This window comes from Rhincodon typus, chromosome 34 (assembly GCF_021869965.1).
Source record: "Rhincodon typus isolate 14 chromosome 34, sRhiTyp1.1, whole genome shotgun sequence".
NCBI classification, from domain to species: domain Eukaryota; kingdom Metazoa; phylum Chordata; class Chondrichthyes; order Orectolobiformes; family Rhincodontidae; genus Rhincodon; species Rhincodon typus.
Genome location: NC_063365.1, coordinates 19968 through 92056, shown reverse-complemented (window position 1 = coordinate 92056; position 72089 = coordinate 19968). Strand labels below are relative to the sequence as shown.

The 72089-nt window shown below is 44.1% G+C and overlaps 1 long non-coding RNA gene and 1 pseudogene across 1 annotated transcript in view; one reads left to right on the top strand and one right to left on the bottom strand.

The window, feature by feature from the left end:
• Nucleotides 1-31470: 31470 nt before the first annotated feature.
• LOC125486842 lies at nt 31471-58329 on the bottom strand (annotated as a pseudogene).
• An 8641-nt stretch (nt 58330-66970) lies between these two features.
• LOC125486882 overlaps nt 66971-72089 on the top strand; it is a 23227-nt gene continuing 18108 nt past the window's right edge. The window contains exons 1-2 of the long non-coding RNA XR_007265502.1: nt 66971-67067; nt 71057-71267. This is a non-coding gene — a long non-coding RNA (uncharacterized LOC125486882). The remainder of the gene's footprint in view (nt 67068-71056; nt 71268-72089) is intronic.

Below are 72089 nucleotides of genomic sequence, written 5' to 3'. Positions count from 1 at the left end.
CTTACCCTAAATCTAACCCTAGCCTCAGCCCTAATCCTAAACCTAGCCTCAGCCCTAACTCTAACATAAGCCTAGCCGCAGCCTTAACCCTAAACGTAACCATAGCCTGAGCTTTAACCCTAATCCTAAACCTAGCCTCAGCCGTAACCCTAACCCTAAACCGAGCCAAAGCCCTAAACGTAACCCTAATCCTGGCCTCAGCTCTACCCCTAACCCGCGCCTCGTTGCTAACAGTAACACTAACCCTAGCGTCAGATCTCACCCTAACCCTAACCCTGGCCTCATCCTTAACCCGAACCCTAACCCTTACCCTAGCCAAGCCCTATCCCTAACCGTAATCCTCGACTCATCCCTAACCCTAACCCTAATCCTAACCCAAGCTTAAACACTAACCCTGATCCTAAACCTTGCCTCAGCCCTAACTCTAGCCTCAGCCCTTACCCTTAACCTCACCCCAGCCTCAGCTTTAACCCTAACCGTAAAACTAATCTCAGCCCTAACACTAATCCTTACCCTAGTGTCTGCCCTAACCCTAACCCTAAACCTAACCATAGCCTCTGCCCTAACCCTAACCCACGTGTTTGCCCTAACCCTAACCCTAGCTGCTGCCCTAACCCTAACCCTAGATTCAGCCCGGCACCTAATCCTAGCCTCAGCCCTAACTCTGACTCTAGCCTCAGCCCTAACCCTAACCATAGAGTCTGCCCCAACCCTAACCCTAGATTCAGCCATACACTTAATCCAAGTCTAAGACCTATCCCTAATGCTAGCCTCAGCCCTACTCTAACTCTAGACTCAGCCCTAACCCTAAGCCTAGACTCAGCTCTTACTCCAGCCTCAGCCCTAACCCTAAACCTAGCCTCAGCCCTAAATCTAATCCTAACCCTACCCTCAGCCCTTACCCTAAACCTAATCCTAGCCTCAGCTTTAACCCTAACCTTAAAAACTAGTCTCAGCTCCACCCCTAACCCTAACCCTAACCCTAGCCTCTGCCCTAATCATAACACTCACCCTAACCCTAGCGCCTGCCCCAAACCTAACCCTAAGCATAGCCTGTGCCCTAACTGTAAGACTAAGCCTAACCCATGTGTTTGCCCTAACCCTAACCCACATGTTTGCCCTAACCCTAACCCACGTGTTTGCCCTAACCTTAACCCTAGATACAGCCCTACACCTAATCAAAGCCTAAGTCCAAACCCTAATCTAGCCTCAGCCCTAACTCTAACTGTAGCCTCAGCCCTAACATTAACCCGAGCCTCAGCACTTATCCTACCCTCAGCCCTAACCCTAAACCTAGCCTCAGCCCTTACCCTAGCCTCAGCCCTAACCCTAACCCAAGCATCAGCCCTTACCCCAGCCTCAGCACAAAACCTAACCCTAAACCAGGCCTCAGCCCTAATCCCAGCCTGAGTCCTAAACCCAGTCTCAGCACAACCTTAACCCTAGCCTCAGCCATTGCCTGAACCGTAACCTCAGTCCTAACCCTAACGCTAGTGTCAGCCCTAACCCTAACCCTCCATTCATCCCGACACCTAATCCAAGCCTAAACACTAACCCTAATTCAAGCCTCAGTCCTAACCTTAGACCTAGCCTCAGCCCTTACCATAGCCTCAGCCCTAACCCGAAACCTAGCCTCCGCTCTCAGCCTAAATCTAACCCCAGCCTGAGCTTTAACCCTTACCCTAAGCCTAGCCTCAGACATAACCCTAACCCTATACCTAGCCTCAGCCCTAAACATAACCCTAAAACTAGCCCCAGCTCTACCCCTAACCGTAGCCTCAGCCCTAACACTAACCCTAACCCTAGACTCATCCCTAACCCTAACTCTAACCCTAGCCTCTGCCCAGCCCGAACCCTAACCCCAGCCTCCACCCTAACCCTAACCCTAGCCTCGGCCCTAACACAAACCCTAACACTAGCCTCAGCCCGAAACCTAACCTAAACCGAACCCGAGCATCTGTGATCAGGGTGGTGCTGAGTGAGGGCTATTTGTTAGTTCTGTTGTTGCCACTTTCTATCTCTTTGCCGATGTACGGATTTTATTGCAAAGCAGCACGTACACCACATGAAGTGGACAGTGAGAATGCTGAATCTGATTTACCCATGCTGAGGCACCATATTGTCCCAATGGTGAGGTAGGAATCAGCTACTACAGAGAACACTGAGAGTCCTCAGAAGGGTCTGGTGTTAAAGTCCTGAGGCAATAAAGAGGTGCAGGGTGGGGTGAACAGTGGTTATTTACACGTGGATGGTTTAGTTGCCCCAGGAATGAAGAAAAGAGGCTCATGTCGTGATTAATCACAATTTGGATGTTGCAAACAGGGCTTCAAACAGTTATTGGGCCAATTACTTGCTTACGAAACAGGCTTACCCTCCATTTTAAAAACAATCTGGACCCACAGGTTAACCAGTTGTTGGTGTAGATTGAGCCTTTGTACAATACTTATCGCATTGGGCCATTGGGAAGCTGTTTCACATGAAGAAAATCAATGCAGCACAATCCAAATTTTTAATAAAAACTGAAAGAACAGTGAATGCTATAACTCAGAAACAAAAACAGAAATTGCTGGAAAGTCAAAAAGCAACAATGCAGCATTTTGATATTTATCTAACACGTGTCTGAAGACAAAGGGAGATTGAAACATTGGAACAAAACTAAATATTTCAAGGCTCATTGAATTCAATCAAAAGCCAGATGGAGCAATTAGTGTTGAACACTGCACTAGGATTAGCAAGTGTTTGCCTTGCAGAGTGGTCCCAGTTGATTTTAGACTCAGCAATGTACAGGGTACATTGATGCTATTATATTGACATTAACCAGAAACTCAACTTGATTTGCCACATAAACACAGTGGCTACAACGCTAAGTTAGAGGCACGGAATACTACAGCGGATGACTCACCTCCTGACTCCCACAGCTTGTAAGCCATTTACAAGGCACAAGTCAGGAGTGTGATAGAATAATTGCCACTTGCCTGGATGAGTGCAGCTCCAACAACACTCAAGATTTTTGACACCATCAAGAACAAAGCAGCTCACTTGATTGGCATTACATCCACAAGCATCCATTTCCTTCACCACTGACACAGTAGCAGCAGTGTGTACTATCTACAAGACACACTGCAGAAATTCACCAAAGATCCTTCGACAGCACCTTCCAAACCCACAACCACTTCCATCTAGAAGGACAAGGACAGCAGATACATGGGAACCACCTGCACATTCCCCTCCGAGCCACTCGCCATCCTGACTTGGAATGTATCACCATTCCTTCACTGTCGCTGGGTCAACAACCTGGAATTCCCTCCCTGAGGGCATTTTGGGTCAAACTAAAGAACATGGACTGCAATGGTTCCAGAAGGCAGCTCACCATCACTTTCTCCAGGGCAACTAGGAACAGGCAATAAATGCTGACTCAGCCAGCGACACCCATGTCCCACAAATGAATTTTTAAACATTGTTCTGCTGCATTGAAACAGGCAGCAAAGAATAACATTGCACCACTGCTGCTCCTTGCTGACTGTCCCTCCATGTACCTGCCAAGCCAAGGCATTGGAGAGAGTGCAGAAGAGATTTATGGGAATGGTTCCAGGGATGAGGAATTTCAGTTGTGAAGTTAGTTTGGAGAAGCTGGGACTGTTCTTCTTGGAGATCATTAGGCTGAGTGAAGATGTGATGGGTCAGGTCTAGTGCTGGGTTATGTTAGGGTTAGGGTTCAGGTTTTGTGTTAGGGTTAGCGTTAGGTTAGGCTTGAGTTAGGGTTAGGATTAGCTCTAGGCTGTGGCTGTGTTTTGGTTTAGCTTAAGGAGGTTTAGGTTAAGTATTACATTTTGTGTTAGGGTTACGTGTGGGGTTCAGGCGAGGGCTTGGACTTGGGTTAGGGCTACGGCTAGGGTTAAGTCTTTCACTAGGGTTGGGGTTAGGGTTAGGGTTAGGTTTAAATTTAGGCATAGGTTAATAGTCAATGTTAGGGCTAGTTTTAGTGTTAGCGTCAGGGGTATGGTTAAGGTGAGGGTTAAGGTTAGGATTTGGGTTATGCTTGGGATTAAGTTTTGGGCTAGGGCTTGGGTTAGGACTATGGCTAGGGATTGATCTAGGGTCAATGTTAGGGCTAGGACTACATCCAGGCCAAGGACTAAGGGTAGGGCTAAGTTTAGGTTTAGGTTTAGGTTTAGGGATAAGGTTAAGCAGGTGTTTAGGTGAATAACTAGTTTGGGTTGTGTTTAGAGTTAGGGTTCTGGCTAGGGTTAGGGCTTGCGCTCGGTTAGGGTGAGGGTCAGGGTTAGGGTTAGTGTTAAGGTCAGGTTTAAGTTTAGGTTTAGGTTAAGGCTCATGGCTACCACTAGGGTTTTGATTTTGGGTTAGGGTTAGTGTTATGGAGAGGTTTAGTGTTATGGGTTGGGCTAGAGCTATGGTTTGTTCTTGGGCTAGGGCTAGCACATGAGCTAATGTTAGGGTGAGGGTTAGTGTTAGGTGCAGGGTTAGAGTCAGGATTAGGGTTAGCATAAGGGTGAGGATTAGGGTTATTGTTATGGTAAGGGTTAAGGTTAGTGTTTGGGTTAGGGATAGGATTAGAGTCAGGGTTAGGCATAGGGTTAGGGTTAGGGCTAGAGCTAGGGTTAGGGTTAGGATAAGGGTTAGGTTTAGGGTTTAGGTTAATGTTAGGCTTAGAGTTAGGGTTAGATTTGTGTTTAGTGATGACACTAGGGCTAGTACTAATGTTACTGCTCGGGTAAGGGTGTGGGCTAGGATTAGTGCACGTTCTAGTGTTAGGGTTAGGTTAAGGTTCAGGTAGGGTCAGGGTTAGAGTTAGGCTTAGGATTAGTCTAGGGCTAGTGCTAGTGTTACTGACACAATTAGGGTTATGGTTTGAGTTAGGGTTAGGGCGAGAGTTAGGTTTAGCGTCAGGGTTAGGATTAGGTTTAATGTTAGGATTAGGATTAGGGAAAGGATAATGATTAGGGATATGGTGGTGTTTGGTTTATTGCTAGGTTTAGTGAAAGGCTCAGGCTAGGCCTAGATTTTGTGCATATGCTGGCCTCTGGAGGATTTAAATACATATTGGTGATAGTGGATATGTTTTCAAAGTGGGTAGAGGCTTTTGCAGTTAGAAAAGATGATGCCAGGACAGTGGTAAAATGTCTAATGAAAGTCATCATCCCACGTTTTGGAATACCCGTGACGATAAATAGTGTTAGAGGGATGCACTTTACAGGAAAGGTGGTAGTGGCTCTGACTCAGGCTGTGGGGCTCAAAATGGAAAGTGCACATACCCTATCAGCCCCAGTCTTCGGGGGCAATAGAAAGGATCAATGGGACTTTAAACAGTACCCTGGCTAAAGTTTACCAGAACACTGGATTTAAGTGTCCTGAAGCTTTACCCATTACCCTATACACCCTGAGAAATCACATTAACAGAATGATAGACCTGACCGCATTTGAAGTTTTAATGGGAAAGACCCATGACACCGGCACCAAGCCCCCGATGACCGGGGCCGACATAGCACTAAAATGGGTCGATGAGAAAACCCTACAGTATGCACAGGCCCTGAATGAGGCAGCTTGGTCCAACTATACGAAGGTATTAGAAGCACTGCCAAAGCCCAAGGAAGGGAATACTCATCCATTTAAACCTGGTGATTTTGTGTATATCCAATCAATCGAAAAAGGCTCTCTTTCTCCTCCGTGGAAAGGACCATATCAAGTACTACTGACGACCCTCACAGCTGTCAAAGTGCAAGGCAATTTGGACTGGATCCATGGGACACATTGTAAACCAGGTTCTGGAGCCATGGTGACAGGTCCACCCACGGGAGATAAACAATGAGGTTCCTGGTGTTTATAGTACATGGACTATTTGTGTGGGGTATTGTGTTGGATTACATTGAACAAGCCCCTACCCACAGCTCATTTCTGTCTTTAAGCTACGAATATGCAGTGCGTTTAAATGTCTCCTCTTGCCTGGTGTGCGCCCACATTCCGATTCATTCAAAAGTGGGGAGTCCCATTACGAAACATCCCCTTTAATGCCTCTGAAGTCGCGGAGTGGGTATTAAACCAGAATAGCTCACTGCTCGGAGATCGGGATGGTTTGCAGACTGAAGCTGGTTGCTATATGGTTAACACCGACACAGACAGGCACCAGTGGAAGTCGGTGGTGGACCCCTTTACCACTTTTGTAGGATGGTACCAGCCGGATTATCGTAACATCTCCTCCCTGCCACCTCCTTTTTTTATGCTAACTGCTGAAAACAACCACACGGCCCCTCTCTGCCTCACTAGAGTGGCAATACAAGAACAGGGTACCCCTATGGGTAAGAGCCGTTGCTCCCAATATGTTTCCCATGACAGTTTTAACAATTGCACCGGGATACGGTGCACTGCTGCAATGTATGCCGACATGACCTCAGGGGCTGGTGTCCTTCTCCAGAGGCTGACTAACTTGAATATCTCTTGTGTGTTGGATCATGTTCAGCAAGCTGTCAGCAAAATAAAAGTAATAGGGGATCAATTCTACAACTATAATCCCGCACCCCCAACCCCCATCCTGGGATTCTGGATGGTGGCCCCTTTGGGACTTGGTGGAGCACCCTGACCCACTATGGGATCATCCTTGTTATAATTGTAGTATGTGTTCTAATGACCTGCCTAATATGCACCATCCTCCCCCAGGGGCAACAAAACCCTGTTCCCACGTTTCCCCATTACATGTCCAACAGTCCCAATTATGATGAGAAGGAATGCTTGAGCATGAGATCTTTTCCCCTAGGGTACAACCATCCGTTCGCACAGGAAGACTGGTAAAGGAGGGAATTGGAATAATTGTATGTTGAGACTGTTTAATTTAGGCTGAGTAGTAATGACTTAAAATAACACATGACTAGGAGCATGAAGTAGAGAAACTTTAGCTTTATGAAACAATATATATTGCTGTAACTGCAACCTGCCTTTCCTTAGTCTGAGAAGTCATGTAGGATAGATAGCAAAAAGCTAGAGCTTGCAGCATCTGTACACTCTTATCTTCACCACATTCTGCTTTAATTAATGTATGAGATAACAAGAAATCTGAAGGGTCTAGGCCCGAAACGTCAGCCTTCCTGCTCCTCTGATGCTGCTTGGCCTGCTGTGTTCATCCAACTCTACACCTTGTTATCTCAGACTCTCCAGCATCTGCAGTTCTTACTATCTCTTAATTAATGTATGTCTGGTTGCCTAAGTAATGACCTTACCTTGCTAAAACACAGTACAATTGCTGTTTGTTTTAACTTGTTTGTACCACTGAAGAATGGGAGGGGGAGTTGAAATGGTTCGTGACTGGGAGGTGCAGTTGTTTATTGCGAACCGAGCGTAGGTGTTCTGCAAAGCGGTCCCCGAGCCTCCGCTTGGTTTCCCCGATGTAGAGGAGGCCACAATGGGTACAGCGGATGCAGTATACCACATTGGCAGATGTGTAGGTGAACATCTGCTTGATGTGGAAAGTCTTCTTGGGGCCTGGGATGGGGGTGAGGGAGGAGGTGTGGGGGCAGGTGTAGCACTTCCTGCGGTTGCAGGGAAAAGTGTCAGGAGTGGTGGGGCTGGAGGGGAGTGTGGAGCAGACAGGGGAGTCACGGAGAGAGTGGTCCCTCCGGAAAGCAGATAAGGGTGGGGAAGGAAAGATGTCTTTGGTGGTGGGGTCGGATTGCAGATGGCGGAAGTGTCGGAGGATGATGCGTTGGATCCGGAGGTTGGTGGGGTGGTACGTGAGGACGAGGGGGATTCTTTTTTGGTTGTTATTGCGGGGACGGGGTGTGAGGGATGAGTTGCAGGAAATGCGGGAGACACGGTGGAGGGCGTTCTCGACCACTGAGGGGGGGAAATTGCGGTCCTTGAAAAACGAGGACATCTGAGATATACGGGAGTGGAATGCCTCATCCTGGGAGCAGATGCGGCGGAGGCGAAGGAATTGGGAATAGGGGATGGCATTTTTGCAGGAAGGTGGGCGGGAGGAGGTTTCACAAGCTTCAAAATCTCCCCTCCCCCTACCGCATCCCAAAACCAGCCCATCTCGTCCCCGCCTCCCTAACCTGTTCTTCCTCCCACCTATCCCATCCTCCCACCTCAAGCCACACCCCCATCTCCTACCTACTAACCTCATCCCACCCCCTTGACCTATCCCCTTCCTAACTCCCCACCTACACTCACCTTTACTGGCTCCATGCCCGCCTCTTTGACCTGTCTGTTTCCTCTCCACCTATCTTCTCCTCTATCCATCTTCTATTCGCCTCCCCCTCTCTCCCTATTCATTTCAGAACCCACTACCCCTCCCCCATTTCTGATGAAGGGTCTAGGCCCGAAACATCAGCCTTCCTGGTCCTATGATGCTGCTTGGCCTGCTGTGTTCATCCAGCTCTACACCTTGTAATTTCACAATAAAATGGAACTCTCCATGCACAGCCAACTCCCCGCTCCAGATGACTGCTCCCTTTTTAGACCACTCCCTCGAATCTGAATACCGGGTCCATTCTCTCAACAATGAAACTCCAAAAATTGATCCACTTTCGAAGATAAGGGAATCTCCATTTGATTCAACCTGGAGTAGGGTACACCAACACATTGACCAGCACTCAACGCAGCCAACCGAGGAAAAAAGATCTCTCTCCTGGCTTTAAGACCAGCAAGAGTCGGGAAACTCATGGACTCAGTAAAATAAGCCATGACACAGATTATCTGTTGGGATAGATGATGCTCTGGATTGGGCAGAATCTTAGCAACGAGCATCGAGCCTTTCGCCTTGGACATTCCACCTGCTGTCTACCATGAGACATTCCTTTGGTCAGTAACCACCCTCAGATTCAGAGATATCCCATTGCAGATTTGGGAATAGTGATTATTTTTACATGTGCACATGGAATGTGAGCTTTAGTGGCTAGGCCAGTATTCATTCCTGAGCTCTAATTACCTTTGTGATGGTGTTGGAGATCTGCTTTTTTGAACATCTGCATTGTCTGGGGTGCAAGAAAACCAAGTGTTTTGGGGGGAGAGTTGCAGAATCTTTACCCAGCATAAGATGGAACTGGCTTGAAAGGGAACTGTCATGTGATGGCAATTCTATGCATCTGCTACCCTTATTCTTTTAGATGGTGGAGGCCATCGGTTTGCAAGGTGCTGTTGAAAGAGAATTGGAGTGTTCCTGCTTTGCATCCTGTAGGTGGTATTCATTGCTGGTCATGCGTATCATTGGTGAAGGGAGTGAGTACTGAATGTGAAGATTGGCATGTCAGCCATTTGTACTGCACAATGTGGAGCTTAGTGAATGTTGCTAGAGGTGCACCCAGCAAGATACATGGAGAGCATTCCATCCTACCTCTGAGCTATGCTTTCTGGATGGTGAACATGGATTGGAGAGGCAGGCAGGGAGGCTGTTCCACAATAATCAGAGTATCTGACATAATCCTGTGGCCACAGCACTTGATGGCTGGACCAAGCCATTTTCTTGTAAATGGTTGGCTCAGGATGTTGACAGCCATGCATTCAGTGATGGCAATGTTATAGTAAGCCAATGGGAGATTGGTAGATTCTCACTTTGGAGATGGTCATTGCCTGGTGCTTGTGGGACGCAAATGTTACTTGTCAATTATCAGACCAAGCTAGATGTTATCGCCCTGTATATGGACACGGACCTCTTCATTATCTATGGAATTGTAAATGGTGCTGAACATTGTGCAATCATGACAAAGCATCTCTAATTTGGAAATTAGAGGGAACACCATTACACAGAACATAGAATAATACAGCACAGGGACACGTACTTCGGCCCATGATGTTGTACTAAACATGACGCCAAATTAAACTAATCCCTTCTGCCTGCCCATGGTCCATATCCCTTCATTCCTTGCTTATTCATGTGCTTACCTAAAAGGCTCTTAAACGCCCTATTGTATCTGCCTCCATTTCCATCCCTGGCAGCGCATTCTATACAACTACCACTCTGTTAAAAACTTGCCCCTTACATCTCCTTTGAACTTTCCCCCTCTTATCTTATCTTATTTCAACTATGATAAAACTGTGACTGTAACTGTGACTCTGACTGTCAACCCTATCTATGCCTCTCATAATTTTATAAGTTTCTACCAAGTCTCCCCTCAGCCTCTGTTGCTCCAGAGAAAACAACCCTAGTTTGTCCAGTTTCGCCTTATAGCTCATACCCTCTAATCGAGGCAACATCCTAGTAAACCTTTTGTGCACTCTCTCCAATGCCTCCATATCTATCCTGTAATTTAGCGACCAGAATTGAATGCAATACTCTAAGTGTGGCCGAACTAAACATTTGTAAAGCTGCAACATAAGAACATATGAACTAGGAGCAGGAGTAGGCCATCTGGCCCCTCAAGCCTGCCCCGCCATTTAATAAGATCATGGCGGACCTTTTTGAGACTCAGCTCCACTTACCCGCCCACTCACCATAACCCTTAATTCCTTTACTGTTCAAAAATTTATCTAGCCTTGCCTTAAAAACATTCAGCGAGGTAGCTTCAACTGCTTCACTGGGCAGGGAATTCCATAGATTCACAACCCTTTGGGTGAAGAAGTTCCTCTTGACCTCAGTCCTACATCTGCTTCCCTTTATTTTGAGGCTGTGCCCCCTAGTCCAAGTTTCACCTGCTAGTGGAAACAACCTCCCTGCCGCCACCCTATCTATTCCCTTCGTAATCTTATATGTTTCTATAAGATCTCCCCTCATTCTTCTGATTTCCAATGAGTATAACCCCAGCCTACTTAGTCTCTCCTCATAATCCAACCCTCTCAACTCTGGAATCAACCAGTGAATCTCCTCTGCACACCCTCCAGTGCCAGTATATCCCTTCTTAAGTAAGGGGACCAAAACTGCACACAGTACTCTAGGCTGCAGCATAGACTCCCTATTTTTAAACTCAATCTCTCTAGCAATGACAGACAAAATTCCATTTAACTTTTTAATTACCTGCTGCACCTGCAATCCTACTTTTAGCGATTCATGCACAAGGACACCAAAGTCCCTCTGCACAGCAGCGTGCTGCAATTTTTTACCATTTAAAACATAGTCCATTTTGCTGTTATTCCTACCAAAGTGGATGACCTCACACTTATCAACATTGTACTCCATCTGCCAGACCTTTGCCAGACCTAGACTTAGACTATCTATATCCCTCTGTAGACTTTCAGTGTCTTCTGCACACTTTGCTCTACCACTCACCTTAGTGCAAATTTTGACACACCACACTTAGTCCCCAACTCCAAATCATCTATGTGAATTGTAAACAATTACTGATCCCTGAGGCACACCACCAGTCACTGACCGCCAACCAGAAAGAACACCCATTTACCCTTACTCTTTGCTTTCTACTAGACAACCAATCCTCTATCCATGCTAATACATTACCTGTAATATCGTGCAACTTTATCTTATGTAGCAGCCTTTGGTGTGGCACCTTGTCAAATGCCTTCTGGAAATCCAGATACACCACATCCACAGGTTTCCCATTGTCCGCCATGCAAGTAAGGTCCTCAAAGACTTCCACCAAATTAGTTAAACATGACCAACCCTTCATGAACCCATGCTGGGTGTTCCCAATGGGAGAATTTGTATCCCAATGTCTTGCTATTTCTTCCTTAATGATAGATTCAAGCATTTTCCCCACTACTGAAGTTAAGCTAACTGGCCTATAGTTACCTGCTTTTTGTCTACTTCCTTTTTTAAACAGTGGCATCACATTGGCTGTTTTCCAATCTGCGGGAACCACCCCAGAGTCCAGTGAATTTTGGTACATAATTACGAGTGCATTTGCTATTTCCCCCATCACCTCTTTTAGTATCCTGGGATGCATTTCATCAGGGCCAGGAGACTTGTCTACCTTTAGCCCCATTAGCTTGGCCAGCACTGCCTCCTTAGTGATAATGATAGTTTCTAGGTCCTCACCTGCTATAACCTTCTTGCCATCAGTTTTCGGCATGTTATTTGTGTCTTCCACTGTGAAGACCGACACAAAATAACTGTTTAATGCCTCGGCTATTTCCTCATTCCTAGTTATTAAATTGGCCTTCTCATCCTCTAAAGGACCAATGTTTACCTTCGCCACACTTTTACGATTTACATATTTATAGCAACTTTTGCTGCCTGTTTTTATATTTTGAGCTAGTTTACTCTCATAATCTATCTTACTTTTCTTTATAACTTTTTTTTGTGGCTTTCTGTTGGCCTTTAAAGATTTCCCAGTCTACTAGTTTCCCACTAATCTTTGCTTTTTTGTATGTATTTTTTAAAATCTGATTCTGTCCTTTATTTCCTTAGACATCCATGGTTGACTATTTCTTTTCCTACAGTTCTTCCTTATCACCGGAATATACTTCTGCTGAGCACTGTGAAAAACCGTTTTGAAAGTTTTCCGCTGTTCCTCAATTGACCCACCATAAAGTTTTTGCTCCCATTTTACCTTATCTAACTCCTCCCTCATCCCATTATAGTCTCCTTTGTTTAAGCACAGGACGTTGGTACTAGATTTAACCTTCTCACGCTCCATCTGTATTTTAAATTCAACCATACTGTGATCGCTCCTTCCGAGAGGATCCCTAACGGTGAGATCATTAATTATTCCTGTCTCATTACACAGGACTAGATCTAGGATAGCTTGTTCCCTCGTAGGTTCCATTACATATTGTTCAAGGACATGACATCTTGACCCATGTACTCAATGCCCTGACCAATAAAGGCAAGCATGTCATATCTACTTGCATGGTCACTTTCAGGGAGCTATGGCCTTGAATCCCAACATCCTTCTGTACATCAATGCTGTTCAGGGTTCTGCCATTAACTGTATACGTTTCCTTTACATTCAATCTCCCAAAGTGCAGCACCTCACACTTAGAGCCATAGAGTCATTACCCGGATTAAACTCCACCTTCCATTTCTCTAGCATTATCTGCAACTGATCTATATCCCGCTATATCCTTTGACAACCTTTTACACTATCCACAACTACTCTGATCTTTGTGTCACCTGCAAATTTACTAACTCACCCTGTTATCATAGAAGTCATTTGTATAAATCACAAACAGCAGAGGTCCCTCACGGACCTTCAACCAAAAAATAAAAGAACATCCTTTCACCCTTCTATGGGCAAGACAATTCCAAATCCAAGTGGCCAAATCACGATGTAATCATCTTGATTTTCTGGATGAGCCTACTGTGGGGGGTCTTGTCAAAGCCTTATGAAAAACGATGTAGACAACATCCATTGATCTCCTCTCATCATCTCCTCAAAAAAATCAACCAAGTTAGAAAGACATGACCTGCCCCCACAGAGTCATGCTGACTGTCCCTAATTAGGCCATGCTTTTCCTATCCCTGATAATCCTCTCCAATAGCTTCCCAAACACTAATGTGCGACTCACCAGTCTATAAGTTTCTGGATTATCTCTATTTCTCTTAGAGTCAGAGTTGAAGAGATATACAGCATGGAAACAGACCCTTTGACCCATTTGCTAGCATTCAGCCCATATCCCTCTAAACCCCATTCATATACAAAGAACAAAGAAAATTACAGCACAGGAACAGGCCCTTTGGCCCTCCAAGCCTGCGCCGATCCAGATCCTCTATCTAAATCTGTCGCCTATTTTCCAAGAATCTGTATCTCTCTGCTCCCTGCCCATTCATGTATCTGTCTAGATACATCTTAAATGACGCTATCGTGCCTGCCTCTACCACCTCTGCTGGCAACGTGTTCCAGGCACCCACCACCCTCTGCGTAAAGAACTTTCCACGCATATCTCCCTTAAACTTTTCCCCTCTCACCTTGAAATCATGACCCCTAGTAGTTGAGTCCCCCCCTCTGGGAAAAAGCTTCTTTCTATCCACCCTGTCTACACCTCTCATGATTTTGTAGACCTCAATCAGATCGCCCCTCAACCTCCGTCTTTCTAATGTAAATAATCCTAATCTACTCAACCTCTCTTCATAGCCAGCACCCTCCATACCAGGCAAAATCCTGGTGAACTTCCTCTGCAACCTCTCCAAAGCATCCACATCCTTTTGGTAATGTGAGGACCAGAACTGGACGCAGTATTCCAAATGTGGTCGAACCAGGGTCCTAAACAACTGTAACTTGACCTGCCAACTCTTGATTTGCTCTTGAATTGGATCTTCCAAAATGCATCACCTCACATTTGCCTGGATTGAACTCCATCTGCCAATTCTCCGCCCAACTCTCCAGTCTATCTATATTCTGCTGCATTCTCCGACAGTCCCCTTCACTATCTGCTACTCCACCAATCTTAGTGTCATCTGCAAACTTGTTAATCAGACCATCTATACCTTCCTCCAGATCATTTATGTATAACACAAACAACAGTGGTCCCAACACAGATCCCAGTGGAACACCACTGGTCACAGTTCTCCATTTTGAGAAACTCCCTTCCACTACAACTCTCTGTCTCCTGTTGCCCAGCCAGTTCTCTATCCATCTAGCTAGTACACCCTGGACCCCATGCGACTTCACTTTCTTCATCAGCCGACCATGGGGAACCTTATCAAACGCCTTACTGAAGTCCATGTATATGACATCCACAGCCCTTCCGTCATCTATCAACTTTGTCACTTCCTCAAAGAATTCTATCAAGTTGGTAAGACATGACCTTCCCTGCACAAAACCATGCTGCCTATCACTAATAAGCCCATTTTCTTCCAAATGTAAATCGATCCTATCCCTCAGTGTTTTCTCCAGCAGTTTCCCCACCACTGACATCAGGCTCACCAGTCTATAATTACATGGATTATCCTTGCTACCCTTCTTAAACAAGGGGACAACATTAGCAATTCTCCAGTCCTCCGGGACCTCATCCGTGCTCAAGGATGCTGCAAAGATATCTTGTAAGGCCCCAGCTATTTCCTCTCTCGCTTCCCTCAGAAATCCGGGATAGATCCCATCTGGACCTGGGGACTTGTCCACCCTAATACCTTTTAGAATACCCAACACTTCCCCCCTCCTTATGCTGACTTGACCTAGAGTAATTAAACATCTATCCCTAACCTCAACATCTGTCATGTCCCTCTCCTCAGTGAATACCGACACAAAGTACTCATTAAGAATCTCACTCATTTTCTCTGACTCCTCGCATAACTTCCCTCCTTTGTCCTTGAGTGGGCCAACCCTTTCTCTAGTTACCCTCTTGCTCCTTATGTATGAATAAAAGGCTTTGGGATTTTCCTTAATCCCGTTTGCTCAAGATATTTCATGACCCCTTTTCGCCCTACACATCCGGATGCCTTTTAAATGTTGTAATTGTACCAGCCTCCATCACTTCCTCTGGCAGTTCATTCCTTCCATACACTGTGTGAAAATGTTGCCCCTTAGGTCCCTTTTAAATCTTTCCCCTCTTACCTTAAACTTATACCCTCTAGTTTTGGACTCCCCTACCCTGGGGTAAAGGTCTTGACTATTCATGATATCTGTGCTCCTCATGACCTTATAAGGTCACCCCCCTCTGCCTCTGACGCTCCAGCAAGAATAGCCCCAGCCTTTTCAGCCTCTCCCTATATCACAAACTCTCCAACCCTAGCAACATCCTTGTAAATCTTTTCTGAACCCTGTCAAGTTTAACACCATCTTTCCTATAGCGGGGAGACCAGAATTGAATGCAGTATTCCAAAAGTAGCCTAATGAATGTCCTGTACAGCCATAACATGATCTCCCAACTCCTATACTCAATGCACCTGACCAATAAAGACAAGCGTACAAACGCCTTCTTCACTACCCTGTCTACCTGTGACTCTACTTTCAAGGAACTATTAGCCTGCACTCCAAGTTCTTTTTGTTCAGCAACACTCACCAGGAACTTACCATTAAGTGTATAAGTCTTGCCATAATTTGCCTTTGCAAAATGTAGCACCTCGCATTTATCTAAATTAAACTCCATCTGCCTCTCCTTGGGCCATTAGCCCATCTGATCAAAATTCCATTTTACTCCGAGCTAACTTTATTCACTGTCCACTTCACTGCCAATTTTGGGTGTCATCTGTTAAGTTATGAAGTATATCTCGTATATTCACATCCAAATCATTTACATAAATGACAAAAAGCAGCGGACCCAGCATCAATCCCTGCAGCTAGTTCTACCTGTATTCCACATGATCTAACCTTGTTAACCAGTCTGCAATGTGGAACCTTGTTGAATGCCATAATAAAGTCCATATTTAGCAGTCCTACCTTGTTCTCTGTTTTGCTCTTGCCTGATTTGACCATTTGACTTGCTTCTTTTCCCAACTGCACCAGCCTCAGACTGATCCCTTTTCTTACTCTCTTCACACTCCCTCCTCCACCCCTACTAGTTTATATCCTCCCAGATGGCTCTATCATATCTCCCAACCATCAGTCCCCTTCCAATTCAGGTGTAACCAGTCATTCTTACACAGGTCATTTCTACTCCAGAAGAGATTAAAAATGATCATCCTTCTCCCCCGCAGCAGCTCCTCAGCCACACATTCATCTTAAAACCCCTACAGTGTAGAAACAGGCCATTCAGCCCAACAAGACCACAAAGACTCTCTGAAGAGTATCCCACCCAGACTCACACCCCTACAACTCTACATTTCCCACGGCCAATGCACCTAACCCGCACATTTTTGGATTTCAGGAGGAAGCCAGAGCACCGGAAGGAGACCCACGCAGACATGGGGAGAATGTGCAAACTCCACACAGATGGTCATTGAACCTGAGTCCCTGGCGCTGTAAAGTAGCAGTGCTAACCACTGAGCCACCATGCCACCACAAGCATCTATCGTACTATTCCTACTTTCACTGGCACTTCTTGAACAGAGGAATAACATTAACTATTTGTCAGTCCTCAGGGATCTCTCCAGTGGCCACAGATGATACAAAGATCCTGCCAAGGCCCCAGCAATCTCCATCTCTTGCCTGTCCTAATAACCTGGGTAAATCCCATCGGGCCTTGGGGATATCCACGTTAATGCTCTTCAAGAGACCCAACCCCAATTCTCGCTTGACCTCAAAATGCTCCACACTAATCTCAGAATCCTCCATACCCTTTTCCTTGGTCAATATCAATGAAAAATACTCATTTAGGATCTCACACATAACTTGTGCTTGGAGGCAGAACTTATCTCCTTCACCCTTGAGTGGTCCTCCCTTCACCTTAGTTATTATTTTGCTTTTAATGTATGTATGAAATGCCTTGGGATTCTCTTTAACCCGACTTGCCAAGGACATTCCATGGCCTCTCCTTGCTCTCCTAATTCCCTGCTTGAGTTCTTCCCTGCTTTCTTTAGATTCCTCATGGGTCCTGTCCAATTTTAGCTTCCTAAACCTTACATATGCTTCCTCTATCTTTTTAATTAAATTCATCCAAGGGTCCCATACCTTGCCATCCTTGTCCTTCCTCCTTATTAGAACATGCTGGTCCTGAACTCTGATAGTAGGTCTTTAAACAACTCCCATATGTCAAATGGGGACTTGCCCAAAAGTAGCTCCTCCACATTAACTCACCCTAGCTCTGGCCTAATACTGTTGAAGTTTGCCCTCGCCCAATGTAGTATTTTCCTGCAAGGATCAGTCTTATCCTTATTCAAAGTTATCATAAAACTTAAGGAGTTGTAATCACTGTTTCCAAAATACTCCCCCACTGTAAGGTCAGTCACCTGGTCAGGCTCTTTTGCTAATACAAGGTCCAGTATGGCCGCTTTTCTAGTTGGACTATCCAAATACTGTTTCAAGAAATCCTCTTGGATGCGCCTAACAAATTCTGCCCTGTATAAGCCTCTGGAGGGTTTGATCTATCTGGAGTGGCTGTATAGGCTGGGGCTATTTTCCCTGGAGTGTCAAAGGCAGAGGGATGACCTTATAGAAGTTCATGTCATCATGAGGAGCATGGATAGAGTGATTAGTCAAGGTCTTTTCCCTGGGGTAGGGAAGTTCAAAGCTGGAGGGCACAGGCTTAACGTGAGAGGGGAAAGATTTTAAAGGGGCCTTAATGCAGACGGTAGTGCATGCATGAAATGAACTGCCAGAGGATGTCATGGAGGTTAGCACAATTACAACATTTAAAAGGCATCTGGATGGGTGCGTAAGCAGGAAGGGTTTAGAGGGATATGGACCAAATGCTGGCAAATGAGACTAGATTAATGGAGAATATCTGGTCGGCACAGATGAGTTGGACTGAAGGATCTGTTTCCATGCTATAGGCAACACCGTGGCTCAGTGGTTAGCACTGCTGCCTCACAGCACCAGGGACCTGGGTTCAATCCCAGCCATGGGTAACTGTCTGTGTGGAGTTTGCACATCCTCCCTGTGTCAGCATGGGTTTCCTCTGGGTGCTCTGGTTTCCTCCCACAGTCCAAAAATGCGCAGGCTAGGTGGATTGGCCATGCTAAATTGCCCATAGTGTTCAGAGATGTGTAGATTAGGGGGATGGATCTGGGTGGGATGCTCTGAGGGTTGGTGTGGACTTGTGCTGAAGGGCCTGTTTCCACACTGTAGGGATTCTGTGACTCTAAGTCGCAGTAAATATTGGGGAATTTAAATTCACCCACAATCCTGTTTTTTTTGCATCTTTCCAGAATCTGCTGACATATCTGTTCCTTAATGGCTGTTGAAGGGGTGGGGCTATTGTATAATCCCAGGTGTGATTTCACCTTTCCTATTTTTGAGTCTATCCATTTGTCTCAATGGATGAACCCTCCAGTATGTCCTCTCTAAATGCAGCTGTGACATTCTCTCTGATTAGTAATGTAACATTTCCATCTCTTTTACCTTCTTCTCTATCTCGTCTAAAAAAATAAAATGCTGGCACGTTGAGCAATCTGTCCTGCTCCTCTCTTAACCCGGTCTCTATAATGACCACAACATCATCCTGGCTCTAAGCTCATCTGCCTTACCCATAATACTCCTTGCATTGAAATAAACACACTTCAGCCCATCAGCCCCATTATGTTCATTTACCTGTCCCTACTTGCCCTTCCTTTCAGACTTACTGGTAATTACATCTATCTCACCCTCACTCCCTCCACCTGCTATTTGGTGCTCTCATTCCCAGCCCTGTTTCACTCTAGTTTAAACCCTCCCGAGTAGGCTCTGATGAGGCAGCTGCAGATTTTAGGGCCAAGGTACAGTCCTGAAGAATTCCAGCAGGGATGTACGATGGCTGAGATGATTGACCTGCAACAGCCATGAACATCATCATCTGTAATCAGGATGAAACCAAAAAGAGTTGTAATCTCATTGAGCAGTTTCTTGAGGGAACCTTATTGTGAATAAATGTTCATAATTAATGTTTAAGAGCTGAACATGTCTTTTCAGGAATTAAAAAAAAAATAACTGTAAATAGACACAACTGATTGAGGAACAAATAATCAATCTTTTGTAAATCCAAGTCAAACCACCCTGAGTTTGGCGCACTACAGAGTTAATGTGTGATTGTGTTGGAAGTTAGAGTCTGTGGTACAAATAAAAACGAAAGACAGAGCTTGAGCTCCTGACAGAGTCAGAATGTTTGGCATTATCACACTAAAAGAAGAGAAATGCTGACAATTCTAGAAATTAGATTTGTGAGCTGTGTGAGAGACAGAGTGTGCAGATGTATAGAGGGTATAAAGGACTTAGCGATACAAATATGGAAATGATATTTCCACTAATGAAAGGGACCATGACTGGAGTTCTTTACTGTGGAATACTTATTCTGGTAATGGGAGAGGCTTGTAATGGTGTATTAAAACACCATGTTAAACGTTCTGTACTCTGGACTGTTAATGCTATGCAATGCTCTCCAACTCAATTATTAACCACAGTTATAACATTGCAAGTATTAAAGTTAATTATTTGTTGAAACAGACATTTTTATTCCTAATAATATTTTTATTTTTATATATTGCCTTAAAACTGACTGATGCACAGTCCTCATCAAAACCTCTTCCTCCCTCGGAGGAGGCACATCACAAAGTCTGGAAAATTACCTATAGACAGTTTATGAATTACAGATTTAAAAATTGTCAATCCAAATCTAATCAGATACAGATGTGAAATCATGTCAGCTTTTCCAGCTCTACATCCATCCTTATTAATATACAGATAATCAATTGGTGTAGCCATGTCCCACAATTTATCCTAACCTTGCTAGAAGATTATTCAATATCAAAAATATTATTTGAGTCAACATAATATGTCTATCGGGCATTTTACTGAATTAACACTAATGTTCTTCCATTTTCACTTTACATAAAATATTGTATCTATTTATTTCCAATGGGACATTTCACTTTGTAAACTGAGCACCAAACATATACAACCAGCTGCAAAGATTTTCCCACTTGCAATCCATTGTATATTTACAAATTACATTGACACTTCCATCAGTGGACAGAACCAAAATGTGGAACGTAATATAAATGAAGCACGGTATTGTTCATATTGTTATTATCCTAGTTACCACTGCAATCAGATATTCCATTTCATTCAGTTCCCCACAAGCAGTTAAATGCTATAGTCAGAGATACTGCTACTTACATAAGATCACTGGAGGGGTGGGGGGGGAGTAAATTGCTCCCTCCAGTTAGTAACCCACATTCAGTGTAATTTTACTTTGAGAGATGTTCCCAGTAATATTGGACACTGCAGTTGCTTGTTACCCTTTGTCTAGGAACCCACACTCCGTAATTGAAAATTGCTCCCTGAATAACATTGCCACTGGAATCAAGCGTTCCCTTTGGCCTTTTGACTCACATGCAATACCGTTCCACCATGAAAGATATTACTAGTAATACTTGCAGTTGAGGTCGCAGATATTCTCTTCTTAGAGCTCCATACTTAACTATTTAGAACATAAGAACTAGGAGCAGGAGTAGGCCATCTGGCCCCTCGAGCCTGCCCCGCCATTTAATAAGATCATGGTTGATCTTTTTGAGACTCAGCTCCACTTACCCGCCCACTCACCATAACCCTTAATTCCTTTACTGTTCAAAAATTTATCTAGCCTTGCCTTAAAAACATTCAGCGAGGTAGCTTCAACTGCTTCACTGGGCAGGGAATTCCACAGATTCACAACCCTTTGGGTGAAGAAGTTCCTCCTGCCTCAGTCTTACATCTGCTTCCCTTTATTTTGAGGCGACGCCCTCTAGTCCTAGTTTCACCTGCTAACGGAAACAACCTCCTTGCCTCCACTTTATCTATTCCCTTCGTAATCTTATATGTTTCTATAAAATCTCCCCTCATTCTTCTGAATTCTAATGAGTATAATCCCAGTCTACTCAGTCTCTCCTCATAATCCAACCCTCTCAACTCTGGAATCAACCGAGTGAATCTCCTCTGCACCCCCTCCAGTGCTAGTATATCTCTTCTCAAGTAAGAAGACCAAAACTGCACACAGTATTCCAGGTGTGGCCTCACCAGGACCCTATACAGCTGCAGCATAGACTCCCTGTTTTAAAACTCCATCCCTCGAGCAATGACAGACAAAATTCCATTTAGCTTTTTAATTACCTGCTGCACCTGCAATCCCACCTTCAGTGATTCATGCACAAGGACACCCAAGTCCCTCTGCACAGCAGCGCGCTGCAATTTTTTTACCATTTAAAACATAGTCCATTTTGCTGTTATTCCTACCAAAGTGGATGACCTCACACTTATCAACATTGTACTCCATCTGCCAGACCTTTGCCCACTCACTTAGACTATCTATATTCTTCTGCAGACTTTCAGTGTCTTCTGCACACTTTGCTCTACCATTCACCTTAGTGTCATCTGCAAATTTTGACACACCACACTTAGTCCCCAACTCCAAAACACCTATGTAAATTGTAAACAACTGAGGTCCCAACACTGATCCCTGAGGCACACCACTAGCCACTGACCGCCAACCAGAAAAACACCCATTTACCCTTACTCTTTGCTTTCTACTGGTCAACCAATCCTCTATCCATGCCAATACATTACCTGTAATACCATGCAACTTTATCTCATGTAGCAGGCTTTGGTGTGGCACCTTGTCAAATGCCTTCTGGAAATCCAGATACACCACATCCACAGGTTCCCCATTGTCCACCATGCAAGTAATGTCCTCAAAGAATTCCACCAAATTAGTTAAACATGACCTACCCTTCATGAACCCATGCTGGGTGTTCCCAATGGGACAATTTATATCCAGATGTCTTGCTATTTCTTCCTTAATGATAGCTTCAAGCATTTCTCCACTACCGAAGTTAAGCTAACTGGCCTATAGTTACCTGCTTTTGTCTACTTCCTTTTTTAAACAGTGCTGCATTTGCAGATACCCACAGATAAGCAAGAACATTGGCTCAGAAGTTCCTATTTGAGCAGTTACCAACTCGGTACAATTCCACAATGACACATCCTCCCAGTAAAATGTGATCCCCATTCAGTATAATTTCACGATCAGTAATACCCTCGTTCAGAGTCATTCCTGGAGGTCTGGATCAACAGTACACAACATTCTAATCAATCACTGAATAATACAGTGCTTGTGAGCTACAGACAAAGGATTTTTTTTTTTTCCTCAGAGGTAAGCAGTTACACCATGGAGTTACTTTGGAAATGTTAACTACATACATTGATATCACATGTTAGGAACTCATACTACTCCAGGCCAGTGCCCAGTAAGTCATTGGATCAGCGCTCAGACTACAGTGTAGAAACAGGCCCTTCAGCCCAACAAGTCCACATCAACCCTCAAAGCATCCACTCAAACCCATCTCCCTAGAACCCACCTAATCTCTTCATCCCTGAACACTGCGGGCAATTTAGCATGGCCAATCCATCTAGCCTGCACGTCTTTGGACTGTGGGAGGAAATCCACGCAGACACGGGGAGAATTTGCAAACTTCACACTGACACTCGCCTGAATTGAACCAGGGTCCCTGGCACTGTGAGGCAGCAGTGCTAACCACTGAGCCACTGTGCCACCCCTCAGTGAGTAGAATGCTCTGGGAAAGTAAAGACTGAACTTCAAGAAAAGAATAAAATACTTCAAGACAGTCCTTTAGAGAATGCTCATACCCCAGAACACTTAGTCATCTGTATTGTACTAACCTCTGGCATTATGGCAGAAACATATATTCTCTTAAAAGTCTTATTGTATACCAAAAATTTGTTTGACATATTGCCACTCAATCGACTGCATTTTTCCTTCAAGTGAACCATTTTGGAATTGAAGAAACAGGCAGTTATTGCATCAAAGAGTCTGATCGACCACATGGCTCCCCTGATTTAAAACATGCTGTGCCAGATATTTTCCAGCCAGCAGTATTGATGCAGCAGCCCTGATATTTACAATGTCATTGAGTCAGAGTCATACAGCATGGAAAGACTCTGAAAGACTGACAGGTTGTTCCAAACAGCATATCGCTTCTGCTCTTCACAACAAGCAAGGTACTTACTGCACCCAACCAGCTTACATTCACAGAACCTAAAACCCAGTGTTCACCATTAGTCCTGATCAGACAACACTTTTAATGAATTCTAATCCATTCATGGGCATCGTTGGCTGGGCCAGCATTTATTGTTTATCTCTAGTAGCTGTCGAGAATATGTTTTGCTTTGCCAGGTGCTGTGTAAGGAGCTTTTGTGAATTTCTGCACTGCAGCTAGTTGATGTTGCACATTGCTGCTATTGAGAGTCAGTGCTGAAAATAACTTGGATGTTTCTGGCTGTGGTGGCAATCAAGTGGACTCTTTATCCCAGATAGTGTCAAGCTTCTTGAATATTGTTGGTGCTGCCCTCATCCAGGCATGTGGGGTATATTCCATCACACTCTGATTGGCGTCTTGTAAATGGTGGACAGTTTATGGGAATTCAGGAGGTGAGTTACTCACTGCAGGATTCCTAGCCTCTGACTTGATCTGTCATCTCTGTTTTTATATGGCTAGTCCAGTTCAGTTTCTGGTCAATGATAACCCTAAGATGTTGACAGTTGAGGATTCAGCGATGGTAACCCCATTGAAAATCAAAAGATTCTCTATTGTTAGAGATAACAATAGTCTGGTATTTATGTGGCATAAATGTTCTTTGCAACTTCTGATCCCAGTCCTAGATATTTTCCAGGTCTTACTGCACTTGGACATGTACTGCTTCAGTATCTGAGTAGTTGCACATGCTGCTGAACATTGTGCAAACATTGGCTAACATCAGGTCAAGGGAAGTAATTTGATAAAACTCCTGAAGATGTTTGGGCCTAGGACATTCCCCTGAAGAACTCTTGCACAGATGTCCTGTAGTTTTGATTACTGACTGCCAGCAATCACAGCCTTCTTCCTTTGTGCCCGGTACAACTCCAACCAGCAGAGAGTTTTCCTCAATTCCAATGACTCCAAATTTGCTCAGGCTCCTTGATATCACACTTACTCAAATGCAGCCTTGATATTTGGCATAGTCACACTCACACCTCCTCTGGAATCAGCACTTTATCTCCATGTTTGGACCAAGGCCGCAATGAAGTCAGGAACTGAATGGCCTTGGCGGAACCCAGCACTCAGCAGGTTATTGCTGAACGGATGCTGTTTGATAGCTGAAGGCATTTCCCTTCACATTTTCATGATCGAGAGTAGACTGATGGGGTGGTAATGGGCCGGGTTGGATTTGTGCACAAGACATAAGAGGGCAAATTTCCACACTCGCAGGTAGTTGCCAGTGTTGAAGCTAAACACGATCTGCTTGGCTAGGGGTGCAGCATGGTCTGGAGCATATGTGTCATCTGTCGCAATTACTGCAATGTTGTCAAGACCCCAGCCTTTGCCTGCTAGGGGAGGCTAAGATGTATCAACCCATCAGCATTTCCGTCTGAAGAGTTTTGTGAACGGATTCAGCGTTATCTTTGCACTGATGTGTTGGCCTCCCCCATTATTGATTATTGGAGATTTATGTATAGCCATGGTTGCAAAGGGCCAAATACCACTCCCTCATCAGAGAGGGGCAACTGGTGCTGATTTTTCTCTGGGGGCCACACAGCTCAGACAAGGGTGAGAAGGAGAGTTCTTCACGATAACATCAGCTAGTGTGGCCAATGCAGTATGGTGTGCCTCTACATTGCCAACCAGCTATCCATCACTGAGGGAAGTACTTACTGAATGAGCATTATCAAATGAAGGATATCTTTCGAACACCATGTGATTGAGAGATTTTTTTTTTCCCCCCTTTATTCATTAATGAATGGGATGAAGATGTTGCTGGCTAGGCATCATTTATTGTTCATCCCTAGTCGCCTCGAGGGCAGTTCAGAGTCAGCCTCATTGCTGTGGGTCTGGAGTCACACTTAGGCCAGACCAGATAAGGATGGCAGTTTCCTTCCCTAAAGGGCATTAGTGAACCAGGTGGGTTTTTCCTGACAATTGGATTCATGGTCATCATTAGATTCTCAATTCCAGATATTTTATTGAATCCAAATTCCACCATTTGCCATGGGGGGATTCGAACCCGGTTCCCCAGAACATTATCTGGGTCTCTGGATTAACAGTCCAGCGATAATACCACTTGGCCATTGCCTCCCCTTATGAGAAGATAGTTTGAGTGAAATGTTTGTGGAATGTGAGACAACAAGGTGTAGAGCTGGATGAACACAGCAGGCCAAGCAGCATCAGAGGAGCAGGAAAGCTGACGTTTCGGGTCTAGATCCTTCTTCAGAAAATCTTGCTTGTGGAATAAAGCTTTTCATTTCATTAATTAATGTGATCAGAATTGTCCAGATTTTAGGACTAAATTTTAGAAGTAAGAAGGGCAGCTTGGTGGCTCAGTGGTTAGCACTGCTGCCTCACAGCACCAGGGACCTGGGTTCAAATCCAGCCTCGGGCAACTGTCTGTATGGAGTTTGCACATTCTCCCCGTGTCTGCGTGGGTTTCCTCTGGGTGCTCTGGTTTCCTCCCACAGTCCAAAGATGTGCAGGGTAGGTGGATTGGCCATACTAAATTGCCCATAGTGCCCAGGGATGTTTAGGTTAGGTGATGAGACATGGGGAATGGGTCTGGGTGGGATGCTCTTCAGAGGGGCAGTGTGGACTTGTTGGGCTGAATGACCTATTTCCACACTGTAGGGATTCTATGATAATTACCTAAGCACTTAATGTGTGTTATAATAATCTGTTCACATTTGAAAGAAACACTAATTTGAAGAGTGCTGCAACCTCAAAATTCCCAGGCAATCCTCCATGGCATAAATTAAAGGGCTAGGAAACATAAGACATCAGTGTTTGATGCAGAAAGATTGATTGCAGCATGAAGGCACAAGTCACTTCACAGAGAAAATGTTTGAAATGTTCGGAATTATCAATTAATTATTCCATGTGATTTTTGCCATTGTTAGCATTCCTATTGCGGCTTCATATATCTGGGTGAGAGTTGCTCTCTGCACTTTGTGATGGAAGATGTTACATTTTGGTCTAGTGGTTACCATTATACAGACAGTCAAAAATCAATGTTTTTTATGTCCAAGATGTTTTGAATATTCTTCGTGGTTTATTGCTGACTCGTGAGAGCACTTGTCATGCGGTGATAATGTCCCTAACTCTGAACCACAAGGACTGTATTCAAGTGCTACCTGCACTGGAGGTATGTCTGAACAGGTTGATGAATTTAACTGTACTCTTGTGAATTGACATCAGTGACATCAGTGCTCTCATAGTATACACCTCTTCAGGAGTGAATGTCTTTTTCCCAAATCTGACAAGAGCAGAACCCTGAGATGGGATCTGTGTCAGATTCAAGACCCATGGAGAGACCTGGTCCCGAATAAGAACTGAGTCTGATCATGTCAACACAGGGAACACGAGAAACTCAGCAGATCTGGCAACATCTGGGGAGAAAGAAACAGAGTTAATGTTTTGAGTCCAGTGTATCTCTTCTTCAGAACTGCTTCTAGGAGCTAGGAGCTAGGATCTAGGGCAGGAGTATTAATCCTGAGGGAAATGTGGCACTGGGCAAACCCAAAATGAGGGGGATTCCGGTACTAGTCAGTGGACCCGACCAAGAAAGGGTCTCATTCTGTTTCTGATGTGAGTTTGATCTACAGATCTCGCCCAATCCTGCACAATGTCCAAATCTCTTCACGGTCAAATCCTGTCATGGGACTGATCTTGCACCAGTTCCAATCCCAGGAAACTGGAGTGAAGCTGGAGTTGATTCAATCTCAATGCTGCAAGGTTCAAACAACCCTGTGGGGAGCCTGAAAATAGGGAGACTCCCCAGTCTTGGCCATTTAAATGCTATCCTGGAATGTGTCAATTATAGAATGTGTTTGGTGGTACCTGTGTACCCAAAAAAATCATGAAATCAAACCCAAGGGCTTTTATTTGTTCTTTAAAAAACTGTCCTTACTGTTTGTCATGTGCAGCGATTTATTCAATCTTTAATTTATACATTCTGTTCTTTTATTTCTCGTGCAGTTAAGTTACTTGGAATTGTGATCCTGAGGAAAGTGCGGTCTCTCAACCTGCACCAGTCATTAGCTGGTGGCCATGGCGATAGCAAATCTATTTGTTGTAATCACTGAGGTTATTATGTGGAAGAACAAATATTATTATTTCCTTGTGTCTTTCCTGGACCTCACCCATGTGTAGTGTGTAGTGTTCACAGTGTTCTGATTTGTTCAGACACAAACTGTTCTGTCTGTACACAGTCAACTTCTCCCATGATCGATTCATTGCCATGTTTCCGGAACATGAAAATGAAGTATTGCACAAAAAAAATGCAGCCAGCATTCTCTCAATAACCTGCATTTTGCTCCGCTTTAAAAACGTCCCCTTTTACTTAATATATGAACCAAAAGAGGTCATTGCCAATGTAGCCTGGTTCTGTTATCCAAAGTCAAATTATTTTATTGAGCCTGGATGGGTGAGATTTAATTGGTTTGATAGGGTTTTAACTTCATTGTTTCCATTTGCTTTCATTTTGTTGCTCAACGCTCTGACAGTGAGATACATTTTAGTTGTCAATGGGTTCCGTCAGGGACTGAATGTTCGGAGCAAAGGAGAGAATTACAGTGACCCAGAGGTGGGGAGCAGAAGAAAGTCTGTGATGTTACTTTTCACCATTTCTGGCACCTTCATAATTCTGTGGTCAGTGCATGTTATAGAATTCTTTTATTGTAACATTCAAGGAACAAACCTGGGACATTACAACAATGCAGAACGTGTATTTGCAATGGCTGGCCTTTCACTGGTGAATTTAAATTGCTGCACAAACACACTTGTTTATGTGGCAACTCAAGCCAAGTTCAGAGAGCAAGTCAAGGTGTTGATGAAGTATCCTGTCACATTAATTATCCAATTAATGAATAAACAAAAGAACTGAGTGTAGTCTGGAAACATGGCCCAGTATTTACGTGTCATGAATGAAAAGAAAACACCAAAGCTATTGTGAATAGCTAGAACCCATGCATTGATCCTATTGGTACCCGACTAAGCATTACCTTCCACTTCAAAAAATACACATTCTGCATTCTGTTTGCTAATTAATTCTCAATCCATATCAATATGTTATACCTATCCCATTTGCTTTGATTTGCAAACTAACCTTTTAAATGGGACTTTATCAAAAGGTTTCCAAAAATCCAAATGCACCACAGCTACTCAATCTTCCTTATCTGTTCTCTGAGTTTATCTTCAAAGAATTTCAGTATGTTTGTAAAACACAATTTCCCTTTCATCAATCCTTGATTTAGTGAAATCCCATTTCTACATCCTTTAATATGAACTCCTACATTTTCCCTATGATATTAGACCAAATTGTCTGCAAATCATGGTTTTCTCCGTCCCTCCATTTCCCCATGTTAGAGAGACACTGTGACCCTCAAATCTGTTGAGGTGCACCACTGTTCAGAATCTACAGAATTTGGGAAGGTGACAACCAACACATCACGAACTCCAAATGCCCTTCTCCAACACTCACCCCCACCCACCCCGACACACACACACACACACATTCAGCAACCTGGAGTTTCCATTAATGACCCCGCTAATGGATTAGTTTTCATTAATTTTTTCAGCACTGTGCTAAATTATTACTCGTTGCCTTCAGTTCTCACCTCCCAATAGATATTGACATCCCTAGCTTCTCTGGCAATTATTTGCATCTTCTTCTGTAAAGATAAAGGTAAAAATGTTGTTTATAAATTGTTTAATTGCTCTGACATTTTCTTAAACCTGATGACCAACTTCTGGACTGGAATGAGCACTCATCTGTCTTCACTAATCATTTTATGTTTACATGCCGGTAGATGCTTTTACATTCTGCATTTATGTTCCCAGCAAGTTTGACCATAGGAAGCACAGAAGGGGTGGCAAGACCGGAGGGGGAATGGCGTTTTTGATTAGGGAAGGGTCACCAGACCCGAAATGTTAATTCTGATTTTTTTCCTTCACAGATGCTGCCAGACCTGTTGAGCTTTTCCAACAACTTCTGTTTTTGTTCCCCTTTGCTAGACTCCATCCGTATCTGTCACACATGAGCACACTCCTTCACCATCAATAACAATCTACCTGAGCCATAAGCACACTGAATGGCAAAGCAATCTTGAAGGGCTGAATGGTTTACTTCTTCTCTTACATCTCGTGGCCCTATGGCTGAATTTCCTTCAGTTCTTCCCTCTCACTCTACTTCCCTTCTTTTCTGATATGTTATTCATATAGTCCTTTGTGAAGACAGAAGCAAATTATGAAGTTAGGTAGCCAGCCATATCTTTGTTCCCCAAAATAAATTCCTTCGTTTCTGTAAGGGACTTGTGTTAGTTTTCACCAATCTTTTTCTCTTTACATAATGACAGACACTTTTACAGCCAGTTATCATGTGCCCAGTGAGGTTACTCTCACTCTATTTTCTCTTTTAATCACACTCATACTCACACACTCCTTCACTATTAACTGCTTGACTCTATTTCTATCAGTATTCACTCCTTCATCATTGCTGATGGCCCTCCGCTAAACCTTATCTCTCACATGCAATCACACTCCTTCACAATTTACAATCCCCTTTGCTAGGGAAAACATCATAGCAGTACTTAAGATATTCCTGAGGGATCATCCAGTGAAGTTTTATGAGCAGAACTGAGAAAACTGAAGGGTGTGATCATGTTAATGGGATTATACCATAGACCATCCCCAATATTTAGCAGGGAATTGAGGAGAAAATATTTGGGGAGGTCTCTTAGGTTTTGGAGCAGATCTGCAGCTTGGGTTGTAGGTGTTGAGGTTGGTTGGCTCGCCGAGCTGGTTTGTTGTTCCGCAGACGTTTCGTTACCGTGCTTGGTAACATCCTCAGTGCAGCCTCTGATGAAGCGTCGGTGTATTTTCCCGCCTGGTTTTTAAACTCTGGGGTCCGTTGCAATGGATTGCCTCACTTCCGGGGTTCCTCTGTAGTGGATTGTATATGGGGTCGAGTTCAACGTGTTTATTAATAGCATGCTTCGTGGAATGCCATGCTTCCAGGAATTCTCGTGCTTGTCTCTGCCTAGCCTGTCCCAGGATCTTGGTGTTGTCCCAGTCAAAGTCGTGGCTACTACATATACAATCCACTACGGAGGAAACCCGGAAGTGAGGCAATCCATCGCAACGGACCCCAGAGTTTAAAAACCAGGCGGGAAAACACACCGACGCTTCATCAGAGGCTGCACTGAGGATGTTACCAACCACGGTAACGAAACGTCTGCGGAACAACAAACCAGCTTGGCGAGCCAACCAATCTCAACAATTTAGGGAGGTCGCTGATAGCTATAAGAATAATAGGGTTATGATAAAAGGGGATTTTAACTTTCCAAACATAGACTGGGACTGGATGGAAGGAATTTGCTACATGTGTTCAAGAAAGCTTTCTGAATCAATGTACAGATGACCCTCTGAGAGATGGGGCAAATCTCAACCTCCTCTTGGGAAATAAGGCAGGGCGAGTGACTGAGGTAATAATGGGGCAGCACTTACCGTTTCTATCAGTTTTAAAATTGCTCTGGAAAAGGATAGGCTGGTCCACAAGTTAAAGTTTTTGCAGCTGACAGTGAGGTCTCTGAACATTACAGCCTGTAAGTGTGATTTGTAGAGTTTATTTCCCAATCTTTGATATTGTAAATGAGAGTGAGATTGAATCTGCACTCAGGTCTGTTATTCTTTGCATGTGTGATGGATTATGTTCATATATCTAATGTTTATCTCCATTTGTGTTTGTACTTGCATCTTCAATATTTTAATGTACAAGTAGTTTTCTATGTAGTATATCAATTATAAATAACCTGAACTCTTTGAGAATATCTGTTTTAATTAAATAACTTATGTGGCTTCTGAACATGGAGCAAACCTACACGATGTAAAATAAATACTCAGCTGGTCAGACAGAAAAACAGAATGAATGTTTCTGGTCAATGACCTTCATCAGAGGAAATGACTGAGTGCTTCCAGCAATCTCTGTTTTTATTTAATGTTCACAGCATCTGGAATATACAGCTTTTCTAATTATAAATCTGCACAACATATTATTCAATTGTTTGCTGTAGGTTACTATTGAGAGATTAACACAGTCCTTTTTGATTTGGAGACTGGGATTTGTTTAGGGGCCGGTTTGGGCAGAAATGGACATGACTTCTCTCTCTCCTGCTCTGTTTGAGTGTGAGAATATAAATATGGCACTGGAATATGGGATCAGAGTGGAACTGAACACTGTGGGATTGATGTCCTTTCTGTTTCTATGTACCTCTATGAGTGATGATGTACCAACTGTGTGAGAGAAGGAACTGCCTGCATTGCTCCTTATGTCTCAGGTGAAGGTGGGGAGAAGAGCAGAAGGAAAAGTCTGTGATGGAGTGAAGGGTAGGAGACACTTAAATAACAGAGTGACAACATTGACCAAAATGGTGCATTGATCAGGGTGGGGGGTGGGTCGGGGAAATGGGAGAAAAGAAGAAACAAAAGATGTGGGTGTAAATGACAGGATCCTCAATAGCTGTTGTTCAAAAGCAATCAAACTGAAAGAAGATGGTGACAGAGATAACAAAGTGACGTACTCTGTCATGTCACCCTCACTTTACAGGATGCATGGCTACTGTCAGATTCTGAATTAATTCTGTCTGGTCCCCCATCATTAATTCGAATATGGCCAGTTACTCTTGGTTTTAAAGTATCTTGTTTCAGCATACGGACTTGGATTCAAGCGACCAATTCACTGATTTTTGAGAAATTCCAATCCAACTCAGTTTCAATGGGGAGATGCAGGGAAATGTCCTCTGACTGTTTGCAATGAGCCCTACTTCTCAGGTGACTGTTATATCCGGAATCTCTGCATTAAACAAAACTCACTATGTCTGTCACTGATGAGCAATCTTTGTAGACATGACAAATCTTCCACATACGCACTGGACATTACAGACATAGCTTGTGGTGAACGGACTGGAGGAGCATACAGAGACAAGGAGAAGTGTAGGTGCTGGAGGAGATTACAGAGATAGGGAATGGTGTCGGGTCTGTACGTGGTTACAATGATTGGATGCTGTCTTGGGGCAGGGTGACGTTACAGAAATATGGTAGGATGCAGGTGCTGGGGGAAGTTACTGAGAAAGGGAGAGTTGTAGGTGCTGGAGGAGTTTACAGAGATAGGGAGGGGTGTTGGAGCTGGAGATTAGAGATAGGGAAAGTGATAACTGATGCTAATTTTCAGCTCCTTCATTGAGCAGCTTCTCCCAGCCCTTGGTGATCACTAGTGACAGATAGAAATAGAATTAGATTTTATTGTCACATGTACTCAAGTATAGAAATACATAAGTACAGTGAAAAATGTACAAAGCCACCATTCTCCAGCATCACTTTGGTTATAAGTACAGAATTTTAAAAAAAAACAACAGCAGAAATAGAAGAAAGTCAAAAGGTAAGAAAAATGACTAAAACTTAAAGTCGAAGTTTGATCTCCATAGAGGTGCTTGAATCCAATAATACAGGCACCCGGACCTAGCCACAGCCTGGAGTCTCGGTCAGCCTGCAAGTCTCGCATTGATCGCCGCGAGGAGCCACATCCGCGAATTCAGAATACTGGAAGGCTGCCGCCATTCCACGCACCTCTTCTGTCATGCCGATTCCGCTGATTAACCTGCTGCAAAAGACTTACTAAGAGAAAGTACAAATAATTGTAACAATTCCGTTACTGCCTATCACCCATACACCCTACTGACTATGTCTGGGACAGCTTTGTGCATTCTGGAATATGAACATATTGTAATCTGAGAAAAGTGAGGGTTTCGGTAACTCCCTGTTTGATTGCCGTGAGGCCCTTTGAACTGGACAGGTCAAAGTGTGACCTCACAGAACAAGTGTGACCTCACCGTGTACATCACAGAGAGAGATCTGACATCAAAATCAGTTTGTAAACTGGCTTCATCTGAGGCACGAGGCTGCACGAGTAGACATAGGGAAGGCAAGGTCATTGTACTGACTGTATCTCTGGCTGCTCGGTCTGGGAGTGAATGTGATCACAGGGAAGATTGAAACAGCTTCACTTTACAAGGAGAACACAACGCTCTGGAAAGACCATCAGCACAATGATCAGATAGAAGATGGTGAGGTTTGAAAGGTTAGTCTGAAATTCTTCCTCTCCACTCACTATGGGTTTGGGGGAATTGGAAATGAGGAAGTTTAAAGTTTATTTAAACTGGAAAAATATCCAGAACTGGTTCTTATATGGGTCAGATTAAGAATGTAAATCTGAAATGTCACTCTCCTCCGGTGTCCTAGCCAAGCCCTACATTGCTGGAGGATGATACAGAGATAGAGAGGTTTGTAGTTGCTGTGAGAGGTTACAGCAATAGGGAGGCGTGTATGTGATGGATGAAGATGCAGAGATAGGGAAAGGTGCAGGTACTGGAGGAGTTAACAGTGATAGGGAGGGGTGTAGGTACTGGAGAAAGATACAGATAAGGAGAGTTGAAGGGAGTGGAGGAGATAACAGTGATAGGGAGGAGTGTAGGGGCTGGAGGAAGTTCCAGAGATATTGAGAGGTGCAGGTGTGGGAGGTTACAGAGGCCTGTATGGTCTGAAGGAGATAACAGATGGGGAGATGTGCAGCAGCTAGAGAATTTTACAGAGATACGGAGGTTTGTAGGTGTTGGAGGAGGTTCCATACAGGGATGGACATAGCTGCCGGAGGAGGTTACAGAGATAGGGAGGTGTGTAGGGACTGGAGGATGCTACAGTGGTAGGGAGGGCTGTATGGGCGAACGAGATAGAGTGGTGTAGGAGATGGAGGACGTTACAGAAAGAGGGAGTGTTGTAGATTGTGGAGCTGGTTCCATATATAGGGAGGGATGTAGCTGCTGGAGCATGATACAGAAATAGGGCAGAATGTCAGGGCTGGAGCGCGTTAAGGCATAAGAAGGGACGTAGATGCTTGAGGAGGTTACAGAGATCAGAAAGAGGGTAGGGACTGGACACGTTTGGAGACAGAAGGCATTCTGTAGGCATTGGAGAACAACCAGACATAAGGAGGGGTGTCGGGGCTGAAGGCTGATACAAATATAGGGAGACAGATGTTGATGTTGGAGGATGATACAAAGATAGTGTTGCAGGGGCTGGGGGGATGTATAGAAATAGGGAGGTGTGTAGGGGCTGGAGGAGGTTACAGAGACAGGGAAGTATGTAGGGGTCAGAGAGGGTACAGAGATATAGAGGGGTGCAGGGGCTGAAGAATGGTACAGAGACAGGGAAGGGTGTAGGGGCTAGAGGAAGTTAGAGATATAGACTGGAGGAGTTTACAGAGATAGGGATGTAGTTGCTGTCGAAGTTTAGAGTTAGCGGGTGTCTGGGGTTTGGAGGAAGTTGCAGATTAATCCAGAAACTCAGCTAATGCTCCAGGGATCCAGGTTCGAATCCCATTATAGCAGATTGTGGAATCTGAAATCATTAATAAATCTTTGGAATTAAGAATCTACTGATGGCCATAAAACCATAGTCAATTGTCCTTCAAGGAAGAAAATCCACCATTCTCACCTGGTCTGGCCTACATCTGGCTCCAGACCCACAGCAATATGGTTGACTCTTAACTGTGCTCTGAAATAGCAAGGTACTCAAATTTACCAATTGCTACAAAGTCTCAACAAAGAAACGAAATCACACGGACAACCTGGCATCAGAAAAGACAATGCCAAAAACTGCCCTGTGGTCCCTGCACTCTTCCTGGGGCTTATGTCAAAATTAGGACAGCAGTCTCACAGACTAGTCAAGTGATTCTGTCTCTCTTTCCATCCTCCTCTCACTGTTTCTCTCTGCCTTTTTCTTTGTTTCCTCTCCCTCAATGTAAGAATGTCTGACTTTAAATATCTCCTGGTCCTTGTACCTGACTTTACCCTTTTGTTCTTTATCTCTCTCTCTCTCTCTATTCTGCACTTTGCCTGCCTGAAAATATCTTGCACTGACCCACAATTTTATGCTTCTCTGATCTTGTACAGCCTCAATACTTATTGCCTATTCCCTTCCCAAACACATTACTTCACACTTCTCCAGATTGAGTTCTTCTATTAGTCAGTTTTCTGCCCAACTGACTATTTCATAAAATCATAGAATCTCTGTAGTGTGGAAGCAGGGCATTTGGCACATGAAATCCACACTGACCCTCCAAAGAGCATCCCACACAGACCCACTCCCTTACCCTATCCCTGTAACCTAGCATTTCCCTGGCTAATCCACCTAGCCTGCACATCCCTGGACACTATGGGCAATTTATCATGGTTCATCTACCTAACCTCCAAATTAAGTGGGAAGAGGAAGTCTGGTTTGTTTCTCATAGAATGAAACCTGCGTGTATTTTCAAAGCATGGTTGACAAGTAATTAAATTCATTTAATAGTGATAGGACAGGCTGAGTGGCCTTTGCACCCAGTTTCAATCCAACCTGTAACTGTACCTTGGATCTTATGAGTTTATCTTTACTGACCAGCCTGCTATATTGGAGCAGAATATTTCATAATGTTTAAGGAGCAGAAAGAGGACACTGAGTCCATTGTGTCCACGCCTGTGAAAGAGACACATTGACTATGAAATCCCAGGATTGTTCACGGGGAACTTGTAATCTTCAGTCTAACGTTGCCTTCTCTGAACTATTTCAGCCGGTGGGTTCACAAGCTTTCTTAAAAGCGAGTTAACATAATAAGTAGTAAAATTCTGGAAAACAGCAGTTGTGAAGCTGTAGTTAGTGGATCAGTCCCTGGTGTTTCTATTGATTTGACAAGTTGATCCTCCCTTCCTCTCTCCACAGAAGCTGCCTGACCTACTGAGTGTTTCCAGCAGCCTCTGTTATTATTTCTATTTGCCAGTGTGAGCAATGCTTCACTTTTTTGAAAATTGAAATGAGCCATGTTGGGGAAACAAGATTAAAGTAAGAAATAGGAAACAGTGAAGTGAAAAGATTCAGAGAATCTCAGTGAATCTGAATAATTCTGTCCTGGCTCCACACTACAGTTCACAGTTAATCACCATTATCAGCAACAAGGAACAAGCCTGAGCTACATTTTCAGTAGAAGATGAGGTTTATTTGGGAGTCAGTCATTTCCCAAGCATAACAGACAACTCTACTGATTGCTAATCTTACCATTATACCACCAGCGCTCAGTGCAACACGAGGGAGAGGGAGCTGGGGAAGTGGAGAAGTAAGAGAGGAAATCAAGAACATTATCATAGAATCCCTTCGGTGTGGAAACAGGCCCTTCGGCCCAACAATTCCACACTGACCCATCCCCCTATAATCCCACCTAATCTACACATCCTTGAACACTATGGGCAATTTAGTCTGTCCAATTAGCTGTGCTGAGTTGAAAGCATGGTTTTTCTTTAAATTTGATACCATTCTTTGTCAGCGATGGTTGAGAGACTATTTTCCCCCTCCTTACAATTACTATCTCCTCTCTCAGGGCCCTGTCCAGAATGTTGCCATTCTCCACTCTCCAAATTCTTGGAGGGTTGCCATTAGGGGGACAGATAGGAGATTCTGTGGGAACGAGAGACTCGCGGTTGGTGTGTTGCCTCCCAGGTGCCAGGGTCCGTGATGTCTCAGATCGTGTTTTCGGGATCCTTAAGGGGAAGGGGGTGCAGCTCCAAGTCATGGTCCACATAGGCACCAACGACATAGGTACCAACGACATAGGTAGGAAAAGGGATGGGGATGTAAGGCAGAAATTCAAGGAGCTAGGGTGGAAGCTTAGAGCTAGAACAAACAGAGTTGTTATCTCTGGTTTGTTACCCGTGCCACGTGCTAGCGAGGCGAGGAATAGGGAGAGAGAGCAGTTGAACACGTGGCTACAGGGATGGTGCAGGAGGGAGGGATTCAGATACCTGGATAATTGGGGCTCATTCTGGGGTAGGTGGGACCTCTACAAATGGGACAGTCTACACCTGAACCAGAGGGGTACCAATATCCTGGGGGGGAAATTTGCTAATGCTCTTCGGGAGGGTTTAAACTAATTCAGCAGGGGGATGGGAACCTGAATTGTAGCTCCAGTGTACAGGAGGTTGAGAGTAGTGAGATCATGAATAAGGTTTCAAGGTCGCAGGAATGTACCGGCAGGCAGGAAGGTGGTTTGAAGTGTGTCTACTTCAATGCCAGGAGCATCCGGAATAAGGTGGGTGAACTTGCAGCATGGATTGGTACCTGGGACTTCGATGTTGTGGCCATTTCGGAGACATGGATAGAGCAAGGACACGAATGGTTGTTGCAGGTTCCGGGGTTTAGATGTTTCAGTAAGATCAGGGAAGGTGGTAAAAGAGGGGGAGGTGTGGCATTGTTAGTCAAGGACAGTATTATGGTGGCAGAAAGGACGTTTGATGAGGAGTCGTCTACTGAAGTAGTATGGGCTGAGGTTAGAAACAGGAAAGGAGAGGTCACCCTGTTGGGAGTTCTCTATCGGCCTCCGAAAAGTTCCAGAGATGTAGAGGAAAAGATTGCAAAGATGATTCTGGATAGGAGCGAAAGTAACAGGGGAGTTGTTATGGGGGACTTTAACTTTCCAAATATTAACTGGAAATGCTATAGTTCGAGTACTTTAGATGGGTCAGTTTTTGTCCAATGTATGCAGGAGGGTTTCCTGACACAGTATGTAGATAGGCCAACAAGAGGTGAGGCCACATTGGATTTGGTACTGGGTAATGAACCAGGCCAGGTGTTAGATTTGGAGGTAGGTGAGTACTTTGGTGATAGTGACCACAATTCGGTTATGTTTACTTTAGCGATGGAAAGGGATAGGTATATACCGCAGGGCAAGAGTTATAGCTGGGGGAAAGGCAATTATGAGGCGATTAAGCAAGATTTAGGATGCATAGGATGGAGAAGGAGACTGCAGGGGCTGGGCACAATTGAAATGTGGAGCTTGTTCAAGGAACAGCTACTGCGTGTCCTTGGTAAGTATGTACCTGTCAGGCAGGGAGGAAGTGGTCGAGCGAGGGAACCGTGGTTTACTAAAGAAGTTGAATCTCTTGTCAAGAGGAAGGAGACTTACATAGAGATGAGGCGTGAAGGCTCAGTTAGGGCACTTGAGAGTTACAAGTTAGCCAGGAAGGACCTAAAGAGAGAGCTAAGAAGAGCTAGGAGGGGACATGAGAAGTCTTTAGCAGGTAGGATCAAGGAAAACCCTAAGGCTTTCTATAGGTATGTCGGGAATAAAAGAATGACTAGAGTAAGATTAGGGCCAGTCAAGGACAGTAGTGGGAAGTTGTGCGTGGAGTCCGAAGAGATAGGAGAGGCACTAAATGAATATTTTTCGTCAGTATTCACACAGGAAAAAGACAATGTGTCAAGGAGACTACTGAGATACAGGCTATTAGACTAGACGGAATTGAGGTTCATGAGGAGGAGGTGTTAGCAATTCTGGAAGGTGTGAAAATAGATAAGTCCCTTGGGCCGGATGGGATTTATCCTAGGATTCTCTGGGAAGCTAGAGAGGAGACGGCAGAGCCTTTGGCTTTGATCTTTATGTCGTCATTGTCTTCAGGAATAGTGCCAGAAGACTGGAGACTAGCAAATGTTGTCCCCTTGTTCAAGAAGGGGAGTAGAGACAACCCTGGTAATTATAGACCAGTGAGCCTTACTTCGGTTGTGGGTAAAGTGTTGAAAAGGATTATAAGAGATAGGATTTATAATCATCTAGAAAGGAATAATTTGATTAGGGATAGTCAACACGGTTTTGTGAAGGGTAGGTCGTGCCTCACAAACCTTATTGAGTTCTTTGAGAAGGTGACCAAACAGGTGGATGAGGGTAAAGCGGTTGATGTAGTGTATATGGATTTCAGGAAAGCATTTGATAAGGTTCCCCATGGTAGGCTATTGCAGAAAATACAGAGGCATGGGATTGAGGGTGATTTAGCAGTTTGGATCAGAAATTGGCTAGCTGTAAGAAGACAGAGGGTGGTGGTTGATGGGAAACGTTCATCCTGGAGTTCAGTTACTAGTGGTGTACCTCAAGGATCTGTTTTGGGGCCACTGCTGTTTGTCATTTTTATAAATGACCTGGATGAGGGCGTAGAAGGATGGGTTAGTAAATTTGCGGATGACACCAAAGTCAGTGGAGTTGTGGATAGTGCGGAAGGATGTTGCAGGTTACAGAGGGACATAGATAAGCTGCAGAGCTGGGCTGAGAGGTGGCAAATGGAGTTTAATGCGGAAAAGTGTGAGGTGATTCACTTTGGAAGGAGTAACAGGAATACAGAGTACTGGGATAATGGTAAGATTCTTGGTAGTGTGGATGAGCAGAGAGATCTCGGTGTCCATGTGCATAGATCACTGAAAGTTGCCACCCAGGTTGATAGCGTTGTTAAGAAGGCATACGGTGTGTTAGGTTTTATTGGTAGAGGGATTGAGTTTCGGAGCCATGAGGTCATGTTGCAGCTGTACAAAACTCTGGTGCGGCCGCACTTGGCGTATTGCGTACAGTTCTGGTGACTGCATTATAGGAAGGATGTGGAAGCATTGGAAAGGGTGCAGAGGAGATTTACCAGGATGTTGCCTGGTATGGAGGGAAGGTCTTATGAGGAAAGGCTGAGGGACTTGAGGCTGTTTAGAGAGAAGAAGGTTAAGAGGTGACTTAATAGAGACATACAATGTGATCAGAGGATTAGATAGGGTGGACAGTGGGAGCCTTTTTCCTCGGATAGTGATGGCTAGCATGAGGGGACATAGCTTTAAATTGAGGGGTGATAGATATAGGACAGATGTCAGAGGTAGGTTCTATACTCAGAGAGTAGTAAGGGCGTGGAATGCCCTGCCTGCAAAAGCAGTAGACTCACCAACTTTAAGGGCATTTAAATGGTCATTGGATAAACATATGGATGATAATGGAATAGTTTAGGTTAGATGGACTTCAGATTGGTTTCACAGGTCAGCGCAACATCGAGGGCCGAAGGGCCTGTACTGCGCTGTAATGTTCTATGTTCTATGTTCTATGTTCTAAACAGTATATTAGAGATGCGTGCAGTAAGGGTATAGCAGTTATTGCGGGTGATTTCAATCTTCATGTTGATTGGACTAACCAAAGTGGTAGCAATGCAATGGAGGAGGATTTCCTGGAATGTGTTGGGGATGGTTTCCTTGACCAATATGTTGAGGAACCAACTACACAGCAGGCCATCCTAAACTGGGTAATGTGTAATGAGAGACGATAAGAGAAGATAAGGTCGTAAAAAAGGCTTGTGGCATGCTTGCCTTCATTAGAATGGGCACTGAGTATAAGGATAGCCAAGTTATGCTGCAGCTTTATAGAACTTTAGTTAGGCCATGCTGGGAATATTGTGTACTGTTTGGGTCACCATACTACCAGAAAAATGTGGATGCTTTGGAGAGGATGCAGAAAAGGTTTACCAGGATGTTGACTGGTATGGGGGTTTTAGCTATGAAGAAAGCTTGGATAGACTGAGTTTGTTTTCACTAGAACGCAGGAGTTCAGTGGCGACCTGATAGAAGTTTATAAGATTGTGAATGGCATGGATAGAGTGGAAAGTATGAAGCTTTTTCCTAGGATGGAGGGGTCAATTGCGAGGGGACACAGGTTCAAAATGCAGGTGGGGTGATGGTTGATGTTTAAAAGAGATGTGTGAAGCATGTTTTTCACACAAAAGGTGGTGAGTGCCTGGAACGTGCTGCCAGAGGTGGTGGTGGAAGCAGACACAATAACGGCACTAAAGAAGCACCTGGATGAATACCTGAAGAGGAAGGCAATAAAGGGATATGGATCCTGTAAGTGAAGACAGTTTTAATATGGAAGGGCAAAATGTGTTGGCTCAGGCTTGGACGGCTGAAAGGCCGGTTCCTGTGCTGTATTGTTCTCTGTTCCCTGATTAATTAGCAACCTTGTGGGGTGAGATCCTTCGGGGAAAAGTGACCATAATATGGCAGAATTATTCATTAAGATGGAGAGTGACACAGTTAAATCTGAGACTAGGGTGCTGAACTTAAAGAAAGCAAACTTTGATGGTATGAGGCATGCACTAGCTAGGATAAGCTGGCCAAGGATACATAAGGGGTTGACGATGGATAGGCAATGATAGACATTTAAAGAACACATGGATGAACTTCAACAATTGTACATCCCTGTCTGACCAGAGAAGGTGGCTCAACCATAGCTAACAAGGGAAATCAGGGCTAGTGTTGGAGCCAAAGACTAGGCATATAATTTAGCCAGACAAAAAATAAAAACAGCAAACCTGAGGACTGGGAGAAATGTAAAATTCAACAGAGCAGGACAAAGGCTTTAATTCAGAAGGGGAAATAGAATATGAAAGTAAGCTTGTGGAAAACAAAAACTGACTGCAAAAGCTTCTATAGATAATTACTTCTATAGATATTACCAAGATAAATGTAGGTCTCTTACAATTAGACTCAGGTGAGTTCATAATAGACAACAAAGAGGTGGCAGACCAATTGAACAAATACTTTGGATCTGTCGTCACTAAGGAGGACACAAATAACCTTCCACAAATGCTAGGGGACAGAGGGTCAAACATGAAGAGGAACTAAAGGAAATCCTTATTCGTCAGGAAATTGTATTGAGGAAATTGATGGGACTAAAACACAAAAAGTCCCCAGGGCCTGATGATCTGCATCCCAAAGTACTGCCAGAGTTCCAATGGACTGCAGGGTAACTAATGTAACCCCACTTTTTAAAAAAAGCAAGTAGAGAGAAAACGATCAATTATAGGCTGGTTAGCCTGACATTGGTGGTGGAAAAAATGCTGGAGTCAATTATTAAGGATGTAATAACTGAGCATTTGGAAAGCAGTGACAGAATTGGTCCAAGTCAGCATGGATTCACTAAAGGGAAATCAAACTTGACAAATCTTCTGGAATTTTTTGAGGATGTGAGCAGTAGAGTGAACAAGCGTGAATCAGGTGACCTTTAGCAAAGCTAAAGGTCATGGTATCGGAGGTACTGTCTTGACATAGATGGGGTACTGGTTGACAGACTGGATGCAGACAGCTAGAATAAATGGGTCCTTTTCAGAATGGCAGGCAGTATTGAGTGGCATACCGCAGGGTTCAGTGCAGGGACCCAAGCTGTTTACAATATACATTAATGATTTGGACGAAGGAATTGAATGCACTATCTCCAAATTTGCAGATGACACAAAGTTGGGTGGTAGTATGTACTGTGAGGAGTAGTATGTGCTAAGAAACTGTAGGATGACTTGGACAGGCTGGCAGAGTGGGCAAATACTTGCAAATGTAGTGTAATATAGATAAATGTGAGGTTATCCACTTTGGTGGCAAAAACAGGAAGGCAGATTATTATCTGAATGGTGGCAGTTTAGGAAGAGGTGAGAAGCAACGAGACCTGACTGTCATAGTGAAACAGTCACTGAAGGTTGGCAGCAGATGCAGCAGGCAGTGAGGAAAGTTAATGGCATGTTGGCCTTGATAGCGAGTGGAATTGAGTACAGGACTACGGATGTCTTGCTGCAGTTACACAGGGCCTTAGTGAGGCCACATCTTGAGCATTGCGTGTAGTTTTGGTCTCCCTGTCTGAGGAAGGACATTCTTGCTATTGAGGAAGTCCAGCAAAGGTTTACCAGACTGATTCCTGGGGTGGCAGATCTGACATATGAAGAAAGATTGGTTTGACTGGGCTTATACTCAATGGAATTTTGAAAAATGAAGTGGGGGGAGTGGATCTCAGAACTCGACAGGTAGATATGGGAAGAATGTTCCTGATTTTGGGGAAGTCCAGAACTAGGGGTCACCGTCTAAGAATAAGGAATAAGCCATTGAGGACTGCGATGAGGAAGAATTTCTTCAGAGAGTTGTGAACCTGTGGAATTCTCTACCACAGAAAGCTGTTGGGGGCAGTTTGTTAGGTATATCCAGGGAGCTGAATGTGGCCCTTGTGGCTAAAGGGATGGGTATTGAGAGAAAGTGGGAGTAGGATACTGAAATTGCACGATCAGCCATAATCATATTAAATGGTGGTGCAGGCTTGAAGGGCCAAATGGCCTAGCCTGCACCTATTTTCTATGTTTCAATAAGTGTGCAACAAGTCAGTATCTCTGAAGCAGGCTGGAAGGAGTGTGCGGCAGTCAGTGTCACTGTGAGCAGACTGGGAGGTGTCACTGAACCAGTTTGTGAGGTACTTAGTACAAAGTGGTGCATGAGGATAGTGTTGACTTTTGTATAAAGCAGTTTGAGAAGAGAGCAATAAATTTTGAAAGATTGTGCTGATCAGGTGCATCTTTGAAAGCTATACGTTAGAAAGCATTTAGAGTATGGTGAGGTGAGTACTTCTTTTAGTCCATTCACTTAACCAAAATAAGGTCAGGAGTTTGGACTGTAGTGAGAGTGTTTGGAATGGGAAAAGGGCCCTAGCATAATTAGTATTATTCAAAAGGAGTAAATAACAAACTTAATTTCAGGGTATGTCATGACTAGTCTAACAACAACCATGTAACAAAATGTCAATTGTCACAGTAGCACTGAGCCAGCTCATAGCCTCCCGTCTCACCTAGCCACAAGCAGCAGAGGGTCATGGGGTCAGTTGAACCTCCCCATCAAAGAAGATTGATCTTCTCCACATGCCAACTGATTTTCCCCCAACTCCCATAACCATTAATTCCCTTTTAGACGCAAATTCTGTCAAACTCAGCCTTAATTCTCGATAACGACACAGCATCTGCTGCTCTCTGTGGAAGAGAATTACAAAGTAGTTGTGCTTGGGGAGGAGAATTTTCCCCTTCAGCGAAGATGAAGACTGTCCCAACAGTTCATCACCTTCCTTCACCCAGGCCTGGTATCTGTGTCCCATGAGTCAAACTCATTTCTCCTACATCTATCGTTGAGCTACAGATGCCAGACTATGATTTGATTTCCACAATGACAATTTCATCATAGCAATGCAGAGTCTATTCAAATTATCATCCTGTGTTTTAATTTAATCCTTAGATGTCGATCTTCCCTCAGCAGAATCCCTTTCATTGTCTCTCTTGATACCCACATGGACCACAATGTGCAGTGTGATCTCTTTATTTATTTGTTCACGGGATATGGGCATGACTGGCCAGGAATCCAGCGACTCAGGTAATGTTCTGGGAGCTCGGTTCAAATCCTGTCATGGCAGATGGTGGAATTTGAATTCAATAAAATTCTGGAACTAAGAGTTTAATGATGACCATGATCCATTATTGATTGTTAGGGGAGAAAAAACATCTGGTTCACTGATTTCTAGGGAAGGAAACTGTCATTCTTATCTCATCTAGCCTGCATGTGATTCCAGACCCACAGCAATGTAACTATGTAACAATGCTTTCCTGTCCAGCCTATGCCAAATCTGTTGCATGTCTGCGAATGATTGAACAAATATCGAACAAGCTGTGAACCCCTGAAAATAAAGCAATGCTCCAGACTAGATACCATCACCAGTGAAGGCTCAGTGAGCCTGCATTGTCTTCTAAAACAAAAATAGAAATTGCTAGAAAAGCTCAGCAGGACTGGCAGCATCTGTGGAAAGAAATTAGGGTTAACCTTTCAGGTCAGTGACCCCTCCTCAGAACTGATTTCTGTCCAGAGATGCTGCCAGACCTGGTGAGCTTTTCCAGCAATTTCTATTTTTCTTTCTGATTTACAGCAACCACAGTTCTTTCATTTTTTTATTCTGCATTGTCTTTAATCTGATTGACACTGGCCTGCTGTCCTTTACACCACATTAGGTTCAGTACTTGGTGTGACAGAGAAAGAAGCGTGCCAATCTTTCTACCAAATGTGTGATCAGAAGGTTTTGTTTTAGTATTAGTTTTTGTAAGTGCCATTTCCAGTCACTATACTATTACTGATGGAATATTCTCTTTTTAAAAGGCAAGCAATTCTGCAAAAACTTCAATAATTAATGCAGGAGATTTTTTTCAATTTAGACTGAATTCATTTCCCCACAATCTGAAACACAGTGAAGACTAAACAGAAAATAAAGGGATGGAAACCTGGTGTAAATAACGGACACTTGGGTTAGCATTTGATAATAAATAAAAACATTCAATCAAATATATACTCTATTTCTCATACTAAACAAGCTCGTAAACATTCGTGATCAGTTGCAGACTCCTGCAGTTCTGCATTAGCTGGAGCAATGAGAGGACAGAATTGTCGTTTAAGATATTTAACAACTTCAGTGTTGAACAACAACTTCAGTGACTGGTTTGTACCGAGAGTGGGGGCAAGTTGCTCAGCACAAAGATCTGAGAAGCCAGCAGAGCATAGCTTGGGGGAAGTCAGAAAGAACAAGAATCAAAGTTTATTAATAATAGTATTGCTGACATTGATACAACTGTAAAATATGGGATATTCTGTTACAGTAAATGGAAGACAACAACGGGTGGAATGTTCCCAGTCCCTGAACACATGGACAAGTGAGAAATCTGGGAGAATCCAATCAGAACTCAAGCAGCACCTTCCCTGACATTTCTGATGAAGGGTCTAGGCCCGAAACGTCAGCTTTCCTGCTTCTAAGATGCTGCTTGGCCTGCTGTGTTCATCCAGCTCTGCACCTTGTTGTCTCACCTTCCCTGACATTGTAGGGGGGCAGCACAGAGGCTCACTGTGCCTCACAGTGCCAGGGACCCGGGTTCAATTCCACCCTCGGGTGACTGCCTGTGTGGAGTTTGCACGTTCTCCCCGTGTCTGCGTGGGTTTCCTCCGGGTATTCTGGTTTCCTCCCACAGTCCAAAGATGTGCAGGTTAGGTGGATTGGCCATGCTAAATTGCCTGTAGTATTTAGGTGGGTTATAAGGGGATGGGTCTGGGTGGGATGCTCCAAGGGTCGGTGTGGACTTGTTGGGCCAAAGGGCCTGTTTCCACACTGTAGGGATTCTATGATTTGAGAGCAACAAGTCACATTTTCTCCGTTCTACGATACTATCGAAGGTCCTACCATTAATTGCATAAGCCCTATCCTTGTTTGTTGTACCAATATGCAATACCTCGCATTTATCCAGATTGAACTCCATCTGCCATTTTTCAGCCCATTGATCTATTTGATCAAGATGCTCTTGTAGTTTTAGAATACCTTCTTCACGGTCTACTATGCCACCAATTTTGGTGTCATCTGCAAACTTACTAACCACGCCTTTGTAAGTATTTAAGGCCGAGATGGATTCTTGATCGAGAGGAATCGAGGATTATAGAGAAAGGGCAGAAAAGTGGAAATATCGGATCAGCCATGATCTTATTGAATGGCAGAGGAGGGTTTGGGGGCTGAATAGCCTGCTTCTGCTCCAATTTCTTACTGACTTATGTTGTAACAATAACGTACAATGTGATTTAATGTATAATGGGTTAGAACACTAATATTGACAATAATAATGTACAGTGATAATTTTAATATGGAATATTTATAAAATATTTTAATAATTACTATTACTGACATGATTATGGTATTTATGAACGCTATTTCTGACAGTAATAATGTGGTATTGATTAATATCTCTACCAATAATGTACAAAGCACTTTTGCTGATAAGAATAATAATGCACAGCATTTAATGCCACTATTACTTCTACTGGTTACTTTTTTTAAACTAATTACACTATCACCGATACAAATAATGTGCAGCTTTATTTATAACTGTCATTACTGGCACTGAAAATAATGTACAATGTTATTAATGAAATGATGACCAACAATCGTCACATATTGTGCCAGATATCCAGTTCTTATAGTCATAGTCTCACACAATCTGGTACTTACCTGTATTTTACAGTTCGGGTTCCCCAGAGCCATGGACAGTTGTTTCACTCCTGAAACACACAATTTATTACCAGTTAGGTTCAGATCCATCGCTGACCAATGTGCAGTGAGAGCAGAGATGAGATCCTAGATTCCAGAATCTGACTGACATCATTCAGGCTAGGGATTGGATCAGACAAGTGAAATAATGGATAGCAGAAAACAGGACATGTGTAAAATTCAATATGGACAAGGATACTGCAGGTATCAATAGCAATGTACAGTATTTATAAAGTACACTTACTGATAGAAATGATATAGGGTTTATTAGTATATTTATCAATTCTAAAAAAAAATCATATTTAACAATACCAATAATACACCTTAGATAACAACGTGTGGAGCTGCATGAACACAGCAGGCCAGGCAGCATCAGAGGAGCAGGAAAGCTGACGTTTCGAGTCTAGACCCTTCTTCAGAAATGAAGGAGGGGAAGGGGGCTCTGAAATAAATAGAGAGAAAGGGGGAGATAGTGATAGAAGGTGGATAGTGAAGCAGATAGGTGGAGAGAAGACAGACAAGTCAAGGAGGCGGGGATGAAGCTAGTAGTGAGTGTAGATAGAAAGTGGGGGTGGGGGTTGGTCAGTGAATTCGGAGGAGCGGATAGGTGGGAGAGAAGACGGACAGGTCAAGGAGGTGGGGATGAGAGGGAGGGCCAGTCCCGGGATGAGGTCAGGGGTGGGAAGATCCTGAAGCCCGCAAAGTCCACATCGAGACCACTGGGCCACAGGGTTCCAAGGCGGAATATGAAGTGCTGTTCCTCCAATTTTCAGGCGGCATTGTTGCGACACTGGAGGCGGCCCAGGATGGACACATCGTCCAGGGAGTGGGAGGGAGAGCCAAAGTGGTTCGCGACTGGGAGGCGTTGTCGTTTGTCACGAACCAAGCGCAGCTCCACAAAGCGCTCCCCGAGCCTCTGCCCGGCCCCCCCCACCCAAAGCAGAGGAGGCCACGTCAGGAACAGCGGACACAACAGACCACCTTAGCGGATGTGCAGGTGAACATCTGTTTAATGTGGAAGGTTTTCTTGGGGCCTGGGATGGAGGAAAGGGGGGAGGTGAGGTGCAGGGGCAGGCGGAGCACTTCCCGTGGTTGCAGGGAAAGGCATCGGGGCTGGTGGGGCTGGTGGGGCTAGTGGGGAGTGTGGAGCGGGCAAGGGAGTCCCGGACAGAGCGGTCTCTCTGGAAGGCAGAAAAGGGTGGGGAGGGAAACATATCCTTCGTAGTGGGGTCAGATTGCAGGTGGCAGAAGTGGAGGAGAATGATGCGTTGAATCTGGAGGTTAATGGGGTGATACATGAAGACAAGGGGAGTTCTGTTTTTATTGCGGGGAGGGGGTGTGAGGGCTGAGGTGCGGGAAACGCAAGAGATGCGGTCGAGGGTGTTTTCGACCACTGTGGGGGGGATATTGCAGTCCTTGAAAAATGAGGACATCTGGGATGCCCGGGAGTGGAACGCCCCATCCAAGGAGCAGACGCAGTGGAGGCTGAGGAATTGGGAAAAGGGGATCGCATCCTTGCAGAAACGTGGGTGAGGGGAGGTGGAGTCCAGGCAGCTGTGGGAGTCGGCGGGCCCGAAATAAACATCAGTTTCCAGGTGGTTACCAGAGATGGAGATAGAGAGGTCCAGGAAGGAGAGAGGAGTATCAGAAATGGTTCAGGTGAACTTAAGGTTGGGGTGGAAGGTGTTAGTAAAGTGGATGAACTGTTCGAGCTCCTCGTGGGAGCACGAGGCGTCGCCGATACAGTTATTGACGTAACGGAGGAAGAGGTGGGGGATACTGCCAGTGTAGCTGCGAAAGAGGGACTGTTTCACATATCCTGCAAAGAAGCAGGCATAGCTTGGGCCCACGCAGGTGCCCATAGCCACCCCTTTCGTCTGTAGGAAGTGGGAGGAGTTGAAGGAGAAGTTGTTAAGGGTAAGGATGAGTTTGGTTTGACGGATAAGGGTGTCAGTGGAGGGAGATTGGTCGGGCCTGCAGGACAGGACGAAGCGGAGTGCTTTTAGGCCATCTGCATGGGGAATGCAAGTAATACATCATTTTTTTCCAATAACACTTGTAATGTACAGTATTTATCATTCTCTCTGATACTTTATTCACAATACTATTATTAATATCAATAATGTGCAGTGCTTTTTAATAACATTGTCTGAAATGTGCTGTATTAGTGACAATGTCAAACACAACTGCACCAAGTCTGGTGCTTACTGCAGCATGTGTATTTTACAGTTTGGATTCCTCAATCACAGATAGTCATTTCATTCCCAAATCTGCCAGTTTATTATGGCCCAGATTCAGAACTATCAGTGACTGATTTGTACTGACAGCAGAGGCAAGATCATTGGTGCAAGAATCTGAGAGGTTATTATTGTTTAGGCTGGGGACCAAAGACAGAATAAAAACTGGATAATGAGTAGCAACGTGAAATAAACCAGATCTGGTAGGGATGCAGAATACACGAGATTGCCCAGTTCTTCTGTATGAGGATCAGCTGGATTTTAGATTTAATCAATTCAGAGTCTGTAAGAGCCTCCTCTCTTATCCAATTTCACCTCCACTGTTTGTTAGTAATGTCATTAGCAATACCCTTAAATTTGCATACATTAATAACATTACAGCTAAATTAATAGTGTACACTGTCAGGATTGTAGTTATTATAAACATCTCACACGTTCTGCTACTTACTCCAGTTCATGTATTTTGCAGCTTGGTTTATCAGAGCCACAGACCGTAATTTCACTCCTGAAACTCCCAGGTCACTGCTCTGGAGACTAAACAAAAGTAGTGAGAAACACAGTTATTCAAAACAAAATTTACGCAAAATTTGTGTCTCCGATATTAGAGGAAATATGAAGTCATCAAATGAGAGCTTCTTTTATGTAAAAATGCAATTCAACAGGACAAATTGGAACTTTCAACTGCAATTAATAAATGACAACAAATAACAATGATATTTGAACAATTACCTATTACTGGAGATATACCTCACCCAATTTCATTTTCAATGGAATTTCAATTCCCAAGTCAATGGAACAGAGAAACAAGAACAAAGTGGGCTGGCTGTCAATTCACTATCACTAGCCTTATGATGTGGTGAAGACTAATATCGTTCAGAATCACAGAAGTGCAATGGTGCAGAAAGAGACCATTTAGTCCATCGTGCCTGCACTGGCTTGTAAATGAGCATCATTGCCAGTGATAATCTCCTGCATGTTCCCCTTACCATTGTACATTATTTCTATCCAAACAATCATCCAACGCCCTGTTGAATGCCTCAATTGGACCTGTCTCCAACATTTTTCCAGACAGTGCAATCCATAAACCAACTATATGCTAAGTGAAAAAGTTTTACCTCACTTCTTTTGCAGATTACCTCTTTTGATATTTATTGATATTTATGGCTTGGATCTTTTGCAAAACAACAATTAGTGGACTGTCAATTGCTCAAGCATTTTCAGTCCATAATGGTATTTCTTGCAGTGTCTTTTCAGCCTGGCTTCTCCAGAAGTGAGAAGTTTAGCATCCCTCATACATCTTTTTTACTATGCTGTAGTTTCAAGGGAAACAGAAGACACACCTTTTAGTGTGTGAGTGAGTGGAGTGAGAGAGAGAGAGAGAGAGTGAGTGAGCGTGAATGGACTGTAACAGTTCAAGAAGGCAGAGCACTACCATTTTCTTGAGGGCGATAAATGCCCACATCCTAAGAGTGAGTTCAAAATAAGGGCAAGGTGGGCATGTGGGCAAGATAAATAGTTAGAATAGCAGTTTGGTAGGTGATAAGTTCGGAGGGTGGCAGATTCCTGAGGTAAGTCAGAGTTAGTCAGCTTGGGTCAGGAGAGAGTCAGGTCAAGGGCGAGTCAAGTCTGGTGAAGGGGCACAGGTCAGATGGGGGGATTAGTTTTACTGGTTTGGGTGCAGTCTCTGTCATCTAGGAGTTCATTCACCTTTTTGTCTATGTTGATCTTCCTTTAACTGGTATAAAGCTCAGTTAAACTGAGTTGAATAAAATAATCAGTGCTTGGGATCTTCCCTGTTAGGACTCATCAGTCTCTATCCCTGTCAGCTTCCTTCAACTATCTCCTGGGAGTCCCAGAGCCCCATTTGGACTTGATTTGTTTCAGCTCATTGACACGTTCCTGTTGGAATTCCTCTGTTAAACAATGGCTCTGGTCCGGGAATAAATAACATCACAGTTCCCGCTGCTAACCTATGTGCAGGGATGCTGTGGTTAGGGATGTTTGTATGTGTGCTGGATATAGGTACTGGGGCATCCCCACTTAAACGATGTTGGTGTGGGAAACTCTCAAGAGTCCTGGAAATGCTGCCTTTGTGTATTTGTCTTTGTTCCAGTCTTATTCAGCTACCTTGCTACAGCCAGTACTGTGATGACTGCATTTGCGCCATTCCCTTCGATCAGCTTGATATGGAATAACTTCATTGACATTGTTTTAAGTTTCCACCAATGCCCTTTATTTGATGGACCTTCTTTGGTGCTTTTCGCCTGTCTTCAATTTCTCCAATTCCATTCAGGGAACTGCCTCCCTGCCAATGTCACGTATAAGTTCACAGACTTCAACACCTATCACGTTCCCCACTCCATCCTCATTCCTTTGTCCCATTGACAGTACTGTCCAGGCCAGTGCTTCAGAAATATTCTCAGCCCCTTCCTTTGTTGGTATGATCGACAGTGAAAAAGCTTATCTAAGATTACAAAGCGATCTTGAGCAATTGGAACAATGGGCTGAGGAGTGGCAGATGGAGTTTATTACATTATGAACAAACAAAAAAACAAACAAGGGCAGGATTTGTACAGTAAATACAGGGCCCTGGGTAGTGTTGTTGAACAGAGAGACCTAGGGGTTCAGGCACGTAGTTCCTTGAAAGTTGCATCATAGGTACACAGGGTGGTTAAGAAGACGTTTAGCCCACTTGCTTTCATTGCTCATACCATTGAGCATAGGAATTGAGACGTCATTTTGAGGTTGTACAGAATGTGGGCGAGGTGGCTTTTGGAGAACTGTGCACAGTTCTGCTTGCCCTACTATAGGAAGGATGCTATTAAATTGGAGAGGGTTCAGAAAAGATTTACCAGGATGTTGCCAGAAATGGAGGGTTTGAGTTATAAAAATAGGTACGATAGGCTAGGACTTTTTTTCCATTGGGGCATAACAGACTGGGGGGGCGGTCACCTTACAGAGGTTGATACAATCGTGAGGGGCATAGATAACGCAAATTGTAAATGTCTTTTCCATTGGGTGGTGGAGTTCAAAACTAGGAGGCATATTTTAAAAGGAGAGAGGAGAAAGTATAAAAAATGTCTTTTTTAAAAACAGAGAGAGTGGCTCGTTGTGTGGAGTGAACTTCCAGAGGAAGTGGCAGATGCCGACACAATTACGATGTTTAAAAGACGTTTGGATATGAACATGAATAGGAAAAATTTGGAGGGATAGGGGCTAGATGCAGGCAAATGGGTGTAGTTTAGTTTGGAAACATGCTTTGCGTTAATTAATTGGACTGAAGGGTCTGTTCCCGCGCTGTATGACTTGATGACTCTGTAGGAGTGACCTTGTTCTCTGAGGCAAGAAGACTCTGAAGGCATCAGGAATTCAGCAGGAACAAAAGTTTATTCAAGTGGCAATTGATTTCAGCAAGGAAAGAGGAGCTCCAAATCATCATGCAGGACAATTGAGCTCACTCTATAGAATACCCATACAACGCTATTTAATACTTTCTTACATTGTAATTATGTAATTCTACAAACTGTTACTATGCAGTTGATTGTATTTTTTTCTTTTGTCAATACACAGTGAAAACATCAGGCATGTAAATAACTATCAATAGTCCACCAGCAGAAAGAACACCCACGTGACTGAAGAACCAGTAGCAAGCAGAGCCCCCAGGGCAATGCCTGTGTGAACAAAAGGGTAAAGAGAAGGGTAGGGATCAAATTAAAATAGAATTGGAGGGAGTGCAGTTGATTATATCAAGTCTATAAGTCAATTAACTAAGCAGTAATTACATCAAGTCTGTAAATCATTTACAAAATCAAAGTTGCTGGAAAAGCTCAGCAGGTCTGGCAGCATCTGCGAAGGAAAAAAAAGTTACAGCATCCACAGTTCTTTCTGTAAATCAATTAACTAGGCAGTCAGTTACATCAGGTCTGTAAATTAATTACATCAAATTCATATTTCAATTAACTAGGCAAGTTGATTATATCAAATCGTCGTGTATTACATATCTACTGGTGGGATTCAAAAATGCGGTGCCCGTTCACTTATATGGTCACTTGCTTATCTTGTAACCTTTGCCCCTGAATATTCTGTGGTCTAAGATTCTGCCCTGCTTACTCATATCGGTCAGCAATTAACAAGGCTTCCGGGGTCTAGGTACTGTGTCTTTAGTAATGCAGGGTCAATCGCCTTAAAATATCCTATTCTCTGGTTTTTACGAAATACTATATCACAAGCCTCTTAATTTTTGTACTAAAGGTCCTCTTTACCAATCCACCCACAAGCGCTCTATATTACCACTATCGCGCTTTCATTCATTCATAATTTTACTAACTACTCACACGCGTACTATGTTTACTATTATCACAATTCATTCGCTTATTCATAAAACCGCAATCTTGCAATACATTTCACCATTCAAGATAAACTAAAGTAAAACATCCCTTCCACCCCAATACTGCCTTTTTACAGTTTTAACCCTCCCTGGCCCCACGCTGCTAGCAGTGTCTAGACCTGTGTCTACATTAGAAGCTATCCCTCAATAGGTGTTAACTTTGTCATCTATTCAGAGCAATACCATCCAGCCAATTGTGTCACCCGAAACTATAAAAGATTATAATATTAATCAGCAACAGTCTCCCAGGACTTGAACAGCTTGCAGGACATCAAACAAGTTTTCTCCAATAGCGTTTATCTGTTGGATACATATTGAACAGGGCCTCTGTTCCCTTTAAGAAACTTACTATCAAAATAGCGCTTCTGTGAAATTTAATGAATGAATGAGTAAACTGGCAACAGTGAAATCTCAAGACCCAGCTGCGGTAGTCAATCTATTACCCTTTCTGCTGTTATTAAGTGCATACATGATTCTTAACCCAGTCAAAACATATAGGCTTGATATTCTTTCTGGTATTCTCTAACGTAAAAAAAAATGAAAGGGCACACACCCTTCATTCCCCTACTTCAACTCTACGACCGAAATAATAAACCTCTTTATTCTCCGTCCAATATGTTACTCATTTTACTCACACACAGAGACCAAGTTACCAGTCAATGACTATAACGGGGTTTTTAACCAGTGTTTGTGGAAACTAGCACAGTCATGGACTTGTGGAAATTATCCTACTTTTCCCATACATGTAACTCTGCAAAGGGTCTGCAATGAGTCTTTAAATTGCCAGATTTCATTATTCAAATTTAATTAAAAACAATTTTGTTAAATAATTCTTTGAAAATTCCTTTCCCTATTTTTCTAAATCAAAGTCCATTTGACCATATAGCCGGTTATAGAGAACTTAATTTCTCTCAAGTACGGTTTATAAAAACTAATATGGGAAATATTACTAGTTTAGTTATTTTAACTGCATTGATGCTTAAAATTCCCAATATGTCCACATTCTGCTGTGCATTGTCAATGCACGTTAATAAAATGTTTTATGACGATTGCATGATGAATCTCTTCTAAAAGCTGGGTAGTATTACAACATCTACAACAATTGTTTACAAAGGTTCCATTCTCAACTCTGCCTGATAATTATACCATTATCCCAGTGCCTCTGCCTTTCTTTGGGTGAAGAAGAGGGTATTTCCTCATGATAGAGAAATGTTAATTTATCCAAGGATGTTTAACAACAGAACAGCAGCCATAGAAATCAAAATATAATTACCTTAACACTTGGCATTCTGGAGCCAGACACTGGAATCCTTCATAATGAATATAGCAGTGCTGTACATCGAGGTGTTTGATTGTGTCATAGAATTCACCGACATAAGAAATGACTGCACAGTCCACAGGAGCCAGCTTCAATCCATCAAGCTTAAACACTTTTAAAAATTCTGTCGTGGACCTAGCTAGTGCTTTGATCTGAGACTCAAACAATGTGCCCAGGAGTTTCTGTTTATCACTTTCACTTGCTGTTTGTTCTTTAACCTTCTCCTTCACCCAGTCAACCACTTGGCAAGTTGTTTGATGAAAAAAATGGATTCAGAAACTCCTCCAAGGGCTGAGCTGCCTATGAAGAAGACAGACCAGCAACAAAACGGAGAAATATCTCAAATTGCCCATCTTCCTTGCCGTGGTCTTCACTGAGGAGATTCTGGGTGTCCCTGGGATCTGGAGTCAGGCATTGCACCAGAGCAGCAACAAACACTTGGATGGTGAGATGTGGGAATGTGTAAACATTACTGTGGACAAAATCATCTCTCTCCAAAAGTTCCGTCAGGAACCCAGACAGGAACTCCATTCCTAAACACAATCTTCTTCTCAGAGACTCCTGTGAAGGCCATCTCACCAAGCTTGAGTAACACATCACAGGGTTCTTCAATCTCTCAGCCATGGTTTTTCAGAATATTCAGAACAAAACTATAAAGGAATTATGGTTGGGTGATGGTCTTGGGAACTTGCTGTTCCTGTCTTTCTGCGAAAAAGGGACCAACTGTCGGACCAAGGATCCAGCAGTACAAAGGGTTGTAGCACATGGTATACAGGATCACATTCTCCTCCATGTGTTTGAAGACAGCTGCTGCCACTGTCTGATCCGCAAAAATCCTGTTGAAATATTCCTTCCACTCATCACCAACAAATCCCAGGATTTCACCACTGACACTGATCTCAGCCTTTTCCAATAAGTGGAATGCAGTGGGACAGCTTGTCACTAGCACTGAACATCCTGGGAGCAGCTTGTGCTGGATTAAACTACACACAATGTCAGACACTTCGCACCAGCATTCAGGATTCAGGATTGCTGCACGTGAACCGAGAATCTGTATTTCTCTGATGGTCAGAAAAATCAATACTGTCTTTGAATTCATCCAAACCATCAAATATAAACAGCAAGTCCTCTGGGTTTTTCCAGACCTCTCCCAGAACATTCCAAACGTAAGGATACTGATCCAAGATCAGGATCCTCAAGTTTATTCTACAGTTAATACCGTTCAAATTCCAGAATTTAAAACTGAAAACAAATTGAAATTCTGGGTATGTTCTTCCAGTCGCCCAGTCATAAACAATCTTTTGTAGCATTGTTGTTTATTCAATCCCTGGGACTCTAATCACTGTTACCGTACTCCCAGATGTAGAATTTCACTCTCCAGAGATGTTTCTCTCCCCACTCTTCATGGTCTCGGCCTCTTGCCAGCAGTTCATCATCAACAAACGTCCAATCTCGTACATTGGAGCTGAGCATTAACTCAGTGTACCGATCAACCAGCTGGAAACTCTTCACCTTCTCCTTTATCAGGATAGTGTTCACTCAATTTTTCAGCTTGTACCCAAAGTATCTTCTTGTATTTCTGCTGAATACCTTCAACTGGAACAGAGAGAAAGCGGTTCTCAATGTTAGCTGTACTGTCATTACAACATGTCTCAATACCATGTCACGATTTAGTATTTATGATTGAATAAATTGTTGCAGATTTTATTTACAGCTACGATCAACTTGTATGCAATTGAATTTGTTATCAGAAAACACTTGAAAGTGGACAATGATCAAGAAATGTTTCAATAATCAGCTGATTTTAATCTGTACTTAACACAAAGATTTCAATGTTGGTGATACTTTCCCTCGGATCATTAATACTAACCATGTTCCGGGCATCTTGTTGTAAATCGACACATGGTCTTAGCAATGCCATAGTTGATATGAATAAGGAGCCATTAGTCCCTTAAGTCGTGCTGCCATTTAGTAAGATCAAATGAGTCATTCTCAGGTTGTCAAGCTGTGACCGGAAGGATCAGTGCTTGGGCCCCTGCTGCTCACAATGATTTGGATGTGTGGACTGATTGTAGTATTTCCAAATTTACAGCTGACATAAAACTTAGTGGGACTGCAAGTATTGAGAAGGGTGCAAAGAGACTTCAGGTGGACTTAGATAGGCTGAGTGAGCAGACAACAGCATGGGAAATAGAATAGAATGTAAATAAGTACAAGGTTATCTCCTTTGGTTGGAGGCGTGATCGTGCAGAGCATTTCTTAAATGGTAGAATTGAGAAAAAGTTGAGATCCAAAAAGACCTAGGTATTCCTGTTCACAAGGTACCGAACCATAGCATGGAGGTGCACAAAGCAACTCAGAAGGTGTGTTAGCTGTTGAGTTTTCTTTGTATAGGCGAGAGCTCACCTGGAGCACTTTGTGCACTGCTGGATCTCTGGCCTAAGGAAGGAAGCACAGGGAGTTTCACTAAACTGATTGCTGGGATGGTGGGACTGTATTATAAATGAGAGATTGAGGAGACTGGGCATGTTTTCTCCAGAGATTAGATGAAAAATGTTCTCAAAGTCACAACATCCTTAAAGGGATAGACAGAGTAGATGTAGAAAGCTACAAGCCACAGGTCAGGAATGTGATGAAATAATCTCCAACTTGCCTGAATGAGCAACACTCAAAAAGTTTGACATTGAACAGGTCAAATCAGCATCCCATTTTGCATCCCATCCACCACCTTCAAAATTCACTCCCTTCACCACAAACACCCAGTGGCAGCAGTGTGTGCCATCAACAAGAGTCACTGCAATAACTCATCAAGGCTCCTTAGACAGCACCTTCCAAATCTGTAACCTCCATCATCGTGAAGGACAAGGTCATCAGATACGTGGAACCACCTATGAGATCCCCTCCAAGTCGCACACCCTGAAAACTTGGAACGAAATTGCTGTCCTTTCACTGTTGCTAAGTCAATTCGTGCTTGGCAACCAGAAGCAGTCCTCATCAAGATACTGCTTTAGAGGCCAAGAAGATGGAGAAACACCAAGAGGAAGACCTACTCTGCACTTGAAAAGAAGATGGTGACCACATACTACACAGATCAATACACTCTAGACCATATGCCTGTTTGTTCTCGGACATCAGTAAACCACTCAACTGGGACAGCTCATACATTTTTCGTCTCTATGCATAACTAATAGTAGCTTTGTCGCGAACATAAAGAGCGAACTTAAAATGACTTACGAGTTGTCAATTGCTTACTCTGACTCCTAAACTTTTATTCACCCACCACTCACAGTCCTATTCCTATGCTCCCGTACGCATACTAATTGAGGTACCCGCCTTCTCTCCAGTGACTCAGGAAGCCCACTCCACCATATCGACAGCTGTCCTTTAGAGGGCTAGTGCCTGGACAATCACACTCAACCACTCATTGCCTTGCTGCCTCCCCCTGCCTCTGCTCACCAAATCCCAGCTTCTTCCCTTCACCCACCCAGCTGGCATCCTGGCCCTTACAATCTTCCCTGCAGCCTCAACCACGGCTGTTCCTAGCATCCAGGCCTCAGGCCGAATGAAGGTGGGGTGGATTATATAGGTTTGATGCTTTTCCAATTCAAGGCCTTTTCTCTCCCACACTTGCGCTGATGCTGCTAGGCTCACGGGTGAGAAATTGCTCCGAGTGAAAGTGCATCTCCTTGCAGGATCTTTCACCTGTAGTTGGAATGACTGTCACAGCTGTTTAGGACACCTTGGAAATGGACAGGTCAGTTAATCAAGTAATTTACTCCTGGGGTCCGGTGACACAGTGTCTCTACTTCTGAGCCAGAAGGCCCACTTTCTGGTCTCACCTCAGAATGCAATGACTTTAGAAGTATGCTATAACATTTTCAAACACGTTCATAAAAATAAATAAGACACCTTGGCAAGCCTTATTCCAGCCACTGGGCTATTCTAAACGGTCACTTTCTTCCCTTATTCTGCTCAGCCCCTAGCCTGTTGTCTCTTCCTATGTAAAGTTCTTGCTTGAGTTCAGGAGTCTTTTTCCAGGACAGAAATGATATTTCAAACGATTCTATGAAAATACCTGTGTCCATTTCCATTGCAATTTAAGATATCAAATTTTTTCTCCTGTTCAAACCTTCAGCCATGTTACACCTTCCCAAACGTTATCCTGTTAAAAAAAAAACCTGGAGGGTTTTTGAAGACATGAAGTTACCTGTTAAACCTTCCTCCATATCAATATAACTACTTACTGTTAGCTCTGGAATTGAACATTTACCACATGTTACAATTAACATTCTACATCAGATGCGACAAACATATTGAAATCCAGTGGGTTGTGCTCCCCCGCCCAGGTCATACACTGTCTGATCTCCTGGATTCATACAGCAAGGAAACAGACCCAACTTATCCATTCCAACCAGGTTTCCTAAACTGAAGTAGTCCCATTTGCCAGCATTTGGTCCATATCCCTTTAATCTTTCCTATCCATGACCGTGTCCAAATATCTTTGGAATGTTTTAATTATACCTACTTCCACCACTTCCTCTGGCAGCCCATTCCATATATGCACCACTCTGCGTGAAAAAAGATCACCCTCAGTTCCCTTTTAAATCTTTCCCCTCTTACCTTAAACCTATGTGACTGGTTTTGGGCTCCCCTACCCTGGGGAAAAGACCTTGGCTATCACCTTATCTACGCCCCTCATGATTTTATAAACCTCAATAAGGTCACCCCCTCAGCCTCCAGCATTCCAGATAAAAAACACAGCCTATCCAGTGTCTCCTTATAACTTAAACCTTCTAATCTCTGTGACATCCTAGTAAATCTTTTTGCACCCTTCCAATTTAATAACATCCATCCAATAGTAGGGTGACCAGAATTGTACGCAGTACTCTACATGTGGCCTTACTATTATCTTGTACAGCTGTAACATGACATCCCAACTCCTGTACACAATGTTCTGAACAATGAAGGCAAGTGTGCCAAATGCTTTCTTCACTAGGCAGTTTACCACTTTCAAGGAACTATGTAGCTGCACCCCAACGTCTCTCTATTCAACAGTAATCTCTGGGGCCCTACCATTAACCACGTTAATGGTTGTTCTCTTCTGTTTTGAGTGAGAGAAGCAATACCATTGTGCTGCAATAGTACTACTTTAGCAGATGCAATGAAGTGACAGACATTAAACTGCATGAGACATCCGACTGAAATTGGCTCCAAGTCACACACTGTCTGATCACAGAATATAGAATAGTACAACACAGGAATAAGCCCTTCAGCCCACAACGTTGTGCCGAGCATGACACCAAATTAAACTTATTCCTTCTGCCTGCCCTTGGTCCATATCCATCCATTCCTTGCACATTCATATGCTTATCTTACAGCCCCTTAAATGCCTCCATTGTATCTGCCTCCACCACTACCCTTGGCAGCATGTTCCAGGCTCCTATCACTCTGTGTAAAGAAGACTTGCCCTTCAAACTTCCCTCTCACCTTAATTAGACATTTCAATTCTGGGAAAGATATTCTCACTGTCAAGCCTATCCACGCAGCTTATAATTTTATAGACTTCTATCAAGTCTACCCTCAGCCTCCGCTGCTCCTGAGAAAACCCAACTTCTTCAAGACTCTCCTTATAGCTCATACCCTCTAATCCAGGTAGCATCCTGGTAAACTTCTTCTGCATCCTTTCCAAAGCCTACTCATCCTTCCCTTAACATGGCGACCAGAACTGAATGCAGTACTCTAACTGTGGCCTAACCAAAGTCCTATGAAGATACATGACATCCTGACTCTTGCACTCAGTTCCCTGATCAATAAAGGCAAGCATGCCAAACGCCTTCTTAACACCCTTTCTACTTACATGGCCACTTCTAGGGAGCTATGGACTTGAACCTTAAGATCCCTCTGTACGTCAATGTATATTAACTGTACGCTTTTCCTTCGCATTTGATCTCCCAAAGTGCAGCACCTCACAATTACCCAGTTTAAACTCCATCTGCCATTCTCTGCCCATTTCTGCAAGTGATCTATATCCTGCTGTATCTTTTGACAACCTTCTACACTATGCACAACTCCACCAACCTTTATGTCACCTGCAAACTTACTAACCCACCCACGCACATTTTCATCCAATTTATTTACATATATCACAAAAGATACCTGTGAAAAACCAATAGTCATGGACCTCTAGCCAGAAAAACACCCTCTATCACTATCCTCTGCCTTAAACGGGCAAGTCAATTCTGAATTCAAGTGGTCAAGTCACCATGGATCCCATGAATCATAACCTTCTGGATGAGTCTACAATGAGGGACCTTGTTGAAAGCCTTACTAGAATCCATATAGACAACATCCACTGCTCTACCCTCATCGATCACCTCTGTCACCTCCTTGAAAAATTTGATTAAGTTAGTAAGGCATGACCCGCCCCATGCAAAGCCATGTTGACTGTCCCTGATTAGGTCATGTTTTTCCAAGTGTGCATATGTCCTATCCCGAAGAATATTTTTTCCAATAGTTTCCCAACGACTGATGAGATACTCACTGGCCTGTAGTTCCCTATTTCCCTTAACACAGAAACAACATTAGCTATAGGGTAGGTGATGGCCTAGTAGTATTATCGCTAGACTGTTAATCCAGAAACCCAGCTGATGTTCTGGGGACCCAGATTCAAATCCCACCATGGCAGATGGTGGAATTGGAATTCAAAAAAGTGTCTGGAATTAAGAATCTACTGATCACCATGAAATCATTGCCAATTGTCAGAAAAACCCATCTGGTTCACTGATGTCCTTCGGGGAGGAAATCTGCCACCCTCACCTGGTCTGGCCTACATGTGACTCCAGACCCACAGCAATGTGGTTGACTCTCAGCTGCCCTCTGAAATGCCACTCAGATGTACCAATCTCTACAAAGACTCAAAGAAATGGAACTAGATGGATCACCTGGCATTGACCTAGGCACCGGAAAAGACAACGGCAGAAATAGCCCTGTCGACCCTGCAAAAGTCCTCCTCAGTAACATCTGGGCGTTAGTGCCAAAACTGGGAGAGCTGTCTCACAGACTAGTCAAGTACAGCCTGACATAGTCAGGCTCACAGAATCATACCTTACAATGTCCCAGACACCACCATCACCATCCCCGGATATGTCCTGTCTCACCAGCAGGGGTGGCACGGTGGCACAGTGGTTAGCACTGCTGCCTCACAGCGCCAGGGACCCGGGTTCGATTCCTGCCTCGGGTGACTGTCTGTGTGGAGTTTGCACATTCTCCCAGTGTCCGCGTGGGTTTCCTCCGGGTGCTCAAGTTTCCTCCCACAGTCCAAAGATGTGCAGGTTAGGTGGATTGGCCATGCTAAATTGCCCGTAGTGTTCAGGGAGGTGTAGATTAAGTGGGTTATAGGGGGATGGGTCTGGGTAGGATGCTCCGAGGTTCAGTGTGGACTTGTTGGGCTGAAGGGCCTGTTTCCACATTGTAGCGATTCTATGATGATCTATGACAGACCCGGCAAAGGGGGCGGCACAGTAGTATACAGTCAGGAGGGAGTTGCCTAAGGAGTCCTCAACATGGGGTCTGGACCCCACGAAGTCTCATGGCTTCAAGTTAAACATGGGTAAGGAAACCTCCTGCTGATTACCACATACCGTCCTCCCTCAGCTGATGAATCAGGACTCCTCAACTTTGAACAACACTTAGAGGAAGCACTGAGGATGGCAATGGCACAAAATGTACTTTGGGTGGGGGATTTCAATGTCCACCACCAAGAGTGGCTCAGCAGCAGTACTACTGGTCGGGTACTACAGGACATAGTTGCTAGACTGGGTCTGCGGCAGGTGGTGAGGGAACCAACAAGAGGGGAAAAAACATACTTGACCTCATCCTTACTAATCTGCCAGCTGCAGTTGCATCTGTCAATGACAGTGTCGGCAAGAGTGACCATTGCACAGTCCTTGTGGAGACAAAGTCCTGCCTTCACATTGAGAACAACCTCCATCATGTTGTGTGGCACTATCACTGTGCTAAATGGGACAGAGTTCGCACAGATCTAGCAACTCGAGACTGGGCCTCCATGAGGCATTGTGGGCCATCAACAGCAGCAGAATTGTATTCCAGCACAATCTGTAACCTCATGGCCCGGCATACCCCCCACTCAACCATTACCATCAAGCCTGGGGATCAACTATGGTTCAATGAAGAGTGCAGGAGGGCATGCCAGGAGCAGCATCAGGTATACCCGAAGATAAGGTATCAACCTGGTGAAGCCAAAACAGGACTACTTGCACGCCAAACAGCAAAAGCAGCAAGTGATTGACAGAGCTAAGCGATCCCACAACCAACGGATCAGATCTAAGCTCTGCAGTCCTGCCACATCCAGTCTTGAATGGTGGTGGACAATTAAACAACTCACTGGAGGAGGCGGCTCCACAAATATCCCCATCCTCATTGATGGAAGACCCCAGCACATCAGTGCAAAACATAAGGCTGAAGTATTCGCAGCAATCTTCAGCCAGAAGTGCTGAGTGGCTGATCCATCTCGGCCTCCTCCAGGTGGTCCCCAGCATTACAGATACCAGTCTTCAGACAATTCGATTCACTCCACGTGATTTCAAGAAACGGTTGGAGACACTGGATACTGCAAAGGCTACCGGCCCTGACAACATTCCAGCAAAGTACTGAAGACTTGTGCTCCAGAACTTGCCACTCCCCTAGCCAAGCTGTTCCAGTACAGTTACAACACTGGTATCTACCCGAAAGTGTGGAAAATTGCCCTAGTATGTCCTGTCCACAAAAAGCAGGACAAATCCAACCCGGCCAATTACCACCCCATCAGTCTCCTCTCGATCATCAGAAAAGTGATGGAAGGCATCATCAACAGTGCTATCAAGCAGCACCAGCTCAGAAATAACCTGCTCAGCGACACCCAGCTCCTGATCTCATTACAGCCTTGGTTCAAACATGGACAAAAGAGCTGAGTTCCAGAGGTGAGGTTAGAGTGACAGCCCTTGATATCAAGGCTGCATTCGACTGAGTGTGGCACCAAGGAGCCCTGGCAAAACTGGAATCAATGGGTATCAGGGGGCAAACGCTCCATGGTTGGAGTCATATCTGACACATAGGAAGACGTGGGAAGTCAATCATCTCAGCTCCAGGACATCTCTGCAGGAGTTCCTCAGAGTAATGTCCAACCATCTTCAGCTGCTTCATTAATGACCTTCCCTCCATCATAAGGTCAGAGGTGGGGATGTTCACCAATGATTGCACAATGTTCAACACCATTTGTGACTCCTCAGATACTGAAGCAGTCCATGTTCACATGCAACAAGATCTGGAGAATATCCAGGCTTGGGCTGACAAGTGGCAAGTGACATTCGCACCATACAAATGCCAGGCTATGACCATCACCAATAGGAGACAATCTAACCACCGCCCCTTGACATTCAATGTCGTTACCAACACTGAATCCCCCACTATCAACATCCTGGCGGTTACCATTGACCAGAAACTCAACTGGACTCACCACATTAACAGAATGGCTACAACAGCAGGCCAGAAGCTGTGAATACTGTGGCAAGTAACACACCTCCTGACTCCTCAAAGCCTGTCCATCACTGACAAGGCACAAGTCAGGAGTGTGATGGAATACTCCCCACTTGCCAGGATGAGTGCAGCCCCAACAACACTCAAGAAGCTTGACACCATCCAGGACAAAGCAGCCCGCTTGATTGGCACTACATCAACAAGTATTCCACCACCTACGCTCGGTAGCAGAGGTGTACTATCTACAAGTTGGACTACAGAAATTCACCAAAGATCCTCAGACAGCACCTTCCAAACTTCCATCTAGAAAGCCAAGGGCAACAGATATATGGGAACACCATCACCTCCAAGTTCCTCTCCAAGTTACTCACCATCCTGACTTGGAAATATATCGCCGCTTCGTCACTGTCGCTGGGTCAAAAACCTGGAATTTCCCCCCCAATAGCATTGTGAGTCAACCCACAGCAGGAGGACTGCAGCGGTTCAAAAAGGCAGCTCACCACTTCCTTCTCAAGGGCAACTAGGGATGGGCAAGAAATGCTGGCCAGCGACGTCCACATCCCACAAATGAATTAAAAAAAGCTACCCACCAGTCCTCCAGGATCTCTCCAGTGGCTAGCGAGAATACAAAGATCTTGGTCAAGGCCCCAGCAATCTCCTCTCTTGCCTCTCTCAATAACCTGGGGTAGATACGTTCAGGCCCTGGGAACTTATCCACCTTAATGCTTTTCAAGAGACCCACTTCTTTCTTGATCTCAAAATGCACTAGCATATTCGCATGCTCCACACTAATCTCACTACCGTTCATATCCTTCTCCTGGGTGAATACCAACACAAAGTACTCATTTAGGATCTCACCCACATCTCCTGCCTCCAAGCACAAGCTCCCTCCTTTTCCTTGAGTGGTCCTATCTTCTTCCTAGTTATCCTCTTGTTTTTAATGTATGTATAGAATGCCTTGGGACTCTCTTTAATCCTACTGCCAAGGTCATTTCATTGCCCCTTCTTGTTCTCCTAATTCCATGCTTGAGTATTTTTTCCAGCTTTCTTCATATTCCTCATGGGCCCCGTCTGATTTTAGCTTCCTAAACCTTACATATGCTTTTTTTTCCTTTTGACTAAATTCACAACCTTCTGCATTATCCAAAGGCCCCTTACCTTGCCATCCTTATCCTTCCTCCTTACTGGAACATGCTGGTCCCAACATTAACCCCCAGGAACTCCACTCCAACCTTCCTCTAGCCAGAAAAATATCCATTGACCATTATTCTCCTTTTCCTACCACTCAGCGTCATATCCACGTTGTCACTGCCTCTTGTACCATGACCTATCACCTTCCTCACAAATCTGTTGTGTGGTACCTTCCGTAAACCACATCAGTAATATTACTTTCATTGACCCTCTCCATTAATTCTTTAAAAACCTCAAGTTAGTTATACACAATTTCCCTTGAACTTTTCCTGATCAACCCACCTTTTTCCACATTCCTACCTTTATGCCAAATAACTGTTGCCAGAAGCTTCGCCACCACCAGAGTTAAACTGACGAGGCTTATCCCAGATAACAAGGTGTAGAGCTGGATGAAGACAGCAGGCCAAGCAGCATCATAGGAGCAGGAAGGCTCCGAAGGGAGGAGGGCAACTTCTTCAGGGTAGGCATCCTTAGAAAAGGCTTCGCAGTGGGGTTAAAATTGTATCAGAGATAGTAGGAACCGCAGATGCTGGAAAATCTGAGATAATAAGGTGTAGAGCTGGATGAACACAGCAGGCCAAGCAGCAACATAGGAGCAGGAAGGCTTCTTTTGGAACAAAGTCATAACGTTGTCAATCCTCCAGTCTCCTGGCACCTCCTCCGAGTCTAGGGGAGACTGTAATGTTATAGCCAGTTCCCCCACAATTTCTCCTCTCAATTCACTCAAAACCCTTGGATGTATCTCATGCTGGTATCCTGTAAACCCCGAGCGCCGACATCATTTGGACAGGCACATGGATAGGAAAGATTTCCTCCTCAGTATATCTGCACATTAACAGTTTGCTGATGAATATCGAAACTGTTTTCTCACCCTCACTGCAAAAATTTAAAAATAAACTCTCATTTCTCGCCAGCGGGAAGCTCCCAACCACCCGCCAACCGAACTCACGCGGAGTCGGTTAATCGGCCGCGCCTCGAGACTACGCGTGAGCCCTCAGGGCGGGCCTTACCTCCCCGCCCAGTTCTGATTGGTCAAGATGTTTGTCAATCCCGTGGTTTTGGCCAATAGGAAGTGAGATCCCGCCCACGGAACGCCGTCTGGAGGTGAATGTGGACGAAAATAGAAATCGCTGGAGAAACTCGGCAGGTTTGACAGTTTCTGTGGAGTTAAAGCAGAGGTAACGTTTCAGATGCAGTGACCCTTCATCAGAACTGATAGTAGCTAGAAAAATGTGTAGGTCGGTGGGTGAGGGCTGTCAGTCCTGCAATAGTTGGAGATGGAGCCCAGAAAGAGAGAAGAGCAGACAGGTGGATAGTTGTGAGGCAGGGAGAAAGAAAAGCTGATCATGGGGCTACAGGTGAAAATGGGGTTTGGCTGTGCCTGAAGCAGCCCCGTGTTATGACAAAGGGCCGGGGCTGTAGGTAAAGGACATGGAAGAAGGTGTTGAGGCTGTAAAATTGTTGAACTCGATATTGAGTCCTGAAGGCTGCAGGGTCCATAAGCGGAAAATGAGTTTGTGTTGTTCTTCCAGTTTGTGCTGAGCCTCGCTGGAGACCTGCAGCTGGCTCCGACCCAGAGACGTTGGGGCCAGGGAACACGGTGCTGAGTGGAAATGGCAGGAAACCAGGAAACTCGGGGTCATTTTAGGTAACATGGGTGTCCTACAATGTGGGTCGCCCGGTCTGTGCCTCGTCTCCCCGGTGTGGAGGAGAGCACATGTGAGCAGTGAATAAAGTAAACTCGATTGAGTGAAGGTGCAGATAAAACACTGCTTCCCCTGGAAATCTGGGACCTTGGATAGTAAGAAGGGAGGAGGTAAACCGACAATCTGCGATTGCTTAGGAAGGTGCCACTGAGGGTGGGTTGGGAGTGGGGGAGGAATGAACCAGGTTGTCCCAGAGGGAATAGTCCCTGCAGAATGCTGGCAAGAGAGGGAAAGGGAGTGTGTACCTGGTGGTGGCATCCTGTTGGAGGTGGTGGAAATGGCAGCTCATGATTCTTTGGATACAGATGCATCACAGTAATGTTCCCAAGACTACAAGAAACTGCAGAAAGTTGTGAACATCGTCCAGTCCATCATGCAAACCAGCCTTCTATCCATTAACTCCATATTTACTTCCCACTGCCTCGGGAAAACAACTGATATATTCAAAGACCCCTGCCACCCGGTTATGCTCTGTTCCACCATCTACCGGCAAAAGATACAAAGATTTATTTGCACGTACGAATATATTTAAGAACAGCTTCTTCCCTTCTGTTTTTGGACTTATGAATGAACGTGTCAAATTTTAAATTTAATGTTGCACGAGCTCTCTGTGCACTTTCTGTCTGAAGTCGTAACGTTGTATTCTTCACTTTGTTAACGCACTCTATATGATCTTCCTCTACTGCACACAAAGCAAACTTTTACACTGTATCTAGGTACATGTGACAATAACAAATCCAATCAAATCTAAGATGCTGGAAGGTTGGAAAGTGAAGATAGGTGGAATCCTCACCTGAGATAAAAGGTGGACATTTCTGAGGCCCCCAGTGGAATGACAGGGCCCTTAACCATGTCCCGTTCATTTCCCGCACTTCTGCTGTAACCACCCACCTTTTCTTCCCTCACACAACATTGATAGGGTCCCTTTAGTCCTCATTTTCCATCCCACAACGATTGCATCCAAAAGATCATAAGCTGCCATTTCTGCCACCTCCATTGCAGCCCCATAGCCACTGGCCAAAAGCAGTCAGACAATTGATTGACAAAGTGTGAGTTACCTGCCCCTGCAAATATGAAATAATAATAAGGGCTGGGGCAGAGAGAAGTTCTCTCAGAGAGCAGTTCTTATCAAGCCGACCTTGTAGACAACAGTTGGTCCCCAGAGAGCAGACTTCATTGAGCAGTCCTCGTCAGGCAGATGAAAGATGGACCAGAAGAAGAAGTGGAAGACCAAGGGAAGAATTCCCTACCACCTCGACGAGGGAGCAGGATGCTACTACCACCACTTAAATGAGAATGAAACATGTGATGCTGACAGTCTGTTTGTCCTCTCGTGTTAGTCGCTGATACCAATTGTCACTGTTGTTTACTTTTATTATTAAGCCTAAACTAATGCTACTTTGCAAACTCAATAAACCATGAGAAAGTTTTAAGGTTTTGGAGTAGATTTGTAGCTCGGGTTGTGGGTGTTGAGGTTGGTTGGCTCACCGAGCTGGTTTATTGTTCTGCAGACGTTTCATTACCCTGCTGGGTAACAGCTGCACTGATGATGATGAACACACCAGCTCGTCGAGCCAACCAACCTCAACACGAGAAAGTTACTTACACATTGTCGACTGCCGATATTATGTAACTGATCGCAAACCCCAAAAACTATCGACAATGGTGAATAATTTGGAAGAACTATGTTAGATGTCAAGTGAGGCCTTTCTTGCCATTGAGACTGATAAGTCGCACTTACCAAGCAAATCCTGGAGGCTGAGATGATATTATTATGAGTAAACGGCAAGAGGTCTATTAATGGGGATCATTGCTAGTTACAATGCTCATTATTACTTAATATTACCTCATTAATACATAGGTTCCTATTCCACCACCCACTGAATAGAAACTAGATGCTGAGAATTCTCAACACAAAAATTAGTGGGTATCTGCGACACCAGCTTGCCACTTGCTCCTCCAGACATCTATCTTGAACACCTGGCATCAACATTTCAGGGCATGCTCCATGGGCAACAGCCACGCACCCATGTTTGTAGGCACTGGCATTCAACTTGTAGCATCCAACACATGCCAGCTTCTCCACATTTCCATGGCACCCATAGCAATGGTCCTCTTATGATACATGACTGCACTGCCATGCTGCTTGGATAATTTGTGCAAAAGAACAGGTCCCCACCTCACAGACTAGGCAAGACTGCATTTCAGGCTGCTCAGTCGATGTCTTAGTGCTCACTCATTTGCACCTCCCTTGTGCCTTGCTTTGCCTTTTTGCACTTTGGCCCCTCAACTAGACCTCAAAGGATTACAATATGTTGTCTTACTGATATTACTGAAAGACCAACAAGTTTCAGGCAGACCAATGGATGTCTTTCACTGAACTGATGCTCCTAGAGGTGCAGTCAATGTTTGTCTCGGTGTCTGTCTTGCGGAACAGACCATAGACCATGGAGTCGTGTGTCACGCAACTAATCAGGATGAACCTCTGACCAGTCTGGCAAAATTTGGTATTGTGGTGTCCTCGGCCAGTCCTGAGAGAAAAGTATGCCTCTCGTCTGCATGACCCTGTCCTCCAGGTCCCTGTCCATAAAGTAAGATACCAACATCCTCTTGTCTGCCATGGGCAGCTCTGGTCTGCCAGCACTGACCGGTGGCACAATGACATTTTTAAACATGGTGCCAGTACCAAATATCGTGAAATTTCAAGGCAGTATCAATTACTTCTGGCTACAGCAAGTGGAAGCATTAAGCTAGCAATGGACAAGATATACGCCATAGAGCATAGTAGATAGACAATGAGGCAGATTTGGGACAAACTTGTCTGGTAGAGTGAAGCCCTCCATGAAACTCAATAAAGATGACACTTAGCTGAATTCTGATAAGATTCAACCCATGATTTCCTCACTGTTTAACAGCACTTTCAGCAGTTTAAATGATTAGTACATTCATCTTTGGAGATGGTGAGCGCTCACTGCATTGAAACATCAGGTGCTTACTGTGAGAACTGAAAGCCCAAGTATCAGGGAACTGGTGGACTGTTTCATATAGCTTCAGAAGGAAGGTAAAAAATACATTTCCACAATTGTCTCCAATTGAATTGACCATAAAACAGTATTTAAATAAATGTAACTAGCTTTGATCACAGTTGATCGAGTTGTTAAACTGGTTTATTTCTATTTTAAAGCTTTAAAAAAAAGACACAAATCTTATATTGCAAGAAAAACAGAGACCTGGAGAAGCACATCAGGTCTGACAGCATTCTAAATCTGAGATAGCAAGGTGTAGAGCTGGACGAACACAGCAGGCCAAACAGCATCAGAGGAGGAGGAAGGCTGACATTTCGGGCCTAGACCCTTCTTCAGAAAATGTTCATCCAGCTCTACACCTTACTATCTCAGATTCACCAGCATCTGCAGTTCCTACTATCTCTGAAGCATTCTAAATCTGTTTTCTCTCCACAGATGTTGCCAGACCTGCTGTGTTTCCGCAGCAGTCTGTTTTTGTTTCAGATTTTCTGCATCTGTAGTGCTTTATGTTTATTTTAGTCTCAAGTTACAACTCCAATTACCAAACTGTGATTTGCTGAATGAAAACGAGGAACATCTTCAGGATTGGTGACAGTGATTTCATATAGATTTCATATAAATGGAAACTGAGAATCTGCATTTCAAGGTAAGATTCATGTAACTTCCCAGCCTGTATTCTGTGTTTGACTTTAATCTTCCTTTTGAAGGCTGCTTTCTCATGTTGCACAGGCTGTTGTAAACATTCCTTTATCTTGTGGCAATGCCATTTGCTCAGTGTGCTCTCAGAAGGTGGCTGGTCTGGTCTGTTTCACAGTGAGGTCCCAAGACCAAACCCCTCCTATTCTGTGATAACAAGGTGTAGAGCTGGATGAACACAGCAGGCCAAGCAGCTCTACATCTTGTTATCTCAGATTCTCCAGCATCTGCAGTTCCTACTATCTCTGATACAATTTTAACCCCACTGCGAAGCCTCTTAAGGAGCCTTCCTGCTCCTATGATGCTGCTTGGCCTGCTGTGTTCATCCAGCTCTACACCTTGTTATCTCAGATTCTCCAGCATCTGCAGTCCCTACTACCCCTCCTATTCTGTGTCCTACTTTCATTTTTAACAGGGATTTTGAATGAGGGGAATCAGTGTGTGTTACCCCATCCTGGACTACTGTGATGGAGATAGGTTCCTCATCCTCTCTGGATATTTACCACAACACGTACCATATGTCTTTTGGGAAAGTTCTCAATTTTAAAATTGTTGAGGACAAGATTCAGGATCTCTGGCAGTTCTCAATCTACAAGGTTTAGCTTTTCCTCTTCCCTGACTCCTGATATGCTGAAAGCTGCGTTTGGAGTTTGGCTAAAACCCAGACATGAATTAATTGGTTTGGATTTTTCATAATGCACCAGATCAAAATACTTTTAAATATTGTTGCAGAAAATCAAGATCCTGAACAGGAAATAAGAGGTAGACATTT